General features: G+C 51.7%; 1 protein-coding gene across 1 annotated transcript; it reads left to right on the top strand.

The window, feature by feature from the left end:
• The first annotated feature begins 37,110 nt into the window (after window positions 1–37,110).
• LOC142358827 (centrosome-associated protein CEP250-like) lies at window positions 37,111–44,198 on the top strand. The gene is made up of 8 exons (XM_075410923.1): window positions 37,111–37,550; window positions 37,714–37,796; window positions 38,959–39,124; window positions 39,851–39,957; window positions 41,346–41,573; window positions 42,634–42,778; window positions 43,663–43,856; window positions 43,960–44,198. Exons 1-8 carry the CDS (start codon window positions 37,395–37,397, stop codon window positions 44,042–44,044), a joined length of 1,164 nt encoding a protein of 387 aa, XP_075267038.1. The 5' UTR covers window positions 37,111–37,394; the 3' UTR covers window positions 44,045–44,198.
• Window positions 44,199–70,981: the final 26,783 nt, after the last annotated feature.

The following is a 70,981-nucleotide window of genomic DNA, read 5'->3' as shown; positions in this document are numbered from 1 at the left end:
CATTGAGAAGGGCTGGGCTAATGCCAGGTGCTGCTGACATCACCCACAACTTCTGCCTATACAGGGCAGAAATTCAGTGACACCCACAAAGGGGCTGGAGGCTTTAGTGAAGTTTCCAAATCCCAGGTGTGCAGGAAAAGCATTTGCATTGCAGAAGCAATGGGTGCTGATGTCACCGTGTCCTGAGTGATGGGTTCTCCTGTCACTGAGGGATGGACTGAGACGTCTCCAAGTGATGGACTGTGATATCACCTGGCAACAGAAGGTGACATTCCCAAGAGATGGATTGTGACCAGGCATCCCTTGCTGCTTAGAATGGGGTGCCCAGCCCCACATAGCCGGCTTCTGCCCGCACTCCAGCTGAGCAGGTTGCGAGGTTTGGAGTGTTGAGCGAGGCCTTGGTGCTGGTGCTGTGCTTGGCGAGTTGTTCTTTGCAGCTCTCCACGCCTGACCCCAGAGCCCCTCAAGGATTATCCCCGGTCCTGCCAGCTTCAGGCAACCGGGGCACCCAGGAGCTGCGCTCTCAGCAGCAGAGGTGAGCTGGGGGGGAAACCTCACCCTGGGCAGCTGGGAGGGTTTCCTTCTTGAGGGACCTGGGCATTTCTTCTACCCCTCCCTGGGCCAGCCAGTGACCATAGCCTCTCTTCCTTTTCTAGCGCGACACCCGCTGCTGCAGCGCCCGTGAGAGGGAGCGTTTTCTCATCTCCAGCTCGCCCCAGCCCACCGCAGCGGGTCGAGAGCATGGCCACAGATCTGGAGAAGCGCTGCCCCATCTGCCTGGGCAGCTGCGAGGAGGCCAGCTACGTGATGCCATGCCTCCACCGGTTCTGCTATGAATGCGTCCTGTGGTGGGCTGAGAGCAAGCCAGAGTACCCCCTCTGCAAGAGGGGGATCCAGACCATCTTACACTCAGTGCGGGCAGATGATGAGACTACAGGGAGCTTGTCATCTCGCCATCCATGCCACCGTCAGATGTTATTGACCAGACAGAACCAGCTCCCAGTGACCCAGATGACGATGACCTCCAGGACCGTGGGTCAACCGAATGGTGGGCTGCAGAAGAGGTGCCCAGGAATCCTGTCAACCTCCTCCAGCACCCAAACTGGCTGAACACTTTCCAGGACCAGCCGTCGCTCCTCCAGACCCTGCAGTCCTGGTTCCATCAGGAGATGGTGGAGACCTTCAGCAGCGGGGTGTTGGAGGCAGCCACGGGCATTCACACGATGGACACAGATCAGCTGATCTGGATGCTGGGGGCCTCCTTCCAAAACCCCAGAGCCCCCAGCCCTGCTGCCTCCCAAGGAGGTTCTCCCAGCCCCGACCCAGCCCCCTCCGGCAGTCCTGCAAGTTACAGCACAGACGAGATCCCCGGCACCTCATCTGCTTCCCTTGCTGGGGGTCCCAGCAGCCACCCCTCTGCTCCCATTGCCATCCCCGTGGAGCAGGAAGAGCCACAGCAGGAGCCAGGGGAGTCTGTGCCCGGCCCGTCCACTTCCAGCCGGGGCAGGGAACACCCCTGGGCGGCCACAGCAACCCTGAAAGAGGAGGACTGGCAGGTCCAAGGGCTCTCCAGCCAGCAAGAGGCCAGCACCATGTCACTGACCCTGGAGGGTGCCTCGGGCAATGGCCACACCAGAACTGGGCCATCCACTGGGTCCTGCGCCAGCCCTCAAGGGCTGCCAGCCCCCCACCATCCATACAGCCTAATAAAATAAGTGCCTGAAAACTACAGAAAAAGTCTCAGTGTCACTAACAGTGCAGATGGCGTTGCTATCCTTGCTCTTTTTGCTTTTTTACCGCAGGGGTGGGATGTTAACACTGAGGGGTCCTTCTACGCATGCCAGCTACTATTTCATTGTTCCCCCTGAAGGCAAGTCCTGCATCCAGGCCTGCAGCTCTGCAGCTGGTCCCGGGGCAAGATGTTTCCAGCCAGGTGGTCTCCAGGGCCAGCCTGTGCCCCACCGCTCATCTCCCCAGCCCTGTCCTCCTCCCCACCCCACCCTCTGCCCCCATGGCCCCGGGATCTGCTCTCCTACCAGCCTGCGCTGCCCGCTGCAGCCTCGTGACGGCAGCGCCCAAATCCCTCCTCCTGCACGGAGTCACGGCTTGGGGCTGCTCTCGGCATCACCCCAGGCTCCTACCCTGCCAAGGCAGGAGCCCCAGCAAGCTCAGCCAGGGGAAGCACAAAGTTCTGCACCTGGGGAGGGACAACCCCAGCCACCAGCACATAGAATCACAGAATCACAGAATCACAGAAAGGGAACGTTTCCAAAGGGAGCTAAAATCCTGATTCACAGAGCTTTTTTCTTTCACATTACACTAGGGTGTGAATGTAAGCTGACGTCCTTGCAGCAGACCTCTCCTTACCATAAGGCTGCCTTCGACAGCTGCTTTGTTTTCCTCCGTTGTCCCTACATGCCAGGGTCATGGGTAGACCAAGACCTGCAGACAATCAAAGAGCAGTCAGAACAACAGAGTTGGAGGACACAACTCAAACACACAGCAGTGGAAGAGAAAGCACGAGAGCTACTATTTTACACAGCAACGCACTCCATAATTCTCTGTCCTGACACATTATCCCCTGCAATACCTCCACCCTGGTTACAGCTTTACGTCACCTGGTTCCGCTAGACCTGCGCCCATGTGCTGCCCCCTTACACAGCCACACAAACTCATTCCAGACCAGGGGTGAGCACACAATCTAATTTCCTTCAGTCTAGTCACACAACAAAACTGAGAGCTTATGGCAGTCTGCTGCTGTCTTGCCAGCTGCAGGAGACAAGCATCAGAAGAACACACCACGGCTTTGCAACAACCATCATCGGCATTTGTGAAAGGTTACTACAGGCTCCGAGGCCACACTTGCCATAGTTTCAAGCTTTTTGTTTGCTCTTCATAGTTCTGTTACCATCCAGTTTCACCATGGGTATGTTACTAGGACTAGGAAAGGGTGAAAGTACCACTCAGGAGAACAAAGCAGGGAAGAGGCCAAAGGAACACAACTGGCAAGCACTGGGACAAAGTTACCAGTGTTTCACGTAAGTAAAGAGTTGGTTGATCTCAAGGGGCATTCTGCCGGAGTAACAACCGTGGACCCATGCCCGTAAAATAAAAGCACTGTGAGCTTGGATCATAAATAGCAAAGTATTTGTCAGTCGTGCCAAACCCCAGGACTACACACTAGCAGAGATCGATGCCTTCTCCTCTGCAGCGCTGTGACACGTCTCCGTGCACTTGGCAACAGTCCCCACGTGCAGGCACAATTCCTGAACTCTGTTTGAGCTACACATGACAACAAATTCAGCACCGCAAGAAGACCCCTCTGTATTCTTTGATGGTGAAGCTCCCCATACCACAGGCTGCTGTGTTGAACAAAGCACAGAGGAGGAGGGTGGTACTCAAACAAACCTTTTCCCCAGATTCTGCAGTATGCTCATGTAACACAAATTCAATAAACACCTCCAATAAAACACCATGCACTCGCAGTGCAGTTCTTAACCTGCATTTGCTAAAGAAAAAGCACTGCAAGCAAAACCAGCACTCCGAGATGTGTTGCTACGGAAGGTACATCATTTTTGTGACATGTCTTTAACATTAGCCAAGTCTGGGTAGCAAACATAAAAGGAACCTGCGATTTACAGTTGCCTGACTTCAACTACTTTTGAAGGACAAGTTGGAATAGAGTTCAATGCAAATACTCTCACAACAGCTACTCTCAGGATGTAAAGTAAAAACTGCAAGCCTCTGGATGGCACAAAGCAATTCCCTTGCAAACTGGTTTTGCTTAAACTCACTGTAACACCCGACGTTCTCAAAACGACCTAGTGTCTCCTTGGCTCCTAGCAGGAAAAGGCTTCTTCATCTGCGGACAGCTCAAGTGAACCAGCCCTGTTCTCTGTAAGCGCTCTCACACAAACACAGGCAATGTTAAAATGTGCCTTCATCCCTCCTCATTTTGGGCTGTGTGGCAGCTCTGCACGTGAAACCCCGTCCTTGTCATGATGCCTAGAAATAAGGAGAGGAAGCACATGCATTGCTTCTCGTCCAGGCTGTTGGAAGCTCTCATTCTTGTAACTGTGGCTGTCCTTGAAGGACTCAGAGAAAGCATCTTCCCCAAGTGATTTTCTACGTAGTGACTAAATCGCTTTCAATGCTGTGAAGTATCATACACGGGCTTAGCAGCCTCAAAATCAATTTGTGCAGCATTTAGGAGGTATTTACCATTACTTACTAGAAATGCTTCCATTTATAGACTGATCTAAAATCCAGCTGCCTAATGAGCCTGCAGTGACAACTGTTCCGTCACAGATACTACTGCTGTTGGCCCCATCTGCTCGTATCGATTTAATATCCTAAAAAGGGACTATCTCCTGCCGCAAGGTGCTGTAATAGACTAGAAGATGATTCATGTCGAGTGCACATATTTTGCAACTGTGGAAACTAGCGTAATGTGAGATAACAAAACCACATAAGGCACGGAACAATACATAGAAGTCCAGTGTGGTTAACTATATCGCTTATGCAAGACAAAAACCAAGTGCGCACGCGCTTATAGGAAAAGGACATTTAGAGGACACCGAGGAAGAAGAGACTCTTCATCCCAAAGACCACCAGAGGAACTACAAAGACCACCAACACCATAAGACACATATGTCAATAAATGATGCCACGTAAGCACAGAGAATCAAAAGAAGGAGGAGACTTCACGGAAACGAACAGCTCAGAGAGAATATAAAGACCGCCAGTGCCATTAGAAGGTGTGCGTGTTGGTGGAGCAGCGACTCCCCGCGCACCCAGCGCTGCTTGCTTTTTATTGCCTTAAATTTAATAAAGAAAGAGATAATGCAAATTGCATATTGTCATTTACAACAGTGCTCAAACATTGTCACATCCCAAGCAGCAGGGAAGACAGGAATGAAGGGGACTCATCTGGGCCACCAGTTTCACTTCTTCTAACTCAGTAGTGCTGCAGAAGGTCTCACGGAACATCCTCTAGAAAACATCCTCTGTCGATGGCTGGCAGCAAAGTTAAGATTGTGGAGGGTTAACCATGGGGAAGAGCCAAACTCTCACCCAGGCCCTCCTCAGCAGGACGGGGCAGGGCATGGGATGAGAAAGCTCCCGGGTCAAGACAGCCGCAGGGAGGCTGCTTGCCAGCTGCTGTTGTGGGCAAGACAGGCTCCACTTGGGGAAAAACCAATCTAACTTAGTGCCTGATAAAATAGATCTGGGCGGAGAGAAGCTGAGGCGGACACTCTGGCAGCACCTTTCCTCCCCGCCCAGCCAGGCCCCGCGCCCCCTTCCCCCAGCCTCCCCCAGACCCGCCGGGCACCGCAGGGACCAGGGCTCGGCAGCACTTACCAGTGTCTCTAGGCCGCTCCGTCCCTCTCACAGCTCCCCCTGCTCCGGCGCAGGGTCCCCACGGCGGCAGTGGATACCTCCTGGCGCTGGGATCGGCTGGGGCACGGCCATGGCAGGACGCACCCCTGAAGCAGGGGTTTCAGCAAGCAGAGCCACAGCTCTGGAGCAGAGCCAGCTTCCAGAGCTGCTGCCCCGCACAAGGCCTCGGGCTTATTCATATCAAATCCTGCGCTGCTGTCACGGCCAGTAGCAAAGGGCCTGTGCTTCTACACGCTACAGAAATCTGAGGCATGGTGGAGGGAGTTCAGCCAAGGGGAATGAAGATGACGAAGGGATGGGAGCATCTCCTGTGCAAGAACAAACTGGGAGAGCTGGGCCCCTTCAGCCCGGAAAGGAGAGCTCTGGGGACCTTACCAATGAGTACCCGACGGGGACAGTAACGATGCCAGAGCCAGACCCTAGTATAAATGCTTATTTGTTATGAGCAGATGCATGTTCCTTTTTGGAAGAGCAATTACACAAAACAGTGAGGGGATCTGAAGCCTTGTTTAGACAGGAGCATTGCAAACCCCGACCTCTGAGTTAATGACCTGCATCCCAGCCTAATCAGTGGGGAGAAACTGGATTTCTTTGATATGAATCCAGTGACTCCAGACATCTCTTGTTTGGATAGATTTGGACTTGATGCTGTTCTGGTTTGGGCTGCGGCCGGCAACAAAAGCGCCACGTGGCCGCCCCTTCCCCTGCCGGGGTGTGGAGGAGAATGGAAAGAAAGAGGCAGAAACCGGTGGGTCGGGATAAGGGCAGTTTAACACAACAGCAAACAAAGGGAACAGGAACAACAACGATACACATAAGGAGAAAACATGACATGAACCGCACGACCCAGAGAGCTGCTCTCCCAGACAGGACCGGCGCCTGCGCTCCCGAGCCGCAAGTGAGTTCCTGCCGCACACACGCCACTCCGCCCCCAGAACCCAGCATGACGGCACATGGTATGGAATACCCGACTCTGTTTGGCCAGGTTGGGGTTGGGTCAGCCCACCCGGCTGTGCCCCTTCCTGGATTCTGGTGAAAATTAACCCTGTCCTGGCCAAACCCAGGACATTATGCACCCCTTATTCCATACCATCTACGTCATGCCCAGGTCCCCTTTGTCCAGTTGATCACCACCACTTCTCCTGTCTCCAGATATCATTCCCTTAGTCTATGGATCATCACTCTAGAGTGTCCGTTGAGTTCATTTAATCCATGACTTCAGGCTCCATCTGTCGTAATGGTCTTCCGTGGTAGGAGAGGTGATGTGTCGTGATGGGCGGTCACCTGCTGCATCCAGAGCTCACGGCTGATGTATCTGGTGCGGCCCGTGCCCACAGTCTGCAGGAGAGGTTGATCTTGATGACGTTGCTGGATGCCAGTTGTTGAAAACCAGGTCCAGTTCCATCATCGCTGTGCTCTGCTAGGTTTTCATCGAAAAAGTCCATCCTTCTTTAATCTGGAGAATTCTTACTATGCTACTACTGGTACAAAATATAACAATTATAACGGTGATAACAAACAGTGACAGGGTTATTTAACAATTAACTTTGTACAATTTAGTTATGGACTACTCTCGCCCAAAATTAAATCCCCATGAGGTACACATCGGACTTCCCCATCCTTCCGCATTACCCACCAGGTACACCCAGGTCCTTGAGCAAAAGCAATCCCGCGGACGGGCTTGCCTTTGCCCGAGGCAGGACTAACCCAAACTGTCTCCCCTAACATGTTCCGCATGTGCGCTACAGGGACTTTATCCCCTTCTACGGGGCACTGAGGTTTTGACTGGGTAGGACCAGCCCGGTTGGTGGACCCTCTGGTGTTAACGAACCAGGTGGCCTTTGCTAAAAGGGTATCCCAATTTTTGAAAGTCCCATTCCCCATTGCTCTCAAAGTGGTTTTTAGCAGCCCATTGTAACGTTCGATCTTTCCAGAGGCTGGTGCATGGTAGGGGATGTGATACACCCACTCGATACCGTGTTCTTTGGCCCAGGTGTCTATGAGGCTGTTGAGAAAGTGAGTCCCGTTGTCCGACTCGATTCTTTTGGGAGTGCCATGTCGCCACAGGACTTGTTTTTCCAGGCCCAGGATGGTATTCCGGGCGGTGGCATGGGGCACAGGGTAGGTTTCCAGCCATCCGGTGGTGGCCTCCACCATTGTGAGTATATAGCGCTTGCCTTGGCGGGTTTGTGGCAGTGTGATGTAGTCAATCTGCCAAGCCTCCCCATGTTTATATTTTAGCCATCGTCCTCCATACCACTGAGGCTTTACCCGCTTGGCTTGCTTGATTGCAGCGCATGTTTCACATTCATGGATAACCTGTGTGATGGTGTCCATGGTCAAGTCCACCCCTCGGTCACGAGCCCATCGGTATGTCGCGTCTCTTCCTTGGTGGCCTGAGGTGTCATGGGCCCACCGAGCTATAAAGAGTTCACTCTTATGTTGCCAGTCCAGATCCACCTGAGCCACTTCAATCTTAGCAGCCCAATCCACCTGTTGGTTGTTTTGATGTTCTTCAGTGGCGCGACTCTTAGGGACATGGGTGTCCACGTGATGGACTTTTACAACCAACTGCTCTAGCCGGGCAGCAATATCTTGCCACAATGGGGCAGCCCAGATAGGTTTGCCTCTGTGCTGCCAGTTGTTCTTCTTCCATTGCTGCAGCCACCCCCACAAGGCATTGGCCACCATCCAGGAGTCGGTGTAAAGACAGAGCACTGGCCACTTCTCTCGACTGGCAATGTCCAAAGCCAGCTGGATGGCTTTCACCTCTGCAAACTGGCTGGACTCACCTTCTCCCTCGGCATTTTCCGCGACTCGTCGTGTAGGGCTCCATACAGCAGCCTTCCACCTCCGCTGCTTCCCCACAATGTGACAGGACCCATCCGTGAATAGGGCATACTGTTTCTTATCTTCTGGCAGCTGGTTATACAGTGGGGCCTCTTCAGCACGTGTCACCTCCTCCTCTGGCGATGCTCCAAAATCTTTGCCTTCTGGCCGGTCCATGATTACCTCCAGAATTCCTGGGCGACTGGGGTTTCCCATTCGGGCGCGCTGGGTGATCAGCGCGACCCACTTACTCCACGTAGCATCGGTGGCATGATGCGTAGAGGGGACCCTCTCTTTGAACATCCAGCCCAGGACCAGCAATTGTGGTGCTAGGAGGAGCTGTGCTTCAGTGCCGACCACTTCTGAAGCAGCTCGAACGCCTTCATATGCTGCCAGAATCTCTTTTTCAGCGGGAGTATAGCGGGCCTCGGATCCTTTGTATCCCCAGCTCCAAAACCCCAGGGGTCGACCTCGAGTCTCCCCTGGTGCTTTCTGCCAGAGACTCCAGGTTGGGCCACTCTCCCCGGCTGCGGTGTAGAGCACGTTTTTAACATCTTGCCCTTACCGGACTGGACCAAGGGCTACGGCATGAACTGTCTCCCGTTTAATTTGTTCAAATGCCTGTCGTTGCTCAGGGCCCCATTCAAAATCATTCTTCTTCTGGGTCACGTGGTACAGAGGACTCACAATCTGGCTGTAATTTGGGATGTGCATCCTCCAAAAACCCACAACACCCAGGAAGGCCTGTGCTTCCTTTTTGCTGGTTGGTGGAGACATAGCTGCTATTTTGTTGATGACATCCATTGGGATTTGACGGCACCCATCCTGCCATTTTATTCCCCAAAACTGGATCTCTTGCCCAGGTCCCTTGACTTTATTTCACTTAATGGCGAAACTGGCTTTCAGAAGGATCTGAACAATTTTCTCCCCTTTCTCAAAAACTCCCTCCGCTGTGTCACCCCATACAATGATGTCATCAGTGTACTGTAGATGTTCTGGAGCTTCACCCTTTTCCAGTGCAGTCTGGATTAGTCCATGGCAAATGGTGGGACTGTGTTTCCATCCCTGGCGCAGTCGATTCCAGGTGTACTGGATGCCCCTCCAGGTGAAAGCAAACTGTGGCCTGCACTCTGCTGCCAAAGGGATGGAGAAGAATGCATTAGCGATGTCAATTGTAGCGTACCACTTGGCTGCCTTTGACTCCAGCTGATATTGAAGTTCTAGCATGTCTGGCACGGCAGCACTCAGCGGTGGTGTGACTTCATTCAGGCCATGGTAGTCTATTGTCAGTCTCCACTCTCCAGTAGATTTTCTCACTGGCCATATGGGACTATTAAAGGGTGAGCGAGTTTTGCTGATCACTCCTTGACTCTCCAGTTGACGGATCAGCTTGTGGATGGGGAGAAGGGAGTCTCGGTTGGCACAATACTGTCGCCGGTGCACCGTTGTGGTCGCGATTGGCACCCGTTGTTCTTCAACCCTCAGCAACCCCACAACGGAGGGATCCTCTGAGAGACCAGGCAAAATGGACAGCTGTTTAATTTCTTCCGTCTCCACAGCAGCTATGCCAAAAGCCCACCAATACCCCCTTGGGTCCTTGAAATACCCTCTCCTGAGATAGTCTATACCAAGGATGCACGGAGCCTCGGGGCCAGTTACAATCGGGTGCTTCTGCCAGTCCTGCCCAGTGAGGCTCACTTCAGCCTCCAATACACTCAGCTCTTGGGACCCCCCTGTCACTCCCGAAATGCAAATGGACTCTGACCCTTTGAACTCTGATGGCATTAAAGTACACTGTGCACCAGTGTCCACTAGAGCTTTACACTCTTGTGGATCTGACGTGCCAGGCCACCGAATCCACACCGTCCAATAAACCTGGTTGTCCCTTTCCTCCACCTGGCTGGAGGCAGGGCCCCTCTAATCCTGGTCAGAGAATTTGCTGCTCACCTGCTGTAAGAATGACTTGGAGGTCCCCTCCAGAGGGTCGGACTCAAGATCAAACTGCCTACCTGGTCTGGAGAGCTGACTGCTGGAAACTGGAGCGGCATTTTTCCTAACAGAATCCCCTTTCGTGACTGTTTTACCTCGCAACTCACGCACTTGTGCCTCTAGACTTGAGGTAGGTTTTCCATCCCGCTTCCTCATGTCCTCTCCGTGGTCACGCAGGTAGAACCACAGGGTGCCCCGTGGTGTGTAGCCTCTGTATTCTCTCTCCTGAGCAGAAGAACGCTTGCCCCTAACAGCTGAGATGATGGCCTGTACAGATGGGGAGTAGGACATGCTCTCTTTGAGTCGCTGGAACTTCTGGGACAATTTCTCCATGGCTGAAACGAGGGAGGAAGAGAGGCTTTCCTCATATTTCCGGAGTTGGACAGCCACCTCATCCACTGTTGGTGCCTCCTTACCTTTCCAGTTTACTACTGCCAGTGAGTTGGCATAGGAGGATGGTGCGCTCCGCACAAACTTCCTCCACATAAATGCTGTGCACTGGACTTCATCTGGGTCTGTGGGTAACTGGTCATTGTCTGGTTCACGGTAAACCAGCTCCCGCACAGCTAATTCCCTCAAGTACTGAATACCCCTCTCCATATTGGTCCACTTGCCAGGGTAGCATACAAAATCGTCACTGAAGGGGTACCTCTCCCTCACGCCTGACAGAAGTCTCCTCCAGAGGCTGAGGACTTGGTCCTTCTTCCCAATGGCCTTGTCAATGCCCCCATCCCTGGCCAGGGATCCCAGCTGCTTGGCTTCCTTGCCCTCTAACTCCAAGCTGCTGGCCCCGTTATCCCAGCCCTGCAGCAGCCAGGTGACAATGTGCTCGCCCGGGTGGCGGCTGAAATCTTTCCGCATGTCTTGCAGCTCGCTCAGGGACAGGGACCGGGTGATGATCTCTGTCTCTATCTCCCGCGATGACCCTGGCTCATCGTCCTCCCTCCCGGAGCGATCTGCTCTCTTTGCGTCTTTCTTTAGTTTTACGGGGGCGACTGCTACCGGCACAGGTTGGTCATTGGGCTCAGCCGCGATGTCTGCAGCTGGAGCTGGGGCTGGAGCTGCAGGATCTTCCGTGCCCACCGGGGAAGCTGGGACAATGCCAGTGGCTGCAGCAGCCGTGGTGCCGGTCGAGGGGGCTGTGACTGCGTGCTGGGCTGGAGGGGCTGCAGGGCCGGCTGGGGGGGCAGCACCAGTCGCAGTGCCTGCCGCTTCGTTTCCCCCCTTTCCCCTTTAAGGCACTGAACCGTGATGAACAGGGCAGCTCGGTAGGCGTGGGCCAGACCCCACCACATTGCAGTGATTTGTGTCTCTCTGGAGTTCCCAGGGTGGCAGCACACTTTTTGCAGATAGTTTACTAGTTTGTCTGGATCCTGCACTTGTTCAGGGGTGAGTTTCAGAAACATCGAGGGTGCCCACTGCCCTAGGTACTTGCCCATGCTGTCCCACACACTCAGCCACTCACAGCTATCCAGCCCCGGGGCTGGTCTCTGCACGATGTTCTTAACGACTTGTTTAACCCTAAACAAAACCTGCAGCCCATTCAGGAGGCAGAACAATAGGATAGTGCTGGCCTGAGCATCCCACAGGTACTCGAAATTCTCAAAAGCCGTTAGGACCAGCCTGGAGGAGAGGGGGGGGGCGAAAGAGTTGGGGAAGGTATCCCCTCCGGTTTCCCCACAGGCTGGGTTTGATTATTAACAAATTCCAAGACATAGGATCCGAGGTATGGAAATGACCGTAGTGCCGCATGCAAATACAAGCCTAATTTCATGCACAGTGATGTTATCATGTCATAAATTGACATCGTACAGTACAGTAAAATCATAATCCTGATCCTTTTCCCCGTGATGATGAACAGCACCACAGGGAACAAGTACAGCAAGTACGGATTCAAAAACCACAACCATCTGATCAAAGACAGAAACATTTTTACCAGCGACTATTTAACTAACACAGTAAATACGTACAACAAATTATAACAAAATCTAAGAAAGCAGTTTTAACACCCGCTGCTCAGCCCTGCCGTTATCCCCGCCCCACGCTGGGCGCCAATTTAATGTTCTGGTTTCCGCTCCCCCTGGCAACAAAAGCACCACGCGGCCGCCCCTCCCCCCGCCGGCGTGCGCAGGAGAATGGAAAGAAAGAGGCAGAAAGTGGTGGGTCGGGATAAGGGCAGTTTAACAGAATAGCAAACAAAGGGAACAGGAACAACAACGATACAGATAAGGGGAAAACACCACATGAACCGCACGACCCAGAAAGCCGTTCTCCCGGACAGGACTGGCGCCCGCGCTCCTGAGCCGCAAGTGAGTTCCTGCCGTGCCCCCCCCCACCGGAACCCAGCATGACGGCACATGTTATGGAATACCCGGCTCTGTTTGACCAGGTTGGGGTTAGGTCAGCCCACCCAGCTGTGCCCCTTCCTGGATTCTGGTGAAAATTAACCCTGTTCTGGCCAAACCCAGGACAATGCACAGAGACCCACATTTCTTTCCACTGAGTTTAGGTCATTGGGAGGCAGAAAATTGCAGTCACTGATGTTAGGTGAGATTGTATCCGCCATGAACAACCACACAAAAACAACGGTGCTTTTGAAAAGACTCAAAATTTTTATCACAATTCTCATAAAATTCACTGTCCTTCTGAAAGCTCAAGACAAGGAGGCTATGGTCACTATGGACAACTACCAGCTTTCACTTCAACTAATAAGGTTGATTTTAGGTTTTTTTCCCCCCAACACACCATTATGGAAATAAGCTTGAAAATTACCATGAGACATTTAGAAAGTGGATATGCCAAATGGAATATTTGGCATGCAGTTGGAGCTTAGACTCAAGCTTGAATGCTAGGCTTGATATTATTAAACACAATGCACAACTAAACTTGTAGTAAAGGTCAGTTTCAGGGGAAAAAATCGTTCTATGAAGCTGCTTTTCTCCCTCATTTTTGTCAGTTCCTAGGAGCCTTTATCTAAGTTCTGATACAACTGATTATTTTCATCCTCTCTTTCTGTTTCCTTGAGATACTGATTGTACTCAGGTACAAAAAGATATTTGCCTACAGAAAAGCAAAACAAAGAAAGATTTTTGCTTAAGAAGCGGAACTTGTGATGGATGCAAACCTGCTTCTCAGATTTCTTGGTTGCAGTGGATGTATTTGTCAGGAGACAAAATAAAAAATGTTGGGAAAAAAAGAGCATTATTTGGGCTCCTGCATACACAGGGACGTTCCAGGAAATCTGTCTGCGAGGGTCTCTGCAATGGCCAATGCTTGTTCTGGGCAGCAGAGATGGAGGACACCCTTCCTGCTCCCCTTTCCCCGTTTCCCTTGGCCCAGTCCCCTGAGCTGAGGTTCATCACCGTCCTCTGACCACCGTGCCAGGGAGCGCAGGTTCTAACCTGTGCTTTTTGGTGACATGAAAATGATCAAGGAAAATTCCTCTACCAGAAACAGCAACTTTTAAGGTGGCCCGACAGACATCTCATTGAAAGTAATGTATGTATCTCTATGTACACATGCTCGTATGCACACTTACATCCACAACACAAAAAATGCGTTCCCTCCTACACACTGCCTCACATCATGGAATGGCGACATGGACAATACCAGCAGCATGCTGTGTTTCCCAGCAGGATTTGGAGGGCACCCTGAGTCGGGTCGAGAGCGTGTCCTGCCCGAGGACAGCATTTTAGGGAGCTTTTCCTCTCTGTGTGGCTGTGGCTCTCTGGCTGGCGCCAGCTTCCCCACAGGGCTCTGGCGCCCGGGGGGTGACGTGGCTGCCAGCAGGACGGCCACCCGGCTCCCCTCACGGGCAGCCCCAACCCTCCCCTCCGCCGGGGCCGTCGGAGCAGGGCCTGCACCTCCACAGACCAACATGGCCGCCCGGCAGCCCCAGGCCTACAGCTCCCGGCATGCCCCGGGAACCAACATGGCCGCCTGGCAGCCCAAGGCCTACAGCTCCCGGCATGCCCTGGGAACCAACATGGCCGCTCGGCAGTCCAGCGCCCCAGGCCTACAGCTCCCGGCATGCCCCGGGGGCCCGTTCCTGCTGTCTGACCCTGCCCGGACACCGTCCCCAGCCCGGCCCCGCCACCCGCAGACCCATGGCCGCCTCCGCGGGGCTGCGCCAGCCTCGGCCCCGGAGCCCCTGGGGAGCGGGGAGGAGGAGGAGGAGGAGGAGGAGAGAGGGGCAGAGAGGGGGCAGGGCAGGGCGGTGGGGTGGCCGCAGAGGGACGGCAGACAGACAGACGGACGGACGGACGGACGGACGGGGAGAACGGGGGGGGGGGGGGGGGTGCTGGGCAGGGAGCGGAGGAAGGAGAAGTTGGAGCTGAAGGGTCGGGAAGGAGCAGGAAAGGAGTCCCTGGCTCCGCTGGGAACAAGGTGTGAGCCCAGCTCCAGCGACAGCGCTGCTTCCAGGGAGTCTGTGTGAATTGAGGAGAAAAAGGAAAAACCCAGAGGCCGCAGTTCCTTTTCCTGTGAGCTCACAGAGTCCCCGCAGCCACCGCGCCCTCAGATCTCCCCTCCTGGGCATCGTCGCCTTTCCCGAGCTGCTCCTCTTTCCCACCGTGCCAGGCATTCCTGTGATTTTGGCAGGAACGCGTTCCTTGTTGGGTGTTTTGCTGAGATTGCTGGGTACCAGGAAGGGGAAAAAGAGCGGTCACTGGCATTATGTGGGCTGCTTTGGAACTCCCCTCTGTTTGCTTGTTCTTGTCTGTGTTGGTTGCTTTGTGGCCAAGTTGCACAAGAAGTTTAAATATAAGATCAAATTAGAGGAAGCTTTTGATAATCTGATGCACTCAAGGGTCTTTTTTCTCTGGTTGTTGGTGACACGAGGCAATTTACATTGAATATCCGATGAAAATAAAGCAGCTGGGGACATACAGATAATTAGAGGCCACGCTCTTGTTTCAGCCTCCCTGCAGCACACTGTGCTCACTCATAACTGGAATGACTTTAACCCTGAACAGCAATCTGCCCCCGCCCAAATCCACGTGAGCGAGGAGGATGGCCATGAAATACGATAAATCATCTTATCCTTTAGTTGTTTGGACCATGTTGCACCCCTAGCCTCTAGGCAGAGCTGGTGAGGGTCTCCGGGGGCCTTCTGGCCATTCCAGCCCAAACCCCTTGTTGAGAACCCTATCAACAAGTTGTGAACTGTATCAAGAAAGTTGTGAACTGTATCAACAAATCTCAAGAATGTTGCGAGTTGCAAAGCAAGAAGGGGAGGGAGATGTTTATTTCAAAATAAAACAGATCTCACCCATTCCCATCAATCCTGTTGTTGTCCCAAAAGCTGGATCGTTTACCCGCTGTGCGGCACACCAACATACACACCGAGCCGAGGCTTTGCCTTTATTGCGGATTGGCGCAGGTCCGGGTGCTGGGTGATCGTTCCACAGAGCCAGCACACCGCTTAGCAGAGGCACAAGGAATACATACTCTTACCAAAAAAAAGAAGAAATTCCTCATTACATTCCAATTGGTTCATCGCGTCACAGTTTATCTTAGAGGTTTGCTCCTTCCTGACTTAACTGCGTGTGCTCACACGCCGGGGGGGTGCAGCCTTTTTGTTTCTGAATGGAGTTGGTAGTCACGATGTCCCCCTGCTGCCTTTACCTTTCTCCTGCTTACCCTAGATTTTTGTTAACTTCGTGCTTCATCGGCAGTCATCCAGCTTTCGGCGCCTTCTGGAATGGATGTTCCTCTTTTATCGTCTGTTAGCTCCTCTTCAAGGCCATAGTTGTTAGGAAGGCACGCATTGTTTATACAAAGTAGTCAGGCCTAAATTAAACAATGTCATTGTGACCTAAGCATTATTATGATGTAAACTTTTTTGCCCGATATCACAGTTATCAGCAAGTCACTTAAATGTGTATTTCCACCCAGTCCGGAGAGAATTAACCTGAGGTGAGACAGAGGACAAGACACAGAACCTTTGGAGGCTGCCTCCCATCTCCTGGACTGTCCCTGCCTGGCTGTCCTGAGAAGCTGCACATCGATGCGATCTGGATGAGGCGCCACTGCGGGTGCCATCGACCCCTGCCATTCTCATGGCCCTTTTTCTGCCAGTCCTGAGTCTTCCACACTCAGATGTTTCCCTTCATGCTGGGTCATACCACTCGCCAAACAACAAAACCATTCCAGCTAGAAGAAGGTCTGGAAAGACGAGGTCTCTTGTGCATCCACTGGCTCAGGGCAGGGTCAACAGTGAACACAGACCTGGCTGCTCAGGGCTGTGGCCACTCGGCTCTTGAAGGCTGACCTCAGGCTCAGGAATCACACCTCCTCTCTGGGCAGCCCTCTCCAGTGCTTCATGATCCTCACAGGGATTTTGGTTTTGATTCCTTATCTCCAGCCTGAACCTCTCTCGTTTCAGGAGGTGCCACCATCTGTCACCCTCCCTCCGGGCAGTGCTGGGAAGAGCCTGTCCCCATCCCCTTGACGCCTTCCCCACAGGCACCGGGCTGTGCTGTGAGGTGCCCTGACCCCTCCTCTGCTCCGTGCTGAACCAGCCCCATCCCCACAGAGCCTCCTTGCGTCCCCTGAGCCCCTCTGGTTTGTCAGCCTGTCTGCGGGACCCCAGATGGGTCGTAGTGCCCGGAGGAGGCCTGGTGGGTGCTGAGCAGAGGGGATCACCCTTGTGCCCTCTGGCTAGGGGAGAGAGATGCGAGAAAATGCAACAGACCAAGACAAGTGCTGCTTGTGACTCCCCGTGGGACAAATCAGGGGAGCCCCGAGGGCTGGCCAGCAGTGCTGGGGTGTGGGGAGACCCACGGGACTTTGCCCTGCAGCCTCCCAGGGAGGCCCGAGGTGTTACCCAACGAACCCTCTTGCCATATGTGCCTGGAGATGTCTGCCCCGGCCAGAGCGACCTGACGGGGCCCTGGGAAGACATGGCCGAAGCCTCGGTGCCTGGCGGGAAACACCAATGCCGAGCCCAGGGCAAGAGGTGAGGGGTATGTGTTAGAGATTGATTATAAAGAAAATAGAATAGAATAAAATCATAAAACTAGAACATAGATTCGATGGTGTAAACACAGCTGTGTTAAGAAACCATACAATCGGTATGTTGCAATTGGGATAGAAATCAATTGTATGGATTGTATCGAACAGAATTCACAACAGAAGATGAAGGACAGATGACGACTCCGAGACGACCCTGAAACCAAGCAAGGCCCGAAACCAGCGAGGGAGAATTCTACGAAGACAGAAGAATAGAAAGAACTTCATAAATTATGTGCTTAAAGGAATGGAACAGTTGCTTAGAAACTTATGAAGATTCTAGACTTGATGTAACTGGTTTAATAAATGTATATAAACTGGTCTAGCAAGTTAAGCTTTGCCACTCACTGAGGTGATGGCCCAACTCTGAGTTGTGAATAAAGCAATACCTAGTGTAACACGCTCGTGTGAGAATAAAATCTTTAACAGTATGTTCTCTTGTCAGAAGTGGGACTCAGCAGTATGACGTGCCCTTGGGGTGGGGAGCTTAGTACGTGCTTAGGGGAGCCTTCTGTTTTTGTCTGAAGCAACATATGGCTGCATGCCCTTCCTCACACGCCAAGGGTCATTTAGTTTACAGTGGTGGACCATCACCCCTTACTTCTGTCTGATAAGATAAGCAAAGCTCATTGTTCAAGTAGAACTGCTCCCTTTGTTAATTCTTCTGTGCTTGATGCAGGAGTCCGAGCAAGTCTTCCTCTTGCATTAACAAGTCGGGTAAGCCCACAACATGGTTCTGGCCAGCCTGCTGCAGCTAACACTGTTTTGAACAGGAGATTTGGACTACGTGATCTCCAGAAGTTTTCTTCTTTCCAAACTCAGTGATTCTGTGATACCCCTACATTAGCCCACAATCGTGCTGAAACACATTAAATAAAAATACAGGTGAGCCGGACCTCAGCCTGCTCTTCATCTGCTCCTAGTTTAGGGCCAAGACTAGAACACTTTTGTTTTATAGCACTCTACCATGCAGACTATTAGCATAATTAGCAAAGTTATTTACAATATCTTTGGATTCAATGTACCATTAATAATTATCTTCTTCTACTGTGAGTTTGTCACCGAAAATCCGGGAATAAAACCTCGTAACACCAATGTAGTGTTAAAAGGCAGACATTCTTTATTGCAGCACTGGATGCACGGGGGATAATTCCACCAAATGTGCATACCTCTTACCTTTTCCATGCAGTTTATATAGATCAAAAATATACATATTTATTTTATTTATGCATATTCAATATTATTCTCTTTGGCGATTGGTGTAAAATTTTCTCGCTTCCTACATAAATTGTTGTGCAGACTCAGTCACCCTCTTCTATTGTTCCTTTTTGAGTAGCTGGTATTACTTGAGTAGGGGGTCAGTGAGTTGGTGGTCGCGATCCCCCCTGCCGGAATTACCTTTTACCTATCAGGCTCGCAATCTTGGCAGTCCTGCTCAGTTTCTTCAGTCCGTTTCACAGAACCACACTCCACCATTTCTCTTGACAGAAACACAATTACCTACTATGGTTAGCGTTAATGGTTACCTAGAGACTAGACCCTCTGTTCCCAGACCTAATGTCCGGGTGGGTCAGGCTGTACCAGGAACACAGCAGCACTGCTCATGTTTGTGTTCAACTGATTCTATCATCCTGGTTACATTTCCCCCCTTTGGAAGTTTTGAAATAATAATTTTTTCAATATTTCCATCCTAAATTAAATTATATTTTAGTTATACACTAATTCAATACTGTCAATAACGATTTTATAACAATTCAGTTATCCACTATCCACTATATGATGGTGGGAGCGTCGTGACCGAATCACTTAAATTTTGTCTTTTGGCTACTGCCTGAATAATCATTTGATTGAAGGCTGTTTTATTAGTGAGTTCCTTTTTAAACAATAATGAGTAATATCACTAAAAACACGATTAACAAATGTAGCCCAGTACTAATTAAGGATTTTACCCAGGAACTCGGATTCCACCCCAATCCATTAAAAATTTTCTTAAGCCAATTTTCTTCCAGAGTTCTTGGGAAGTATATTAACTGTTCCACTTTTATTGACAGTGGATCCTTACTTCTTGTTTTCACTTTTAATACTTTAAACAATGCTCCCATCATCATCAGTTTCTAAATCAGAATTCATTCTTTCCATATTTTACAATGATAGTCTTCTCTTTTAGACATATTTTAAAATTAGTTTTGCAGTTTCTGGATATCTATTGATGATTTTCCATGTAGGGGCCTTCTTCACTCGAGTGTAGTGTATCCACGGTTCCACTCCTTCTACTCTGATAGCAGTGTAAGTTGCTAACAGTACCTGGAAAGGTTCCTTCCACTTCTCCTGCAGTGGTTCAGAGTTCCAAGTCTTTATGTACACGAAATCACCTGGTTGATACTGATGCACAGGTGTGTCCAAAGCAAGCGATCTGGTCAGCACAATGTATTTTCGGAGTGCTTCGAGGGTTTTTCCTAAGGAAATCAAATACATTTTTAAATCTGTTTCCCCTGCTATTCTCATATCCCCTGGGATTAGAGGAGTTTGATAAGATCTGCCATACAAGGTTTCATATGGACTTACACCATGTTTAGATCTTGGTTGGATTCTGATTCTCAGGAGTGCTAATGGTAAGGCTTGTGGCCATTTTAAAGATACTTCTTGACAGATCTTACTTATTTGTCTTTTTAACGTTTCGTTCATCCTTTCAATTTTCCCACTTGGTTGCAGCCTCCAGGGGGTATGTAAATCCCAATTTATTCCTAAAACTTTACTTACTTGTTGAACTACTTCTGCTACAAAATGTGGTCCCCTATCAGAAGACATGCCTATTGGTACTCCAAACCTTGGTATTATTTCTTTTAACAATATTTTAACCACTTCTCTTGCTTTGTTGGTGCGACAAGGAAAGGCTTCCAGCCATCCAGAGAATGTATCAATTAACACTAATAAACACTTAAATTCATTTTTCCTGGGCAATTCAGAAAAATCAACCTGCCAATAGTCTCCTGGGGAGTTACCCTGTTTCGTAACTCCTAAGGGTGCCTTTCTCTGATTTAAGGGATTATTTTTGAGACAAATTGGGCACTTGGCTACTATTGATTTAATTATTCCTGTCATTCCTACAGATGATTTTAAACTCGAGACCATAGCATCTACACCCCAATGTGTCTGCGCATGCTTTTCTTTTGCAACTTCTAACATAACTTGTGTGGTTACTGTTACCTGTTTTTCTGGTGTTACCCACCACCCTTCTGTGTTTTGTGATGCTTTCAATTGTTCTGCGAATTGCTCATCCAATTTACTATATTTTGGTTTCAGATTTGGGATTTTTATCTGTTTTACTGGTATCAGTGCAAGGATACCTCGTTCCGCAGTCTCCTTTGCTGTTTTGTCTGCCAATCGATTACCTATGTTTACAGCTGTCTGACCAAACTAATGAGCTTTGCAATGCATCACCGCCACTTCCTTTGGCTTCTGCACCTCTTCTAGGAGCTGGAGAATTTCTTCTTTATGTTTTATTGATGATCCTCGGGCTGAGAGCAGTCCTCTTTCTTTCCAGATAGCCCCATGAGCATGAATCATGCCAAATGCATATTTGGAATCAGTCCATATATTTACCCTCTTTCCTTCTGCCATTCACAAGGTTTGCTTCAACGCCATCGGTTCTGCTTTCTGTGCCGAGGTATTTGCAGGTAGCGTTCCTGACTCCAGTACCTCGGTGGTGGTGACAACAGCGCATCCGGCCGTTCGTTGTCTTTCTTTCACAAAGCTGCTCCCATCCATAAATAACTCCAAATCAGGATTTTCCAGAGGTTCATCTTTCAGATCTGATCTGCTGGAATAGACTTGTTCAACAGTTAGCAGGCAGTCATGTTCTAGACTTTCTGTTGGATTTTCCGTCGACAGAAACATTGCTGGATTTACAACAGTTGTGGTTCTTAATTCCACATCGTCTTGTTCCAGCAAGACAACCTGATATTTCAGCATTCTGCTGGGGGATAGCCAATGACCCCCCTTTTGTTCTAAAACGGTTATCACCATGTGTGGTACATATACCACCATCTTTTGGCCCATAGTCAATTTTCGAGCTTCCTGAATCAGCAATAATGCTGCTGCCACAGCACGTAAACATCCCGGCCATCCTTTACTCACGTTGTCAAGTTGTTTAGAGAAGTATCCTACTGGCCGCTTCCAGGATCCCAGACATTGTGCCAGCACTCCAAGGGCCAGATGTTGCCTCTCATGGACAAACAGCTCAAAAGGTTTGGTTAGATCAGGTAAACCCAAGGCAGGGGCCATCATCAATGCTTTTTTAAGTTCAGCAATGTTGCCTTTCCCTGGCTCTGTTTCTTCCATATTTCTAATTCTTTTGCCAACTGATTCCCAAATATTGTGGGGCTATTTCTGAATCCTTGTGGAAGTACAGTCCATGTCAATTGCATCTTTTGTCCTGTTGCAGGGCTCTCCCATTCAAAAGCAAATATGCTTTGGCTTTGTATATCCAGAGGTACGCAAAAGAAGGCATCCTTTAAATCTAGTACAGTAAACCATTTATGTTCCTCTTTCAGAGATGTCAGTGAAGTGTAGGGATTGGCTACTACTGGGTGTATATCTTGTGTATATCTTGAACTATCTGATTTATAGCTCTTAAATCCTGGACTAGTCGATATTCTTTTCCTCCAGATTTCCTTACTGGTAATACAGGAGTCTTATATTCTGACTCGCATTCTACCAAAAGTCCATATTCCAAAAATTTTGTGATTAATCCCTCCAATCCTTTTCGAGCCTCCCACTTAATAGGATATTGTTTTTGTCTTACTGGCTTGGATCCAGATTTTAAGGTCACTTTTACCGGTTCTGCTAATTTGGACCGTCCTGGAACTTCATTTGCCCAAACCAAGGGGATTACTGCATTTTCCACCTCTTCTGGAATTTGCTCCTCCTTGAAAGAATCCTGTAACATAAACACTCTCGCCTCTACGGCTTTTGATTCTGGTATCAATAATTCAATTTCCCCATTTTTAAAAGTTATGTGTGCCTCTAATTTGCTTAATAAATCTCATCCTAACAAAGGCAACAGACATTCAGGCATATATAGAAACTGGTGAGTTACCCATTGTTTTCCCAATCTAAATTTCAACAGCTTTAAGAAAGGTTAGTTTTTTTTTTTACCTGTCACACCAACAACATCTACTGATTTATGACTAAATTTCCCTTTACATGTCTTCAATATCGAATAAGTGGCCCCTGTATCTACTAAAAATTCTAATTCCTCATTCCCTAGCTTCTCGGAGAGGGGCTCGGAGGGGAGCTGGTTCAGCCCCGCCCGCCCCCCGCCCCCCGGTTCTTCCCCACGCCCTTCCTGAAACCAGGCTGAATCCCCCTGCCCCCCCCGCCCCCCCCCGCCCAGGGGAAGCAGAAGGATTATCAGCCCCTAAATTTTGATCCTCTTGATCATCTCCCCATCTCCAGTGAGGCGCAACCATTAATTTAACATCATCTTCCTCAAGTCCATATTTTAAACACCTTTTACCAATACTACAAGCAGAACAACACTTTTAAAAATCCTCTTCAGATTTCCCTTTCTTTAAAACCATCACCATAGAATCGTGTGGATGTATCCCACACTGCTTCTGCCACTTCGGATGATTTCTCAGTGTGAAAAACAGATCTGTATATATTATCTCATTTACCTTCCCTTTTACAAAACAACATTAATTGCAAGATGGTGTTATAACGCGGTGTCCCATTCCCTGGTCTTTTTTCCCCACTTTCCAAGGTATACATTGGCCACCGATGATTGCAGTACTCAATCAATCGCTTCCGAGTCAAAGGATCACCCCCCAGATCTTTCCAATGTTGCAGAATACATCCCAAAGGTGTACCCAGTGGGATGGGCTTTTTACTCGGAAATGTGCCCATCTCCCAAACGACCAGTGGTTGTGATTGTGCACTATCACAGGCACTAGCCAGAGGGACCCCAACCCTTGCTGGAGCTCCCTCTGGGATCCCAGCCCCCTGCCGGAGATCCCAACCTTGGAGACTTCAAACCCCCCCCGCGCATTGAAGACTCCCCCTTGGGCCCCTCTCCACCGGCTTTTGCTGAGCAGAGAGTTTCCAGCCAAGGTACCTTTTTAGTCCAACTCTGCCTGGCTTTCACCACGCCTTACGAGCAGGCTTCGGTGGGACTCTAACCCATGTTACTTATTAAAAGAATGCCTTAATTAATTTCCAGGGGACTGATTTGGAATCCTTCGGCCCGGGGATCAGAGGTTCTCCTCGAGAATCCCTTGATGCCGGCTGGAGGTCCTGTGATCCCACAGATCCGTTGGTATTCACAAGCAGGGTCCCATCTGGGTCGCCAGAAACTTTCACCAAAAATTCAGGAATAAAACCTCGTAACACCAATGTAGTGTTAAAAGGCAGGAATTCTTTATTTCAGCGCTGGATGCACGGGGGATAATTCCACCAAATGTGCATACCTCTTACCTTTTCCATGCAGTTTATATAGATCAAAAATATACATATTTATTTTATTCATGCATATTCAATATTATTCTCTTTGGCGATTGGTGTAAACTTTTCTCTCTTCTTGTGTAGATTATTGTGCAGACTCAGTCACCCTCTTCTATTGTTCCTTTTTGAGTAGCTGGTATTACTTGAGTAGGGGGTCAGTGAGTTGGTGGTCGCGATCCCCCCTGCCGGAATTACCTTTTACCTATCAGGCTCGCAATCTTGGCAGTCCTGCTCAGTTTCTTCAGTCCGTTTCACAGAACCACACTCCATCATTTTTCTTGACAAAAACACAATTACCTACTATGGTTAGCGTTAATGGTTACCTAGAGACTAGACCCTCTGTTCCCAGACCTAATACCTGGGTGGGTCAGGCTGAACCTGAACACAGCAGCACTGCTCATGTTTATGGTCAACTGATTCTATCACCCTGGTTACAAGTTTACTGCCTTAGAAATATCTCTCTGAAAACTTCACTGGTATATTGCTCACTCCCTCTTTCGATATGCAGATGGTTCTTGTAAGTACCCATTTTTTTCTTTTTATACCTTTTCCCCCAGATCCTGAGAGACCCATCTGTGGAATAAAGGCAATCGGAACAATAGCCTTTTACATGGACTCTTACACATAGCATCATTGCTATGTGCATGCATTGTCTTTCCTGTTTTCAGTGCCGTGTTTCCCAAAGCTAGCCCGCCTCTCCCTTGCCAAAATATGCTAGGACTGTGTCATGCTATACTGCATTGCTGAAATGCTGTGAATGTGTCTGAAATACATCAAAAAGCCCCATACACACAACACACAGACATGCAACATTACACCGGAGTCAGTGAGTTCCGTTGAGTGTTGTGAATATGCACATGAGTGTTTCTTGGAGTGACTTCAGCCGCTCATGCGTGTAGGTCTTCCCTAGCCTTAAGCTCCACTTCCTCATCTCACTGAGGAGTTGTGTTGCATCAGTACTGTGTCTGAAATGTGTTTCAGGCACAATTTGGTGAACCTGAGCAAAGCCAACATGAGTTGGGCACTGATTCCTACCTGCTCTTGTGAACCTTCCTGCAAAGCACTGTCTGAGTTTTCTGTCCTACAGAAGGACTTCACACTTGCTTAGTTGAAACCCCTCAGGGAAGATGACAGAGCTGGAATGCAAATCAGCTCTCATTGCAAAAGGCCATCAGAGAGCCACCAAATTAAGACTGTCAGGGAGAAGCAACACAAATGAGAGCATACTGATATTGCCCTGTGATGTGATCTTTTGTACAAGTGATTAGCCTTAGACGAAATTCCTTCCTGACAGATTTAACGGTAGCACTAGGAGGTTCCTTTGTTCTGCACGCTGACTAAATACTGCAAGGGGAATGGTCTCCCTCCGAATTAAAAGGAAGACAGAAAGAGACAAGGTTTTTTTCCCTGAGATACAAACCAGGAATTCAACACAGGGGCTTTCAGACTTTTCCAGTGACACCTGTGAAATGGAGAAAGTAACTGTTATACTCATCTCTGGTTACCAAACCCCTCCTGCTTATGCCATTAAACAGCAGATCTAAATTTAACTCACTAATTAGCCTGCCTCAGAGTAGGAGATTGTGTTTCCACAGCACATGGAAACAGAAACAAATAAGAAAGTGATATGGTGATTACAAACAGACAAGTAGCAGATTGCTTTATGCACACACAGCTAATAATGAAGTCTTGGTTTAAGCACTTTTGATTTCTGTGGCACTAGGAGTGCATCACATGTGAAGAAACAATCTTCTGATAAGAATGTTTTTTCCCATTACTACACTTTCTCAACTTAATCTTCACATAAAACTCCTTAACAGTGTTCACAACTAAAGGCAAGCATGGAAGAATGAAAGGGGTACTTATAAGAAAGCAATCTCTTCTTGTTTTAAAAACTATCTACCCCTTCATTTAAATCCTTTCCCACATCCCTCCCCACTGACGTTTATTTAACATCCAGTATATGAAAACCATACTACACTCCATGACAAAAATGATAAATTCTACCATGCTTGCCAAATCCTGATCATCAGGATGTGTCAACTGCTAGCTTTAGTGCATAGAAAGCAATTTAAAGGCTATTGTACTGGTAACAACATGCTTATACTTTGGCATGCTTCTGTGAATCAGCCCAACATAGAAGATATCTAAGAATACCTATGAGAAAAACTTTTCCTACATTTGAAGATCTGATGTAGAGAAAAGACATAGAAAATGCACTAAGAGCCAGAAATACCCTTGTGAATTTCCAAACAGTCTGTTCTGTTCACAAGAAATATTTGTCTAAATTTCAATTGTGTTTTTTCTGTGTGGATGGTTCATAACAAGCATTTTCTTAAGATTTTTTTTTTCCCTCTTGCAATTGTTTACATTTGAGGATATTTGGTGGTGGTGTTGGTTTGCTTTAGTTAAATAAAACACCCTTACTTCATTTCTCCTGAAGTTATTTAGCAGGAAAGTGATTCTGCATCTCAGAAAACTCAGAATAGTTTTGTACTCAAAGTTCAGTATTTGCTTTTTTGGATGTGAAGCAAAAAGGCTCTATGCACTTTTCTAACAAGAAACTCAAACAATATTTGTCAGCCATCCCTGGTATCATTTGATTTTGTGTTGTCTTAGTGAAGTCTTAGCAACACAGAGTGCTGTTCACTCTGAAATTTATTGGGTGATCAAATCTCTACCAATACTAAAAAATGCCCAGCTCTCCTTCTCTCATGCTTTAGCGTCTGATTTTAGTGACCCAAATGGCCAAGCACCTTGCATGTTCCAGAACAGTCTTTTCTGCCTTCCCTCATACTTCTGTTCATGTTGTTCACGCAGCATTCTCATTTTTCTTCATTTTTTTTCCAGAGACCTAGAACAAAGTTTGCCCAGATTGCAATGAATTTACACACACAATAACGCAAATGTCAAATGGTCCTTAGTATTAGAAATTCCTAGAAACACAGAATAAAACTTCATGACCAGCTCTCTGCAATAGCTTAAACTTCATATTGTGTCTAAAAGCAGTGATATCACATCACATATCTGCTAACACTACAAGACAAACTTTCAGCACACTCAGATGCTTTCTGCTATTCATATCCTATTGACGGCTATTTAAAAGTCCTTTCTACCTTGGCTGGAATTTATGAGCACAATTAATTGGTTCCTTTCCTAATCAATTGGCTTTAATTGAAGGAGAAAATTAAGCTCCAGCATGAGTAATCATGGATACGACCTGACTGACTTAGCATATTTACATAAGGGAGCTGTCACTCAGTAAAAGGTCAAAGGATAGTAGGGATATAGAGGGCTATACGGATGAGAAAAGTATTTTGGCTGTAACTTACAGAACACAAAACAAAGTGGCATTTTAGATAGGAAGATGGTTGTTACTAGAATACTGGCCATGTAAGATAACTGGGTGCAAGAGAGATGGAGAAGATATGTGAGGCTGAATAAAAGATGAAGTTCAGGAACTGTTCGTGAAAGAGAGTAAAAAGGGAACAGAAGAAGATTATGCTAAACCTGTCACCTCCCCAGTACAAGAATCATCCTGTGAAGGATGATACCTTTGAAGAAACTTGTATGACATGTTCTACAACTATTTACAAATATATAAAAAGGAAAGCACAGTGAAAGTATGCAGCAACATGTAGGGGCCTTCCTTGAGAAATATGCATAAACAAGCTGGTTGCAGTCTGATAACCTCATGACTGCACAGTCCAGCCTAAGTTTTCTGTGTTGAAATTTTTGTAGGCACCTGATGTTAATTTGAATCGAGTCTCAGAACCTCATTTTTCCACCCAAGTCACACACGGAACAGAACACACAATGTTTCACATGCTCGGAGTGTCTTTGGAAAATATTAATTAACTGTGTATCAAATTTTAACAGAACTGGCCAAAAATTAGCTCAAGACAGGTTTCCTTTGGTTTCTTTCATTAGTTTTTTCATTTCCAGCAAACCTGCTCAAAGCAGATGTTCAGAGAAAGTGATATCCTTTTTCTTACAATTAATACCAGCAGTTACTGTCAAATGAGACATCAGTTTAATCAAGCAGCTTGGGGAAGCTTAGAAAATGCAAAGTATGGGATAGGATACGCTGTAAACTTTTTTGACTAAATTTGGTTTCACTAGGAGGTACCTCATAAGCTCCAGTTACGAGCTGTTGACAAGAGAAAAGGTCTTGGGTAAAACCATTTGTTATTGTTGCCTGTAAAGCAAAGCAATAACCATCCTCATCCTGCCACCTGAGAAAACCCTTCTAAATCCAATCTGCATTTGCAATCCACATAGTTTGGCAGCTGTAAAAATAATTTTATGTATATTCTGAGACCTCTTTGTTTTCAGCAGTATCATTAAAGCAAACGAACAAGAAAACTAGCCTCCCACACAACAACTTCGTTGTCATTTCTGAGCAAGAGTAGTTGTAATAGACTGAGCCACACAGAATTAAAGAGCTCCTAATTGTTTTGTTGAATACTGGTTTTCCCTCTTTGGTTTGTTGGTGTCTCTGGATGGTTAAAGCATTGGCATTCATTTCTTTTCAGGAGTGCAAGTAAACAAAGACACATTATTTTTCTGTTTAAGAACTCTTCAGACCTGAAATTAATTTTATATAGTCCAAGTGGGATTGTTGTGGGCACCAACTGTGAGAGTTGACAGCATGACACTGATAATAAGTTGTTCTATAGAGGGCTCCCAGATCCTTTGCTTTGGTAATGTAAAAAAAAAACTTGGAGGAGAGAAAATAAAAATAAGAATTCCCAAAGGAAAATATTTGTTATAGAGAAACTGTATTTACTGTCCATAATGATCTGTGGTAAACTTACACAGTCCGTACTTTAGGTTCTCTCCATACTCGTTTTCCTAAAATCTCACGTTTCAAACTTCAGTGCAGCATCACACGTACTGGTTTTCCAAATGTGAAACAGAAACCAAAGCTGTTATAATCCAACCTACAGGTAGCTTCCAAAGATGAGTGTGGATGTTCCATGTCTTTAAATAACAGAAAGAAACTATATGGGTTTTCCGGGCATGTTGGCTGTCTCTTCCTAAGCTGAGGAAGGAAATATTTTGACAAAAAAGGCTCAAAAATCAATCTTAACAGACGTTTACAATACAAAAGGGGTATTTCAAATTTAAAGAGTATGAAAAACTGTTCTGCAAAAGCAGTTATAGCCGGGCAACAAACAAGCAACAATTACTCTCAGTTCAAGCAGGCAGATATTACTGTGATGAGCTACTCAAATGCCTTAAATAAAAAAGACAGAATGCAGACACTTAAGTCAGGACCCAAACTGGGATTTTTTTAATCCAGAGTTTTTGTCCAGACCAAGAGACAGCTTGCAATGAATTGCAGAAATTCACAGCTGAAATTCTGCAGTAAGGGTATTACAAAGCCATGTTTGCTATTATGCCATCCCATTTTTCACTCTGAATACTCTGACCGATGGAGAGTCTCTCTTTTGCAGAAAAGCTTTGGACAAAGCCTGATACACCCTGAATCTGTTCAAACAAGACCATGCTGTGGGCCAGTCCTGCTTTAACATGCAATAGGTCACGTTCACATACCCTCTTTGAGTTCTAGCCAAGGAGGCTGAAGGAAACCTGAACAGTTTCTAAGCTATATACAGTTTCTTAGCACAGGAAGATTGACATTTTTTTGACATCTTTCTTGAAAGAGTGATGATTTCTGCTGAGTGTGACCTGGCTAGATAAGCAGTGAAAGCCTGGCATAAGCTGAAGTCAGGGAGCTTGAAGTCAGCACCTTGCATATAGGCACACATGGGAGGTTCAGGCTAGGAACCTGAGCGCTGTGGATCCTCTAAACACTGGTATAGCCCAGTGTGTTGGCATATGTTCAATAAACACCCCTTTTCTATCCTTACACTGAAATACTGCTGACTGCCCCCAACTCCTGATGTTTCCTGCCATAAGCCTGCCACCACCCTTAGCCTCCTCCAAAGGAGGTGTTCTCCTCCAGGTCAGAGCAGAGGGCTCCTGCTCCCGGCTGCTTTGCTGGATTCAGTGATTCTGGCAGAAAAATTGTACCTCTGCTTGGTAAAAAGAGACTGCTTCAAGGCAGAGCTCTTCTTACATTTCTGTCCACAGGTATAGGCTGGTAACTTGGTTATCTCAAGTGTTTCCTTGTAGTTCCTTGCCACCACTAGACCACAGCCTGGAGATAGGTTGGGTGACAGCTTTTTCAGAGCATATGGAGAGGTCTGAAAAGCAGTCACATGAAGAATGAATATACAAGAACAGAAAGTACTAAAGAAGAATATGATCGAGGCCAATTTGGCCAGGAAATTCTGAGAAATCTGCTCATGACCATAAGGGAGCTGCTTTCCTAGATGACAGAATGTAAAACATTACATTTAAAAATACCAGACTTTTTAGCAGTACCAGATTCCTCTCTGGCAGAGAGGCGCTGCTACCTAGAAATAATAAGCAAGATAGTCCCCTGGAAACAGGAACATCACTGGCCAGAGTTTCAGTTCCCTTCAGATTAATCTCCTACTTGCCAATCGAAGATCAGCTGCATGCAAATTTATAAAAAAATAAACATAATCCAGATTTTCTGCAGTTGGAGGAGAAAAAGTCCTGATCACCTGTAGCTCATCAGCCTAAAAAGCTGAGCTCCTCTGAGATCAGTAACAGCACCATCATATACTGAGATACTTCCCCCTTCCTGCAGGATATTTCAACATCACAAAACCAGATACAAAGCACAGTCTTTAACGATATTCATTCTGTCCTCATCCTTGATTATGAACAGTATATGTGCATATATAAATTTATATATAAGTATGTATACACACACACACAAGCATATACAAACAGGTATATGCAAGTACACGCACATATTAAAATATGATCCTCATACACACATGTATATAAGTAAATGATCCTCATCCTTTTGAGAGTATGATACAGAAATGGGTCAGCTTTACAGAGGTGATCAGCCACCAGTTTGTAGATTGAACAAAATCACATCTCCAGTCAAAGTGCTTGCTATGTATTCCTCTAGTAACTAAAAACCATTGCCACCTTGCAATGTATTCTCCACATTACCTTTGCAACATCAGGAGAAAAGAACTTCATTTGCCAAATGAAATGTGAGAAAGATTACTCTTAACTGGCAACCTGTGTCAAAAAGAGTCCTACAACCAAGCTTTCCTTTTCCTGGAGAAAAGCCTTAATGATCAATCCATCATGTGGTGGAGGGTTAAACCAAAGGAATTTTAAATACCTAGGTGGTAAGCAAATTTGTATATCACCTATAGAAAGACCAAAGGGTGAGACAAAGTTGAACAGTTAAAGACTATGTCCCTTTCAAGCGATGCTTCTTCCCACTTTCCATACATTTGCTTGCAGTAGAAAAGGGATTTTCACAAGAGCTTTTAAATGCAAATATGAAATCAGGCTTAACAAGGGCAAAACCACTGAACCTCAGATAGCCACTCACTACTTCAGAATTATCCTAGCACAAAGGTGACAAGCTCTCACTCAGCACAGAACAAAAAGATAATGAGGAACACCTCCCTGGCTCAAATTTTCACTGTACAGAAAATAGTCTATTTAACACTTCTGCACTGACACGCGTTGTTCTTTCTGAACTGTCCAGCTGTTCCTGTTGACTTGTTTTCCTAAAGCTGTAGTGACCTTCTTTCCCCAGTAACGGATCTTAACCAGTAGCAGGCTCCTACTGGATGCACTAGTCCACAGCCACGGATCTGAATGTCTTGGTGTAACAGCTGCAGTTGTGGTCCCTTGACTACGGCTGCCTTAACTACTCAGCAGCTAGGACAGTTAACAAGGAATCATCCTAAAAATCTGACTGAAGTTTGTATCTGCTCATCATATTCTATTTATAAGTGGGACTTGATAATCAAAGAAGTGCTATCTCCTCCAAGGTACTTTATCTTACAAGTACCTTCTTCAGATGGAGTTCAGTGCTTTTATGCTGGAAACATCTTTACTCTTTGCCTGGATTTTTTTTTTTCGGATTTTTTTTTTCCAGGTTGTTTTTTTTTTTTTTTCCAAAATAAAATGGCCTTGGAAAGTATGCTGTTTCAGAACCTACTTGCCCTAGGGCAACTTAGGAACTTCAATCTCCAGCCTTCATTTCTTAATAGAGAACTTTTATACATTATCTTCTGTGCCACCATTACCTAGCAAATTTTTCCTTCTGAAAATTTACCATGCTGATACAAGTCAACTGAGCATCAACCACCCTGAGCCTTCCCTTTACTAGGCTAAGCAACCCAAGACCTTATCTCACTTGACTTTTTCTAAGGTGATGTTCACAGTCCTGCTCCATAGCTATCTTCTCCATCTATCTTGTTAATGCTGCCCAGGTTATACTGTGCATAGAGAACTTGTCACTAACAAGAAACCATTGGATCTTAGACCTCTGAACCATGCCAGAGCTTTTAATGTTGGTCATTATTTCAAAAAATGGGACATGGAACCAGCCGGTCTCATTGGGGAAGAAGGCAAATGTGCATCTTCCATCAAACCTCAAGTTCCCACTTCTTTAGAGGGTTGTCATGAGTGCAGTGTGTTGAAACTGCATGTATTGGTAACGGTGTGGATTCATCCAGTGCTAGAAAACAGTGCCTCTAACCTGCCTGCAAGAAAGAAGAGGCCTTAGCTGTTTTCAGGAACACAGCACTAGAACATGCCTTCCTTTGCAGTATGTCCCTTAAGTAAGTAAATTACTATTTCTTTTTAGTGAAATTCGCTTGTGACAGCTAAGCAGTTTAGATCAACCCTGGCATTGTCTTTGCCTGTATGACACTGAAAGATGTAAGTGGGCATAGAAAAAAAAGCAACATAAAGAACCCACACATAAGATATCTGTAGATATCTTTTGGTTTTTAAGTCGGAGGTTTTGGTGGTGGTGGAAAGATTTTCACAAAAAAAAAAAAAGGACAGAAAGCTGTCTGTGTTCAAGACTGCTTTTGATTTTGAGCTTTCAGCTAAACATGTAGGGAAAAAACATCCAAAGTATGAGCAATGACTGGCCTGTTTTATAGCTAATTCAAATATTTGACGCTACAGCTTTAGGGAATATATCCCTCAGTGACTCAATTCAGTGCATGTTTTGAAGTGCTCTAAACTTTTCTAAGAGCATTCTTTGGTAAACCATGTTGGAGTAACATATGAAAAAATAGGTTGCTGCTTGTCCTTTCTTTTCTAAAAACAAAGAAAAAAAAAAGAAATTGAACTTATTGTGGACTGCGTTGAGGCTAGTCAGGGTGCTAGTGACTAACGCAATGCTGCAAGATGTTTCCTGCAGTTCAGCTAAATCAGATCGGTGTGCACTTATCAAACAAACTGTGATTAAGTTAAAAGTAGAAGGAGAGTGAGAAACTACATTATGCAGACATTCCAAGTCTAGATTTCTGACTGCCTGTGGATGAAGACTCTAGACTGCTTGGAAGCAGCTGTTCATTACAGTAAATTAAGATACTAAAATGTTTCAGTGAAACAAGTCTTTTTCCCTACAAGTACAATAATTTCTGCTGTTATTTCCTTCCAATCTACATACGAATGTTTGGGAATTCAGCCTCCTAAAGGATTTGAAATTTGGCTGTACAAAAGATGAATGGAATTTATTTCATTTTAGTCAGTATAAGTTGAGTGATGGAAGCATAGCCAAAATTTAGTACTCAGGCTATTTCAAAGTGGCACACTGTCATCACAATGCAAAGGGAAGTCCAGTTGTTTATGAATGGTATTATGTGCAAGACACAACAAAAACACCAGCAGATTTATTGGCTGTGTGGTGTTTAGAAGGAAACACTGGCAACAAAAGCAGGTCAGTGTATTTAAGACATTTCCAAATCTTTCCTATGCTGCATACTGACACAGCAATAGGAACACATCATCTGCCCACAATCTCTCTTGTAGACCTTGACTGTTTTCCATTGATAAATATGGTGTTGAAGATTGTTGCTCCTGCTGATTTCATTGCTATTGATACCCGTAAATGTGAAATTTCCACTTACCAGAGTGATCGTAATTAAAGTAAAGTAGATCCTTGCTGTTTTGAGAAGACAGGAAAGCTCTAAGATAGAGAGGCTTCTCAATAAGGCTACCCCGGACAGCTCAGCCTTGGGAGGGCAGAAGGACCAAGCTACAGAGATAAAGAGGCACCAAGAGGGCAACAAGACCAGAGCAAAACAACCTGGAAGGACACGGTAAACTGAGCTTAGAACTGCGTTTGCGCAGAAACAAAGGTCAACCAGCAGACACTGTGATGAGGAGTATAAGCCTTCATCTTGAGACCCCAAAGACCACCCGAGGACGCTATCAAACAGGCATGAAGGACATTAACATATGGTAATTGGTTCTTGGAAAAGTCATGAATATGGTAAGCATTTCTTAGAAATATAATGAATATGTATACTGTGATTGTATTTAACCTGAAATGACAGGGTGTTTGGCGCGTACATTTGGAGGAGAGATCCCCCGTGTGCCCGGCGCCGCAATAAAGAATAACTGCTTAATAGTCTGCCGAATATTGAGTCTTCAGTTCCAGCTTTTCACAGCATCACCACGGTCACTGGCCGTCCCGGGGAGGGGTGGAAGAAGTGCCCAGGTCCCTCAAGAAGGAAACCCTCCCAGCTGCCCAGGGTGAGGTTTCCCCCCCAGCTCACCTCTGCTGCTGCGAGCGCGGCTCCTGGGTGCCCCGGCTGCCTGAAGCTGGCAGGGCCAGGGATAATCCTTGAGGGGCTCTGGGGTCGAGCACAGAGAGCTGCAACAAACAATCCCCCGAACACCACCAGCACTTGAAGCCCTCCCTCGACACTCCAGACCTCACAAACGTGCTCAGCTACAGTGCAGGCACAACTCAGCTGGGTGGGATTCAGCCGCCCGTATATAAGCAGCGAGGGACACCTGGGCACAATCTATTGCTTGGAGATGCTATAGCTCATTGCTAGGTGACATCAGACGCCATGAAACATGAACTATTAACAATGAAAACTTGAGAGAGAGGAAGTAGAAGGTAAATGACATGTTTTAACATGATTTTTTATTTGTGATAGTAGTATTTCAAAATGGAAGAAAGCTGGGGAGACATTGTGAGAGTTTTTTATGCTCTACAAGTCCTATTTTAAGCATCTCTCTCCTAATTTCACCTCAGTCCCTTTCCTGTGCTGCTCAAAGTTGCTTTTCCAGCTCTTATGACTCCAGATTTTATTTACCTCATGGCAGGACAGGCCTTATTTTCTGTTGATGCCTCACTACTCCTGCGCTTTTTGTTTCACAGAGTTTGGGTACTTCTAACTTCTCTGGAGCTGAGGATACTTTGTAACAGAAAGGTTGTTTAAAACAATAGTAATTTCATCAGCCAAAATACAAAGGGCAGAGCCTGAACATTGAGGCAAATTTGTAGAAGATAATTTCTCTGTTCAATGTGTTGTGAATAGAAAGCTTACTGTCCTTTGTGATTTCACTGTCTGAGTAATGCAAAGCCAGGCTGTTGTGCCACCAGCCTGGTCCTTCCTGCTGGTGAGGAACCAACAGTGGTCTCCACCAAGGCCACTTTTTTTTTTTTTTTTTTTCTGACAGATGGTATGCTTGGATCATACAAGATAAGCTGGTACCACGGCTGGCAACAGAAAAGACTTCAGAAGATCCATGAGGAAATGATGTTGGACTTTTCAGAACTAAAAAAGCTTCTGATCTAACTGTAATGTGAAAGATGACCAAACCCAATTCAGAGTGCTCTTTAATCACAGGATTTCAGGATAGATTAATGTGAATGAGAATGTTAAGGCTTACCTGAAACCTCAGTGTCTGAAAATTATATCCCTCCTTATTTCAAACCCTACTGCCAGAATCTTTGGTGGTGGGCTTTTTTTTCTCCTTTCTGGCCAGTGGGAAGGAAATATGCAAGTGAGTTTATTGCAGAAGCGTTGGCATAAGCCTTCATCAAATGAGCATTTACTTGCAATCGAACTGTTCTCTCTTGGATGCCAAACAATCAGAAAAGACGTACCTGGAAGCTGCAACGTTCTTGTTTGATTTTAACAGTCTGTGTGGCCTCATGAGATTTGTGTCTCGTTTCTTTGCTTTCATGGATCATTTTAAATAAACATTACCATATAATTCCACACCGCAATGTAAGGATCACTGCTTCACTAAATACAGGCATTAAAAGAAACACAGGGAGGACAGAATCCAGACGCAGTGGGAGGACAACACCGGTTCTCCTTTGGCAGACGACACTTGATCAGAGAAGCTGTGGGGGGGTCTGGCACCACAAAGAAGCCAAACCTTTTCAAACTGGTAGCAGCAGACAAGTGAATTCCTGTCTCACTTATCCATTTCATTGAGGACTCACTTAGTCCTTCTTCGCGGTCAGAAACCCGACAGTTCTGTGACCCTCAAAGGAAAGTTTCAAATAGAAAGACAAACCTGACGACAAATTCCCATCAGTTTTACCTGTCAGATACATTTCAAGACCATTCCCTTGTGCTGAGACTCGGCCCAGAGCTCTTCCCTCGCCCCCAGCCCGGCCCTCCCCTGGCGCAGCCGCAGCCCATTCCCAGGACGCGCCCGCACAGAGCCCCGCAGACGTTTCCTCGGCCAGTCCGGAAATCGCCGGCGCCACCTGAAACCTCCCCCCCTCCTTCCCCCCGCGCGGGGCTGGGCCCCCTCTCCGGGCGCCCCTTCCCGCCCCGGCGCCGCCGCCAGCGCGCCTCGCCCTGGCGCTCCCCGTCACGTCACGGTCTCGGAGCCGGCGGTGCCGGGACGGCCTCTCCCCCGCGGCGGCTCCGCAGCCGTCGGCCGGCAGCGAGGAGGGAGCCGCGGCCGCGGAGCGGGCCGGCCCGGCTCTCCCGGCCCCGCGGCCGCCCGCGGAGCGGCCCCCTCGCCGGCGAGCGGGGCCCGTCGGGCGGCGGAGCCCGGCCGCCCCGGGGCCATGGCGGCGCGGAGCCCGGCCTCGCTGCGGCGCCGGCTGCAGAGCTCGCAGGAGGCGCGGCGCCGGCAGGCGGAGCTGGTGCGGCAGCTGCGGGCCAAGGTGCGGAGCGGCGGCCCCCGCCCGGGGGCGGCTGTCCGGGGACGAGCCCTCCCCCACCACCCCGCCGCCGCCGCCCGCCCCGGCGTCCCGCGCGGCCTCCTCCGCACCCCGGCGCGGGGCCGCGGGAGCGGGGGCCGTCCCCGGGGCGGGAGCCGAGGCGGCGGGGCGGGCCCGGGCGGCCTCGGGCAGGGCAGAGGCGGGCGGCGGGGCGGGGTTCGGGGCCCGGCGGGGATCCCGGCGCTGCGCCCGTTCGCGCGTCGTGACTCTGCGTGTCCGTCCAGGTGTGGCAGTAGCGGGCTCGGTGCCGGGAGCGGGAGCGGGAGCGGTGAGTGCGCGGCCGCCGGCGGGAGGCAGCGCGCGCGGAGAGCTCCGCGCAGCCGCGGCGGGGGAGCGCGGGGCTCTGCTGCCCGGGGCCGGGAGAGGCGCCGGCCGTCAGCCCCGCGCGGTGGCCGTGCTGAGGGCAGCCCGCAGCGCCAGAAAACCCTCCCCGGAGGGGTTTTGGTGCTGTGGAGGAGCGCCCGCCTGCTGGGCAGCGCTTGTCTCGGGAGAGGGCTGCGCTGCCCGCTGCGTTGCGGGGCTGTCTCTGGACGAGAACCGGGGGAACGCGGCGTTCTGGCAGGCACGAACGCCGGCGCTCCACATGCAGAGCCGGCTTCTGTGCTTTGTGTTCTACTTCTCGGCTAAAGCAAACCTAGGACACGGAGGGCAGGAGAGGATTCCCAGGCTTCAGGTCTGCGGGAGCACTCGCGGTTATGAGCTGCAGCAGCGGGAAACTGAGGAGAGCTACTCCCACCGAGTAAGCCCCGTCCCCTCCCTTCTTCTCCCTGGTCACGACACCATGGTGCCAGGAAGAAGCCACGAGCTCCTGAGATACCAAGCCAATGGAGGGGAATGCGATGGATGCTAACAGTAGTGAAGGGAACACAAGAATCTGACAAAACGTTTCCTTTCTTCTCCAGGGATCCCCTCCAGGCAGGTGGGAAGCCAGAGGCGACCGGAGCCTGGAGAAAGCGCTGCTTCGGCTGGAAGAGGAGCATCAAAGGTAAAAGGAAGCAGCGTTACCTCACACTGGGTGTCCTGGATGCTCATGGAAGCGATGGGAAACCTGTCAGCGCTACCCAGTCTCCCCAGGTGAAGCAGCTGGGCAAGCCGCTTTGGAAGGAGAAAGGCCCACAGTCTGTTCTGGGGTGCTGTAACAGCGTTGTGTGCTGAACGGCTCCGTTCTGAGTGGGGCTTTGTTCTGGGTGACCGGCAAAGGTCCCCTTCCAGCCTAAATTCTTGTGCGATTCAGTAGGTGAGCTACTCAGCAGAGCCCCGTTTTGGGCTGAGAATCAAGCCCTGACATCCCGAACACTTCACGGCGCAGGTGCTTTGCTCCTTGGTTTTACCTGAACAGCATCTCCTGTGCTTGGGTCAGAGTCTCCCAGCAGAGCACTTGGCACCACAGGCACCTTCTGCCACCTTTCTTGCTCTACTTCTCTTTTTTCCTGTGCCCAAGAGGGAAGTTGCGTGTGGTGTGAAAGGCATCTACATGTTGTGTTGCGTACGTTGAAAGCTGAGGTGGGAGAAGCACAACTCCTGTTCTGATCCAGGAACTTGGCGTGTGTGCTTGTTCCCAGGGCAGCAGTTCTTGAAATGTCGCTCATGAAACGTTTGCTGGACGAGATGTTAGTCTGTGGCCCCAAAAGTTGTTAACCCGCAGTGCTTGACCGTTCAGTTTTCTGTTGAAAGTTAAGTGTAGAGCTGTTTCCCCTGCGTATATGGGGCTGCCTTTGTGGCATGCGGTTTCCTGGATCAGCAAGGTGGGGTCCTTGCTACAGGTCTGACAGAGGGTGTAGGACAAGGACAGGGCGAGGCTTAACAAGAAGGTGAGGGCTGCGGTGGGAGAGGTGGCCAGGACAAGGACAGAGAAAAGTGATGCATCCAGTGATCAGGCAGCACGAAGCGGAGGCAGGATGTTAGTTGTGGGCATCCTCAGAGTTGAAGAGGAGAGGGGAACCGAAACTGTAGATGGAAATGGAAGGCTCAAAGGAAGGAGAAGCAGATGGGTTTGCTGTGACAGGGTGGTCTTCCTTAATCCTAGAAAGCACTTTTACTGCCTCTCAGTTTGACGAGAAAGCGTTGAAGGAGCTGGAAAATCACTGGGATGCTACTTGTGGGTAGCAGTTGTTGAGCGACCTCCTTGCTGCTTCTCCCGTTCCAAGGTGTGAGGATCTGGCAGAAGCGAACACTCTGGTGCAGAAGCACCTCGATCAAGTAAACGTGGTCAACTCAGCCCTCCAAGAAGACACTGGGAAACTGGTGGCGGATTGGATGAGGGCCCAGGAGGAACTGGAACTGAAGGAGAGCGAGTGGCGCGCTGACCGTGAGGTAAGGACAGGCTACGGCAGTGTCAGATGTGATGCCAGAGGGGAGTGGGAATGCATTGTATTTCTGTCATAGAGGGCTTGCCGTGTGCTAGTTGTAGCTCTGTTGAGGACATGTCCGTGTGGAATAGCAGCAGAGAGGGGTGTGAGATGGAGGAGTGGCAGCAAATCTTGGTGAGGGAAGTTGCCCACATGCTGTGACCGTACTGCTCGGTGTTAAAGGCGAGTGCTTGCTGTTTCTGGGCACTGCAGGGCAGTCACATGTGAACGCTCGTCTTTTTAAGCACTGCTAAATCTGTGTCCACAGCAGTGGAGACCAGAGAGGTCTGTGTGTTTTCCCACTCGGAGTAGCCACCAGGAGAACAAGACAGGCCTCCCTCACCAATAGCCTGTCGCAAGCAAATCTGACGCTGGTCTTGGAGGGGCTTGTTTTTATCTTCCTCCACTGAGACTGTAGGACACCTCTGCAAGGCAAGATGGTGGATCAGGATCAGTTTGCTTTGCTGATAGCCACCCCTGCAGGAGAAGCGTGGATGTTCTCTGCTTTGAAGTCATGTGGCAGGTCTGCAGAGGGTGCTTCTGTGGGGCCTGTGCAGTCCTTGGTGCCTCTGTTGGAGTTGTTGTCGAAGGAGACCTGGTGATCGTGGTTGTGCTCTCTCCTATCGGAAGGACTTGTACAGCGACAGCGAAGGCTGAATTGGCTTTTTTTTTTTTGTCTTTGCATGTTTAGCTTCATGACAGCTACGTCAGGGGTGAACAGAACCATCTGCTCAGCCTCTGGCGTCAGGTGGTAACCTTGCGCCATCATTGCCTGGAAATGAAGACTGCCATTGACCGGTGAGTAGAAGTGAAGGCTGGATCTCTTGCAGAAAAAAATGTATCCTCCCTTCCCACCTGCTTTTTGAGCCTCGGTGTTACGGTCGTTGCGGCTAAAGATCTGATTTCTCCTTCTGAAGTAATGCCATTAAGCATGCTTTAGGTTTATCTGAAACCAGCATCAAACAAAAGGATTCTGAAAATAGCCTGAGGGGCTCAGTCTGTGAGCAGTGCAGAGGTCCTGAACAGATGAACTTGACTATGGTGATCTTTGGGCACATTAACACAGACACGGGCATACATGGACAAGAAGAGACTCACCAAGGCTGTGCATGCCGTGTGCGGAGCGGCCCGTTTTGTCAAGTGATTAAGATCTGCCTTAAATGTCACTGGGTTTCTTTTCCCACCGCTCCTGATGGAAATATCATTCATCAATACACATGTATGTTGTGGTTTTGCCTCAATTTGCAGCAAAGAACCTATGCAGTTACTCTCTCACTCCTCCCCCCTCCCCGGTGGGATGGGGAGGAGAATCAGAAGGAAAAAAGGCAAAAACTCATGGGTTGGGATGAGAACAGTTTAAGAGAATGGCGAAGGGAGAAGAAAACAACAATCAACAATACTGATAAAAAGCGTGTACAACATGCAATGTTCTCACCACCCGATGCTCAGCTTGCTCCTGAGTAGCAAAAGCCCCTCCTTCAGCCAGCTCCCCACTTAAATACTGAGCATGACATCGCATGGTATAGAATACCCCATTTGATTGGCTGTTTGGGTCAGCCCAGCCAGCTCCTTGTGAAAATTAACTCTATCCCAGCTGAATGCAGGACAGTATATATGTATATATTTTTCTTTTCCCTTCTCATTTCCAGCTTACATTTATTCTGGTCAGTTTGCATCCACTTATTCCCATACCAACATTGCTGAGAGAAAGAATGGCTTCTCTACCCTGTTACTGCATTTATCCAATGTATCTTGCTTAGTTTGATACCTCCCTTTTGTGATTGTTTTCTTGTTCTTGGGCTCTCTGAGGTTCCTTTCTCACAGCTGCCTTCTATACAACGAAAAAGAGCGTGGCCATAACAGTACCTTCTTCCGGTGTCATCTTCAGACTCTGGGTTACCGTCAGCCATTTGCCTTCTTTGATTCTGAGCGTTCCTTAACATGTAGAGTATGCCTGACCTCCTGGTTAATTCTTGAAGCCTTCTGGCTGTTGCATACATTTCTTCTCATCTCGGAGGAGAACATAGACTCATTCCTCAGCCATCAAAGAGACCCATTGCTCAGCTATCGAGATGTGTCCCGATCCCAAAGTGTCAGACGAATGGTTCCTCCCCAGTGAAGAAGTCACCTTTCCTGTCAGCTTTTACCATTACACAATTATTAGCTCCTTCTTTATTTTTCTGCAGAGATCTGTCAGAGCTGAAAGCAGAGCAAATGAGGCTTTCTGGATCTCTGCTTGTAAGCTGCTCCTGCCTAAACTCTGGCACACAGCTCTGGGAGTCCATCACTGCACGTAGACCTGTCCTGAAGGATGAGGCACAGCCGCAAGTGGAGCAGGACATAAGCCCGAAGACTTGGGAAGTGATGTGCTTACAAGTCACGGGGGACCTGGAGAAAACAGAGCTTCAGCACAGGTAAACGTGCTTTAGACTTTGCTATTACCAGCATTCTCTTTTGTGGGTGCTTCTTGGATTCCTAGATGGGTTGTGTCCACGTGTAAAACACGCCCGTTCTCCACAGCCTTGTTTCTGTCCCTAGTCGAACCATTGCCTTCAACAGAACGGGCAGAAAGAACCGTCTGACTGACGGAAGCTCTTCTGAGTAAGACAAGACTGGAGAAGAGATTGCATATTGCAGTGTTTTTGTGGTTGTCTGATTCTTGGTGAGAACTTGAGACCAGCACAAAGAGAACTCTGTCTCTTGTGCAGCCCCAGGGCTGTGCTAAAGGAGCTGGGAGAAATTTGCATAGGACCATCATCAGCAAAATAGCACGCCTGCACTGATGTTTCCTTGCAAGAGTGAGTGCAGAAGGCCTCTGGAGCAAGAGTGCCATTTTGCAACGTCACCACTCGTAGTAGCCTGAATCGTCCTGTGATCCTACGATTATTGGATTGGAAATTGATACACATCTCCCTCCCAAATAGATTGCAAGCTCTTGCATCGTTTCTCTGCTGCAGGCCAAAGAAATTGTGGGAATCACAGTGTAGACTTTAAAAGTCTGTCTTAGCCAAAGAAGAACTTTTGGACAGTGTTTTATCCAGCATATGAAAGAGGAGAGAGAACTAACGGGCAGGAAGCTGTTAGCTACCTGAAGGGAGGTTGCAGCAAGGTGCGTGTCAGCCTCTTTTCCCAAGTAACAAGGGATAGGATGAGAGGAGATGACCTCGAGTTGCGTCAGGGGAGGTTTAGGTTGGATGCTAGGAAAAATTTCTTCCCCGAAAGGGTTATCAAGCGTTGGAACAGGCTGCCCAGGGAAGTGGTTGAGGCACCATCCCTGGAGCTGTTTAAAAGACGTGTAGACGTGGTGCTGAGGGACATGAGTGAGCGGTGGACTCGGCAGTGTTAGGTTTACAGTTGGACTCGGTGATCCTAAAGGTCTTTTTCAACCTCAAGGGTCTATGATTCTCTACTCTTGGTTTTGTAAATGAGAATGTTTTTACATGAAAAGCTTGTATGTCTTTCCCCTTCTCACAGACTGAAGGACTTAGCTGCACTTGAAGGAAAACATTTCTCCTTCCAGACTGAGCTGGTAGTCGCAAGAGAGACACTGGAGGGATCGCACCTCCAGAGCGATCTGCTGAAGCAAGAGAAACATCAGCTTGCTCCGACACTGGAAAAGGTATGGTCACCTTCTTCCTAGGCAGCACTTGTGGGAGAGGGACCTGTGAGGGCAAGACCACCACAGACACCGTTTCTGGTAGCAGAAGGCAGGGACAACGTTGGTCTCCTACTCTCACATGTGGCTAAAGAAGCAAACAGCGTAGCTCTTCACCCTTTTTCCAAGGCAAAAACCAACAGGGATGCATGTTTCTATTTACACTTTTTTGTGGTGAAGCTTGCAACTTTTAAAACTCCATTTGTTCGAGACTAGAGAGCAGGACAAAGTTCCAAGTCAAAGTCTGCTCTCTTGTACTGCTAAGAATGGGAATGACACCTTGCAGTTGTTGAAGTTGTATTTTAAGACCTACAGGCAGCTTTGACTTGCTAGAGCCTCTTTAGGCCTTGAGGAAGAGGATGAGAAACAGCTGATCCCACAAGACTGTTTCCTCTGGACTAGCTGATTTTGGTACAGTGGAAAAAGAGCTTGGGAGAATCGCATCACTGGAGGAGACAAGGGAGTCTGCCATCACTGCAGTGTGAGTTTCATAATGTACTATCTTGGGTATTATGGGATAGCTTTGAGAGGAGAAGTGTTTGTTTCTGGTGGTCTGTGGTCTGTTCGACAGTCTTAGTTTTGGAGTACGTGGCATGTTTAGCAAATACCCAGCAGAGGTGTTACACTGAAGAAAAAACCTGAAAAATCACAGTTAATCTTCAAGCTTGAATGCCAGCGAGGTGTATTAGACAACTTCCTTGTGCCAGACAAGTAAACGCTATTTTTGCCATGACCTACTGTACAGAGTCCAGGAGCTGTTTCTCCTCCAGCTGACTGAGAAGCGGCACTGGGTAGCTCTGCCCAGAGCTCCAAGAAAGGGCTCTAACTGCGTTTTGTCCCACTTTCAGGTTTACCGCCAGCAAGAGTCAGCTAGCAGTGCTCGGGAGCAGTTGCGCCAGGAGTCCTCTCGCCAAGGGCACGCACTGGCCAAGGCGTCCAAGGAGAAGAAGCTGCTGGTGCAGGAGAAGGCTGCCCTAGAGCTGCGACTGGCAGCCATGGAGTGGGACAGGCAAGGCCTTTCCGAGCAGCTGGCAGAGGCCAGGTAAAGGCAGGGAGGAGACCCTAGTCAGGACGTTATTTAATGTCTGTAATTATAAGGTGGTAATCGTTACACAAGGATTTATGGCATCCTGTGTGCTTTTCAGATGTTTTCACCTTCCATGGAGAGAAAATGGAAGAATCTTGAGCAAAAAAACCCAGTATACTGTGATGTGGATGTTATTTTTCTGACAGCTGAAGCTAACAAAGCTCTCCTGAGCCTTGGGCTTGTGTTTATGCCCCCTTGCACACTCTTGTGGGAAGTCCAGAGCTAGCCAATATAATTCCTCAATATCTGGTACCTTGGCTCTGCATTGAGGAATAATTAAACCATGCAGACGTGTACTGAAACTTGAAGCTTCTCTCTGGCTTTCGCTTCTTGTTCTGTGCATTTGAACATAGATCTTGCCTTATCAAGTAGTTTGACACGAGATCTTCAGAATTCAAGGCTGTTACATACAGACATTGTGAGTAGGACACTGCCATTTCGGGTGAAGCTGGAGGCTCCTGCTGAAAATCTTGAGGGCCTTCTGTTCCTAAGCTAACTCTTGTTAGCTGTGGTGCCGGACCTAGAGTTGGTTACCCCAGCCGCAGGGAAGCATCTTTTGACTTCTGGCCAGTCTTTGGGAATTCTTGCACATCATTGGTGTCGGGGTCCTGCAGTCCTTAGAACATGCTCTTTAGAGACAGATGTTGTGGTGATGTTGTACAGGGAAGGAGCCAAATTCTGTCCTTCTGCTGTATCAGGTTTATAAGATCAAATGCGACAAGTTCTGCTTTTCCAACAAACCCCAGGAAACAACTCAACATGTCGAGATGTTTGTCCTCCTCTTAGATGTGTTTTTAGAAGACTCCTGAACTTGTGGAGCTGTACGAGTGGTGTTTTAGAGACTGTTTGTTGTACTTCTTGACTTTTGTGGTTCACCGTTCCAGAGTAGGTTGTTAGCAAGGCAGATAAACACCATTTTGACTTAGTCTGTCTCTTGAGAGCTGCTGCTTCTTCTGAGCTCCAGCTTCTCTTATTTAATCCTGATGATTTATGTTTTGTCACTGGGCTGCAGCAACTCTTCTTGCAGGATGTTGTTCTCAAGAGCCTTTTGTTGTCACACTTTGGAACTCTGTCTTTTCTGTTTGGTTTTAGATCCTGACTTTGATTTATCCTTAAAATGGAGCATATTTACTTTGGCTTGCCAGAGACTGGCGTAATCAGAAATAGGTGCTTGTTCTCCTTCTTGAAGATACATCCTCCATTGTCCATCCAAGTTGTGAAATCCTGCTGTTGTGCGTTGATTGCTGTTCCACTCGGGTGCTCCTTTACCCTGAAGGACATTATCCTGATGGCATCCCTGTACCAGTTAGGCAGTGCTGTGTGTTGTAGGAACCTGGCACACAGATGCTGTGTGAAGTCAGGGAGGTACCACAACCCCGTGTGCCATAGGCAGCAGTTGCTTGAAGTCTGTGGATGTAACAGTTTGCCCCTGCAGGTCTACAACTTCCATTCTAAGGAGCGAAAAGCCATTTGGGCTACTGCCTACTTAGTTACCAACGCTTCAAGAAAAGCAGCAAGTTTTTCCTCTTGAACTTCCCACAGTTTAAACTGAAGGATGCCTGTCTCTGCTTTCAGGTAGTCCGTGTTCAGCTGAAATCGAGTTCAGATTTCTTACAGACTCTGCTACATGCATGAGACTTTACTGTATCATCTGATGTGTTTCTTTAGTCCCTTTGAAATACAGGGAGTCTGAAAAATTCCCTACCTATATGAGCAGCATTAAAAAGGCACAAGTCAGCCAGGGAAATGCTCTTCTTCTGTCCCCGTGCAGAGCAAGGTGGAAGTGCTGATGAGATAAGGGCTGTGAGCAGCGGCTGAGCATTTGCTTGCTGGCACAGACTTTGCGGGCACAGAGGCCTGTGTGTTGTAGATCAGACAACAGCAGTTTAGGACTTGGCTCTTGAGGTCAAATCTGCCTGGGCTTTCTGTGTTACGCTAAGTGAGAAGGAAAGCCTGGGCATTCCCTGGAAGGGGTCTGCATTGCTATCTGCAGTTGCAGAAATAAGCCTCTGCTATTTTAAGAAACCACACCCAAATAGTCCTGGCGGGGAAGGCAACTGGCAGGGTACAGCCGTCCCTTCTGGCAACTCAAGTAGTGGGCATCGCTCTTCCAGGAGATATTCTAGCCGTGGTTACCACCCGTGGTAAAGCTGTTGCTCGAAGGAGTGTGAAGACCGAGACAGAGGCCCCACACAAGAACGCGGGTGTCCAGGTCTCTGGCTGCAGGGAGTGCCTGAGCCTGGCGCTCGTACCGGAGGACAGCAGAGACAACGGCTGTGTTCGGTGCAAGCAGGTGAATGACCTGCTCAGCCTGGTGGCAGAGCTGAAGGAGGAAGTGGAGAGGCTGAGGAGCATCCGGGAGTGTGAGAGGGAGATCGACTGGTGGAGCCGCACCCTGCCCTCCCTGAGGCCGAGGCAGCAGGAGGCGGCTCCACAGAAAGCAGAGAACCCCCTACCCTCTTGCCACCGAGCAGAAAGAGGGGGCCCAAGAGATGGGGGGGAATGGAAACAGGTCCCTGCTCGGAGGGGCAAGCGAATCTCCCCCCGGCCTCCCTCAGCTGCCCAGTTGCCCTTAAGCAACAGATACGGGGCTCTGGAATGTGAGGGACCGGCCACAGAGGATGTGGGTGAAGGTGAAGCTCCATCCAGGGGGTTGCCCAGAACGAGTCAGACAGCCCCAAGAATTACAACTGCCTTGGCTAAGAAAAAAAGGAGGGTCATTGTCATAGGTGATTCCCTTCTGAGGGGAACAGAGGGCCCGGATCTGCCGACCGGACCCATCCCACAGGGAAGTCTGCTGCCTCCCTGGGGCCCGGGTTAGGGATGTTGCTAAGGAACTCCCTGGTCTGGTGCGGCCTACTGATTACTACCCCCTTAGTAATGCAGGTTGGCGGGGACGGGATAGCAGAAAGAAGTCCCAAGGCCATCAAAAGGGACTTCAGGGCACTGGGGCGATTGGTTGAGGGATCAGGGGTGCAGGTGGTGTTTTCCTCCATCCCTTCAGTGGCAGGGAACAGCACTGAAAGGGGCAGGAAAACTCACCTGGTTAACAGGTGGCTCAGGGACTGGTGCCATCGGTCAAATTTTGGCTTCTTTGATCACGGGGAGGTGTACACAGCACCGGGCCTGCTGGCGACAAGTGGAACTCAGCTATCAAAAAGGGGAAAAAGAATTCTTGGCCACGAGCTGGCGGGGCTCATTGAGAGGGCTTTAAACTAGGTTTGAAGGGGGAAGGGGATATTGCCCAGCTCACTAGGGATGAGCCTAGGCTTGGCGTGCCAAGGCCAGGGGTGAGATTGACAGCCCAGCTCAAGTGTGTTTACACCAATGCACGTAGCATGGGCAATAAACAGGAGGAGCTGGAAGCGATTATACAGCAGGACGGCTACGACTTGGTCGCCATCACAGAAACGTGGTGGGACAACTCGCATGACTGGCATGCTGTCATAGATGGCTACAGACTCTTTAGGAAAGACAGACCAACAAGGAGAGGTGGGGGAGTTGCTGTATATGTGAGGGAGCAACTAGAATGCATTGAGCTTGGCCTGGGGGCAAATGAGGAACAAGTTGAAAGCTTGTGGGTTAGAATTAAGGGACAGGCTCATAAGGGTGACATTACGGTGGGTGTGTACTACAGGCCACCTGACCAGGAGGAGGAGGTTGATGAGGCCTTCTACAGACAGCTGCAAGCAGCCTCACAGTCACAGGCCCTGGTTCTCATGGGGGGCTTCAACCACCCTGACATCAGCTGGGAAGACCATACAGCTAGGCAGGCGCAATCCAGGAGGTTCCTACAGAGCATCGATGATAACTTTCTGATGCAAGTGGTGGAGGAACCAAAAAGGAAAGGCGCGCTGCTGGACCTTGTGTTAACAAACAAGGAGGGACTGGTGGAGGATGTGAAGGTTGGAGGTAGACTCGGCTGCAGTGACCATGAAATGGTTGAGTTCAGGATCCTGCGTGGAGGAAGCAGGGCGATAAGCAGGATCAAAACCCTGGAACTCAGGAGGGCTGACTTTGCCCTCTTCAAGGAGCTACTGGGAGGAAGCCCGTGGGCCAGGGCTCTCGAAGGCAGGGGGGTCCATGAGTGCTGGTCGCTCTTTAAACAACACTTCTTCCATGCACAGGAGCAATGCATCCCCCTGAGAAAGAAATTTAGCAAAGGAGGCAGGAGACCTGCATGGTTAAACAAGGAGCTTCTAGCGGAGATCAGGCAGAAGAGAAAGGTCCATGGAATGTGGAAAGAGGGGCAGGCCACTTGGGAAGAGTACAGAAACGTGGTGAGAGCGTGCAGGGATGCGACGAGGAAGGCCAAGGCTCACCTGGAATTGAAGCTGGCAAGGGATGTCAAAAACAACAAGAAGGGCTTCTTCAGCTACATCAGCAGCAAAAGGAAGGCTAGGGACAACGTGGGGCCGCTGCTGAATGAGGCGGGTGTCCTGGTGACGGAGAATGCGGAGAAGGCAGAGCTACTGAATGCCTTCTTTGCTTCAGTCTTCAGTGCTAAGACTGGCCCTCAGGAATCCCAGGCCCCGGAGGTAAGAGAAGAAGCCTACAAAGAGGACGACTTTCCCTTGGTCGAGGAGGACTGTGTGAGGGATCGCTTAAGCAATCTGGACGTCCACAAATCCATGGGCCCCGATGGAATGCACCCACGAGTGCTGAGGGAGCTGGCGGATGTCATTGCTGAGCCACTCTCCATCATCTTGAGAGGTCCTGGAGGACAGGAGAGGTGCCTGAGGACTGGAGAAAGGCCAATGTCACTCCAATCTTCAAAAAGGGCAAGAAGGAGGACCCAGGGAACTACAGGCCGGTCAGCCTCACCTCCATCCCTGGAAAGGTGATGGAGCAGCTTATCCTGGAGGCCATCATGAAGCAAGTGGAAGAAAAGAAGGTTATCAGGAGTAGTCAGCATGGATTCACCAAGGGGGAATCATGCCTGACCAATCTAATAGCTTTCTACGATGACATGACTGGCTGGGTAGACGAAGGGAGAGCCGTGGATGTTGTCTACCTTGACTTCAGCAAGGCTTTCGACACAGTCTCCCATGATATCCTCCTAGGGAAGCTCAGGAAGTGTGGGCTGGAGGAGTGGTCGGTGAAGTGGATAGAGAACTGGCTGAATGGCAGAACTCAGAGGGTTGTCATCAGCGGCGCTGAGTCTAGTTGGAGGCTGGTGACAAGTGGTGTCCCCCAGGGGTCAGTACTGGGCCCAGTCTTGTTTAACTTCTTCATCAACGACCTGGATGAAGAGTTAGAATGTACCCTCAGCAAGTTTGCTGACGACACCAAACTGGGAGGTGTGGTAGATACACCGGAAGGCTGTGCTGCCATTCAGCGTGACCTGGATAGGCTGGAAAGCTGGGCAGAGAGGAACCTGATCAGGTTCAACAAAGGCAAATGCAGGGTCCTGCACCTGGGGAGGAAGAACCTCATGCACCAGTACAGGCTTAGGGTGGACCTGTTGGAGAGCGGCTCTGTGGAGAGGGACCTGGGTGTCCTGGTGCACGACAGGTTAACCATGAGCCAGCAGTGTGCCCTGGCTGCCAAGAAAGCCAATGGGATCCTGAGGTGCATCAAGAAGAGTGTGGCCAGCAGGACGAGGGAGGTTCTCCTTCCCCTCTACACTGCCCTAGTGAGGCCTCATCTGGAGTACTGTGTCCAGTTCTGGGCTCCCCAGTTCAAGAAAGATGAAGAGCTACTGGAGAAAGTCCAGCGGAGGGCTACGAGGATGGTGAGGGGACTGGAGCATCTCCCCTACGAGGAGAGGTTGAGGGAACTGGGCTTGTTCAGCCTGAAGAAGAGAAGGCTGCGAGGGGACCTTATAAATGCCTACAAATATCTGAAGGGTGGGTGTCAGGAGGATGGGGCCAAGCTCTTTTCAGAGGTGCCCAGTGACAGGACAAGGGGCAGTGGGCACAAACTGAGGCACAGGAAGTTCCGTCTGAACATTAGGAAGAACTTCTGCCCTCTGAGGGTGACGGAGCACTGGAACAGGCTGCCCAGGGAGGTTGTGGAGTCTCCTTCTCTGGAGATATTCAAGACCCGCCTGGACAAGGTCCTGTGCAGCTTGCTGTAGGTGACCCTGCTTCGGCAGGAGGGAAGGAGTGGTGCGGGCTCTCCCCCTTGGCCGGGAGGTCCCTGCGCCCAGAGGGAAAGGAGCGAGTGCGGGGTGCAGGCTGGCGGCGATGGGCTGCAGCAGCGGGCAGGGGCACAGATGCCAGCCCTACACGCTGGGCATTGCGGGCAGGGGCCTCGTCCAGGCTGGGGCTGGGGCTTCGGGGCCGTCCTTACCAGGCACTTGCCGACTGCCCACGTCTGCTCCTCCTCCCTCAGCAGCTCGTGGAGCTTCCAGTTCTTCAGGAACTCGGTCGCTCAAAGCAGGGCTCCCCAGGAGGCCTGCAGAGCAGCAGAGACTGGGAGGTGGTGGGGCAGCCCAGGGCACAGGGCCTGCGGCCCCTGCACCCGGGCAAGGCTCAGGGCCGGAGCCAACCGAGCCACCTCCCTCGAGTGACAGAAATCCTCACCTCTGCCACCAGCTGGTTCTCGTCATGCAGGTGGCAAAGCAGTGGGAGCAGGCTCTGTTGCACGTGTGTCTTCAGCGGCTTTCTTCCACCTTCTGCTGCCAACTCCATCACGTATTGGAACAGCTGAATGGAGAGCAGCTGCACGTGGCTGGACTCCTGGTGGAAAGGAGGAGGGCAAGACCTCAGCACCATCTGCTCCAGGCCCAGCTGTGCAGGGGTCTGAGAACGCACAGGGCACCAAGTTCCCTGGCAGCACCCAGCGCCCGTGGTGGGGGGCACAAAGCCTTACGTTGTCGAAGAGTGGCCAGAGCCTCTCAGCCAGCAGCAGAGCGATGTGGCTGGCAATTGGGGCGCCTGTGTCCGTGAGCACCTTCGTGAGCACAAACAGGGTCATCCCCACCACCTCCCCGTCTGCATCCTGCAGTAGCTCTATGAGCCTGGGCAGCAGGAGCCCCAAACTCATGACCTGTGTGGAACAGAACGCCGTGTCACGAAGCCATCAAAGGCTGCGCTGCCAAAGCCGCCCCGGTGATTCGAGCCCACGCTGCGGCCTCGGGACCTAGAAGCCAAAGGGCTGCCCCGAAAGACTCGGCCGGGTGAACGGGGAGGCAGGAGAGCTGGGAGCAGCTGCCACAGCTCCCGAAGCCCAGTCCAAGCTCCTGCGGTTCCCAGCATCCCCCGCCCAGCCCCAGCCCTGCAGCACGGCTTCAGCAGCTGCCCCTGCTCACCATCGAGGGTCTCTCGCAGAGTGCGAGGAGGCTTCTGAGCACCAGGCGCTGCATCACTCTGCGCTCACTCTGCAGCTGCCTTTGGAGGAGCTCCAGGATGCAGTCAGACTGTACCCTTACATCAGGGCAGGCCAGGAGCTGAAACACACAGCGCAGTGCCCAGGGGTGCCCGGCCGGCAGGACCCAGGCACCGTGCAGGGCTGGGTCCAGCCAGCAGCACAGGGCGCGAGCCCAACGGCAGCTGCAGCTACCAGACAGCAGAGTGGTGGGAGGCAGCTCAGCGAGGCAGCGCTCGCCGTCATGCTCACCTCGACAAGGAACGCCATGGCAGAGACCTCCCAGCGTGGCTTCTTCCTGCTGAGCAGGTCCACCAGGTAGTGGGCAATGCTGCCACTCAGCGTCCTGGAGGCACCATGCAACTTGCTCGAGACACGTTGCACCTCTCTGGCAGGGGGAAGAAGACACCGTCGACCCTGAGCAGGGCGGGCAAACCTCTCCTGCGACTGACTCACAGAGGCCTGGCCTTTCCCCACCACCCCTCACCACGAGAAAGGCAGTGCCCAACGCCAGCAAGCTGCTTTTGGGGAGAAGACTGGAGAAACACCCTCCCTACCCTGAAGCTGTCCCTTCCCCTTCAACTACATCCTGCCCACGAGGGACTCATGGCTCCCAGGCTCTGCCCCTGGCCCTCAGGGTACCCTGCCCTGTGCCGGTGGGCTGCCGCGGGTGGGGCTGCCTGCAGACAGGGGACGCCGGCGCTGTGGGAGGTGGCTGCTCCCGTGCACCCACCTCTCCCACGTTTTTCCAGTCTGCTGGGCCATCCCGCAGTGGCAAGCCCCTCTCGCCCACAGCCAAGGGGATTGTGCGGGGCGCCCCGTCTGCAGGGGAGAAGTGGCAGGGGGAGCGGGTCTAAGGGGGCTGTCACCTGGCCAGCAGACCCATTGCGCAGTGGTGGGTCTCAGGGTTGAGGAGTGTTTCCCAGCCATGCTTACGGTCGACTTCAAAGACCACATGCTCGTACCCAACAGAGCAGAGCAGTGCTTTCACGGTCAGCACTGCAAACCTGCGTGCAGAGCAAAGCCCAGGTCACGCTGGGAGCGCAGGCCTCAGCTCCAGGGCCAGATGGGAGGACTGGGATGGGGCACCTGCTGGGGTTGGTGGGAAGGCGGTCTTCCTCTTGGCATTCCCTCCAGCACGTATCAGACTCCTCTGGCATCTGCTCGGTGCTGAGGAACACTTGGAAGAGCAGAGCCAGGAAGAGCTGGTGGAAATGCACCTTCAAGCTCTCTGGGCAGCAGGGCATCTTGAGGATGTCCTGCAGCACCCTGGTTGCCTGCAGAAGACAAAACACCCGGAGATGCGGCTCGGTGCCGAGACATCCCCGTGGCAGGGCCTGAGCGTGGGACAGGGAGGCTCAGGCGCTGCCCTGGGCACCGGGAGACGCAGCGGGAGCACCCAGCCTGGCTGCCCCTGAGCCTGTCCCTCAGCCAGCTTTCCAGCCCGGCGCACGAGGCAGGGAGACGCAGGGGCGCGGAGGGTGGAGAGCCACCCAGAGAGGCGACCCAGGAGGTGAGCAAAAGCCTGGTGCAGAGACTCATGGCCAGCGCAGAGACGTCCGACTTGTCTCCGTCGGAGGTGAACGTGCTGTGCAGCGGCCAGTCCTCCAGCACGCAGAGCAGCTTCAGCACCACCTGCCCGCCGGTCCTGCTCGCTGACAACATCACCCTCCACATGCTCGCAGCAGCTCTGCGGGCCCACAGCTCTGTGTCAGCAGTTTCTCAGCCACAGCGCCTGGGCTTGGGCCACCACGGGTGCCCGGGCTGGCTGCCAGCCCTGCCTCTGCCCACCGCCCCTCGCCGGCAGCACCCAGCGGGCCTGCCCCTGCGGGCAGCAGGCGGCCGAGCAACGGTGCCCTGAGGGACAGGGAGGGAGCATGGCAGCGGGCTCTGGGGCTGACACGCCAGGGCTGCAAAACGCAGGGTCCCGAGGGTCCCGAAAGGCTCCGTCTGCCTGGCAGCCCCCACGGCACGGGCTCTGAAGGCCGGTGAGCCCCGAGCCCTAAAGGCAGGTGGGCCTCGTACCTGTCGCAGCACGGGGCATGGCGCAGGAGGGTCACCACCACATCGTGCGGGTGTGCGTGGGTCAGCTCCAGAAGGGTCTCGGCCAGCCTGTGCTTGCCAGACCCATCCGAGTTGGACGTGAGCCACTGGTAGATGCACCTCACAGTCCTGGGCACCTGCAGGAGACATGGCTGAGGGCCGGAGGGCTGCCAGAGCCAGCCATTTCCCCAGCTTTCCCGAGAAGTGCTTCCCTTCCCACCGCACTGGGCTGGCCTAAAAGGCCCAGCGGACGCGGCTTCAGGGGGCACACGGTCCCCGGGGGGCTCGAGCCCCGGCCACAGGCTCCTTACATGCTGCAGACTGGAGGTGTCACTTTCTACCAGCACGTCCAGCATGGCGGCACAAGATGCGGACGTCACAGGACTCGGAGCCCGCCATGCCGTCGATGGCCGTGATGGTGGCGACTTCATGCCCAGTGAGCTCGAGGGATTCCCAAAACGTCTGCAGGAGAAGGGCGGGCAGGGAAGAGAGGGACGTCACACCGAGTGCCCCGACGGCGGTGCGCGGCTGAGCAGTGAGAGCAGGCCCAGCCCAGGCATCTCATCCCCTCGGGGCCTCCCCACGGCTCAGTTCTCAGGGCCACCGCCTTGTTGCAGGGCCACCGAACCTTGGCTGAGAAGGACCACCGAGTCCACTGTGCAGCACAAAAACTCTTTTTGCTCTCACTAAGAAATATTTATCATTATGGCACTAATAATTTTTCTGTACGTGTTATTCAGAATGTTTCTTCAGCGAGACCAATGCGACTGAAGCGGCTTCACTCACGTTGTTTTTCAACACCTTGCTTTAGTGCTCGGTGACACAGCAATGAGCAGGTCTGGTTCTGGGTTCTGTGTATGGGGATGCTTGGTTTTCTTGGCTTCCATCACTGGAAGAGACACCTTCTGGGGACATGAAGCTCCAAACGCTAGAGGGGCATTGCTGGCTGTGCTTGTTGCGTCCTGATGGACCTCCTGCGTTTCTCAGTCCCACCTTCTCAGTTCCGCAAAGGCTTCTGCAGAAAGTCGGCCGGGAAATTTCCCCCGTGCTGGATGTGGCTCGCTTGTTCCGGCCAACAAATCGTGAGGGCTTGGTGCCTTTCTCTCTTCTTAACAAGTGGCTTCAAACCCCTCTGAAACTCTCAGTCTGGCAGGTGGTTAAGCAGGTTAGGAAATTCTGTCTCCAAGTTTTGGAAGCACAGGGACAGGAGAGCTTTTATGCGTGGCATGGCAGCAAACCCACTCAACGGAAGCGTTTCCAAAGATCTGATTTCAAACTGCCCTCTCCTCAACACGGTTCCCTCCCAAAAGCAGTTACTTGCTCTCTCCTTGACCACACATCACCTTCACCTTGAAGGGACAGATGAAGGGCGTTTATTTTGTTGAAAATATCTGTTGGGTAGTGTACTCCTGGCAGCCAGCCCCTTGCAGAAACTCGCAGAAACAGCCAGCACATCTGGAAGATGTGTCCTTTTGTGCAAGAAAATTTCCCTTTGTGCCACACGTCACTGGAGGGTTTAATTTGCTCTGCCTCTGTATGGACCTTGTAGAGCACCAGCCTGTGGCAGCCTTTGTGGTTCCTTTGTTGCACTGTGTCCGCACCGGCAGCAGGAAACAGAAGCTTCTGAGGGTGATGTCTGGTACGCCACGCCAGCCGTCTGGTACGTCTGGTCTGCATGCCAATAAACCACCTGCACATCCACACCACCACCATCAAAGTCGACTGACTACAAGAAGCACCTCTCAGTCTGCTTTGCGAAGCTGATGGGGAAGCTACATCTTTGGTCCCAGAAGCCCCTGCTATTTTAAGAAACCACACCCAAATAGTCCTGGCAAAATTGGTGGGGACCTGTCCTTTGACATAAACTATGACAGGGCCCGGGACAGCAGTGGTCTCCCTGGGTGTGGGCTGTGCTGTTTCAGCCTCGCTGAAAGAGTCAAAGGCAGCAAGAGGACGAGCTCACATGCAAGTAGGTTGTAGAGAAATAACATCCACCTTTCTGGCTCCAGGCACGACTCTCCTGTATATGTGCCATTGACTATAAAAGTATTTCCACACAGACGTATGGACGCAGATACACACATGATGACGTGTGCACACAGGACCACAGCGCCTTTCATCTGCCAGTCTGCACCAAAACATCTCTTGCCCTGTAATTCTGTACTTGCTGGTGTTCCACCACTCGCCGCTGCCTTCTGGGCTGTAGAGCAAGGAACTGAACAGGACCTTGTTATCCTGTAGCACAGGAAAGCTCAGAAGACTCGCATCCTTGGCGGTACTGCTGTTAGGTTCCATTTTCAAGTCGATGGACTTGCGGGATCCGTTCTCTCTGTCTCAGCGTACACGGGGAGAAGACACCTTCAACAGTGCGAAAAGAAGAAGAGCAGAACTCGTGGGAGATGCGAGCGTATCCACAGAGAGTGTTGCGGCGGGTTTTCTCTCCACCTTCAAGGACAAGCATCTTTCAAGTGGCTCTTGTGGCAAACGGCCGGCAGCTCCAGTGCCTGTGCGCCAGAGGCCGTGGGGACAGAAATGGCCTGGCGCTGGGGGCTGTTCCCCGTCCAGCCCTTCCCACACGAGACGTGAGCCCGCAGAGAGGGTGCCCGGAGGCAAAGGTTTTCCTCTCCCTTCCTCGTCCTCTCGCAGGCCGCCGCAGCAGCTGGCGCCTGTGGCCAGGCTATGGGGCTTTGCTATGTCCAGTCGTGCCGACGGCTGCTGGAAAGCAGGCACGGCTGGTCACACGCTCCTGAGGGTCCCCGTCGCCTCAGGGTCTGGGGTTCCCGCTCTTGTGTTTGCACACAGGAAAGGCATGCAGAAGGCAGCACCTTCTCTGCAGTCCTGTGCTCCGAGACCGTCACCCTCCACAGGTCACGGCAGCTCTGCGGGCCCAGAGCGCTGTCTCAGCAGGGTCTTGGCCACAGCAGGCGGGACTGGGCAACCCGGGGGCCAAGGCTGGCCGCCAGCCCTGCCCCTGGCTTTGCCCCTTGCTGGCAGCGCCCTTATACATGCTTATATGCGGCTATACAAGCCCAGCTCCCTCAGCCTTTCACAGAATCACAGAATCACAGAATCACAGAATAGTAGGGGTTTGAAGGGACCTCTGTGGGTCATCTAGTTCAACCCGCCTGCCAAAACAGGGTCACCTACAGCAGGCTGCACCGAACCTTGTCCCCGCAGGTCTTGAGTATCTCCAGAGAAGGAGACTCCACAACCTCTCTGGGCAGCCTGTTCCAGTGCTCCGTCACCCTCAGAGGGAAGAAGTTCTTCCTCATGTTCAGACGGAACTTCGTGTGCCTCAGTTTGTGCCCATTGCCCCTTGTCCTGTCACTGGGCACCACTGAAAAGAGCTTGGCCCCATCCTCCTGACACCCACCCTTCAGATATTTGTAGGCATTTATAAGGTCCCCTCGCAGCCTTCTCTTCTTCAGGCTGAACAAGCCCAGCTCCCTCAGCCTCTCCTCGTAGGGGAGATGCTCCAGTCCCCTGATCATCCTCGTAGCCCTCTGCTGGACTTTCTCCAGTAGCTCTTCATCTTTCTTGAACTGGGGAGCCCAGAACTGGACACAGCACTCCAGATGGGGCCTCACCAGGGCAGCGTAGAGGGGGAGGAGAACCTCCCTCGTCCTGCTGGCCACACTCTTCTTGATGCACCCCAGGATCCCATTGGCTTTCTTGGCAGCCAGGGCACACTGTTGGCTCATGGTTAACCTGTCGTCCACCAGGACACCCAGGTCCCTCTCCGCAGAGCTGCTCTCCAGCAGGTCCACCCTAAGCCTGTACTGGTGCATGAGGTTGTTCCTCCCCAGGTGCAGGACCCTGCACTTGCCCCTGTTGAACCTCATCAGGTTCCTCTCTGCCCAGCTTTCCAGCCTATCCAGGTCACACTGAATGGCAGCACAGCCTTCTGGTGTATCTACCACACCTCCCAGTTTGGTGTCGTCAGCAAACTTGCTGAGGGTACTTTCTAACTCTTCATCCAGGTCGTTGATGAAGAAGTTAAACAAGACTGGGCCCAGTACTGACCCCTGGGGGACACCACTTGTCACCAGCCTCCAACTAGACTCAGCGCCGCTGATGACAACCCTCTGAGTTCTGCCATTCAGCCAGTTCTGTATCCACTTCACCGACCACTCCTCCAGCCCACACTTCCTGAGCTTCCCTAGGAGGATATCATGGGAGACTGTGTCGAAAGCCTTGCTGAAGTCAAGGTAGACAACATCCACAGCTCTCCCTTCGTCTACCCAGCCAGTCATGTCATCGTAGAAAGCTATCAGATTGGTCAGGCATGATTTCCCCTTGGTGAATCCATGCTGACTACTCCTGATAACCTTCTTTTCTTCCACTTTCCTCGTAGGAGAGATGCTCCAGTCCCCTCATCATCCTCGTAGCCCTCTGCTGGACTCTCTCCAGTAGTTCCTCATCTTTCTTGAACTGGGGAGCCCAGAACTGGACACAGTACTTCCGATGGGGCCTCACTAGGGCAGAGTAGAGGGGAAGGAGAACCTCCCTTGACCTGCTGGCCACACTCCTCTTGATGCACCACAGGATCCCATTGGCCTTCTTGGCAACCATGGCACACTGCTGGCTCATGGTTAACCTGTCATCCACCAGGACACCCAGGTCCCTCTCTGCAGAGCTGCTCTCCAGCAGGTCCACCCCAAGCCTGTACTGGTGCATGGGGTTGTTCCTCCCCAGGTGCAGGACCCTGCACTTGTCCTTGTTGAACTTCATCAGGTTCCTCTGCGCCCAACTCTCCAGCCTGTCCAGGTCTCGCTGAATGGCAGCACAGCCTTCCGCTGTATCTACCACTCCTCCCCGTTTTGTGTCATCAGCAAATGTGCTGAGGGTACACTCTGTCTCTTCATCCAGGTCATTGATGAAGAAGTTGAGTAAGACTCAACTGTACTGACCCCTGGGGAACACCACTAGTTACAGGCCTCCAACTAGACTCAGCGCCGCTGATGACAACCCTCTGAGCTCTGCCATTCAGCCAGTTCTCAATCCATCTCACTGACCACTCCTCCAGCCCACACTTCCTGAGCTTCCCTAGGAGGATGTTCTGGGAGACAGTGTCGAAAGCCTTGCTGAAGTCGATGCAGACAACATCCACTGCTCTCCCCTCATCTACCAGTCATGCCATTGTAGACAGCTGTCAGATTGGTCAGGCATGATTTCCCCTTGGTGACTCCATGTTGACTACTCCTGACAACCTTCTTTTCCTCCATTTGCTTGATGATGACCTCTAGAATGAGCTGCTGCATGATCTTTCCCGGGATGGAGGTGAGGCTTCCTGCCCTCCAGCTCCTCAGGGCCTCCGCAACAGCTCTTCCCCTCAGGGCCTCCTGCCACTCCACCCCTCAGGGCCCTCGGCTGCCCCGATGCCCCTAAAGGCACCCCACCACCACAGCCCCTCGGAGTCTTTCTCCAGGTTCCACAACCCCGTCCCCTCAGGATCTCCCCCCAGCCCGGCAGAGCTGCCCCGCAGCAGCACAGCACTGAAGGAGCTCCATAGGAGCCAGCTAATATGGCGCCTCGGACCCCCCAACATTGCAGCCAGCAACACACGGGCAGGAAAGACGTGGCGGTTCATGGCTGGGATTTGATATTCCCAAGTTGGGCTGAAAGACAGCGCTTTCAGAGAAGAGCTGTCCTCTGGGCAGGGAGCGGCCAGGAGCCCCCCGGCCTTCCCCGTGCGCTCAGGTGGCCCCAGCAGATGCTGCTCCCGGGATGAGCTCTAAGATGCAGAGCTGCCGCAGCAGATCCAGGGACTGAGGCGGAGAGAAGGCCGCCTCCTCCACGCCCTGCGGAGCTGCTCTAGCAGCCCCAGCAGCCGGGGTCTGGAGGAAGGAGTCCTCTCTGGAGCTCTGAGCCGCAGCAGGGTTTCAGCTGCCAGCTTGGAGACGCGGGGGCTGACGTCATTTGCCGTGCCTTGGAGGGCTGCAAGAGAGAGGAGCAGAGCCGAGATCAGAGCCTGGATGTGCGAGGACCCCAGGAACCCCTTTCTGCCAGGGCCACCCCACCCAGCTCTCCCCACGGCCCGCAGCGAGTGGGGGCAACCGGCATCAGCGGGAAGGTGCCGGCCACCAATACCCCACGTGGCCCTGCAATCCCTCTCTGCTCTGCCCGTGCCGCCCCTCGTCCGCGCAGGGACCAGAGCCCTCCCCAGCTGCGGCAGGGGTTGCAGCTCCCTGCCCAGGGCTCCCTCCTCCTCCCCACCAGTCCCCGCTGACACCCCGCTGCCGTCCCTCACCCTCGCAGATGATCTGGAGCCTCTCGTCCTGCTGACCCCTCACGCGCTGCCCAGCCAGCCCTAGGAACACGCAGCCCGTCACAGCTCCTGCTAGCCTCAGCAGGGCAGCGTCCCCGCAGCAGCCTAGCGACACGCTGCCGCGGGGCAGGGAGGGACCCCGCGGGGTGGTGGCTCACCGATGAACCTGACGGCCGCCTCTCGCATGGACTGCTGAGGGCTCTGCAGGTACCGCAGGGACTGGCGCAGGTACTCGTCTGCTCTGCTGCTGTACTGTGTCAGCTGGAGAGAGGGCCAGGGGATGGAGGGAAGGCTTGGTGCGGGCTCTCCCCCTTGGCCGGGAGGTCCCTGCGCCCAGAGGGAAAGGAGCGAGTGCGGGGTGCAGGCTGGCGGCGATGGGCTGCAGCAGCGGGCAGGGGCACAGCTGCCAGCCCCACACGCTGGGCATTGCGGGCAGGGGCCTCGTCCAGGCTGGGGCTGGGGCTTCGGGGCCATCCTTACCAGGCACTTGCCGACTGCCCACGTCTGCTCCTCCTCCCTCAGCAGCTTGTGGAGCTTCCAGTTCTTCAGGAACTCGGTCGCTCGAAGCAGGGCTCCCCAGGAGGCCTGCAGAGCAGCAGAGACTGGGAGGTGGTGGGGCAGCCCAGGGCACAGGGCCTGCGGCCCCTGCACCCAGGCAAGGCTCAGGGCCGGAGCCAACCGAGCCACCTCCCTCGAGTGACAGAAATCCTCACCTCTGCCACCAGCTGGTTCTCGTCATGCAGGTGGCAAAGCAGTGGGAGCAGGCTCTGTTGCACGTGTGTCTTCAGCGGCTTTCTTCCACCTTCTGCTGCCAACTCCATCACGTATTGGAACAGCTGAATGGAGAGCAGCTGCACGTGGCTGGACTCCTGGTGGAAAGGAGGAGGGCAAGACCTCAGCACCATCTGCTCCAGGCCCAGCTGTGCAGGGGTCTGAGAACGCACAGGGCACCAAGTTCCCTGGCAGCACCCAGCGCCCGTGGTGGGGGGCACAAAGCCTTACGTTGTCGAAGAGTGGCCAGAGCCTCTCAGCCAGCAGCAGAGCGATGTGGCTGGCAATTGGGGCGCCTGTGTCCGTGAGCACCACGTTCCCAGCATCCCCCGCCCAGCCCCAGCCCTGCAGCACGGCTTCAGCAGCTGCCCCTGCTCACCATCGAGGGTCTCTCGCAGAGCGCGAGGAGGCTTCTGAGCGCCAGGCGCTGCATCACTCTGCGCTCACTCTGCAGCTGCCTTTGGAGGAGCTCCAGGATGCAGTCAGACTGTACCCTTACATCAGGGCAGGCCAGGAGCTGAAACACACAGCGCAGTGCCCAGGGGTGCCCGGCCGGCAGGACCCAGGCACCGTGCAGGGCTGGGTCCAGCCAGCAGCACAGGGCGCGAGCCCAACGGCAGCTGCAGCTACCAGACAGCAGAGTGGTGGGAGGCAGCTCAGCGAGGCAGCGCTCGCCGTCATGCTCACCTCGACAAGGAACGCCATGGCAGAGACCTCCCAGCGTGGCTTCTTCCTGCTGAGCAGGTCCACCAGGTAGTGGGCAATGCTGCCACTCAGCGTCCTGGAGGCACCATGCAACTTGCTCGAGACACGTTGCACCTCTCTGGCAGGGGGAAGAAGACACCGTCGACCCTGAGCAGGGCGGGCAAACCTCTCCTGCGACTGACTCACAGAGGCCTGGCCTTTCCCCACCACCCCTCACCACGAGAAAGGCAGTGCCCAACACCAGCAAGCTGCTTTTGGGGAGAAGACTGGAGAAACACCCTCCCTACCCTGAAGCTGTCCCTTCCCCTTCAACTACATCCTGCCCACGAGGGACTCATGGCTCCCAGGCTCTGCCCCTGGCCCTCAGGGTACCCTACCCTGTGCCGGTGGGCTGCCGCGGGTGGGGCTGCCTGCAGACAGGGGACGCCGGCGCTGTGGGAGGTGGCTGCTCCCGTGCACCCACCTCTCCCACGTTTTTCCAGTCTGCTGGGCCATCCCGCAGTGGCAAGCCCCTCTCGCCCACAGCCAAGGGGATTGTGCGGGGCGCCCCGTCTGCAGGGGAGAAGTGGCAGGGGGAGCGGGTCTAAGGGGGCTGTCACCTGGCCAGCAGACCCATTGCGCAGTGGTGGGTCTCAGGGTTGAGGAGTGTTTCCCAGCCATGCTTACGGTCGACTTCAAAGACCACATGCTCGTACCCAACAGAGCAGAGCAGTGCTTTCACGGTCAGCACTGCAAACCTGCGTGCAGAGCAAAGCCCAGGTCACGCTGGGAGCGCAGGCCTCAGCTCCAGGGCCAGATGGGAGGACTGGGATGGGGCACCTGCTGGGGTTGGTGGGAAGGCGGTCTTCCTCTTGGCATTCCCTCCAGCACGTATCAGACTCCTCTGGCATCTGCTCGGTGCTGAGGAACACTTGGAAGAGCAGAGCCAGGAAGAGCTGGTGGAAATGCACCTTCAAGCTCTCTGGGCAGCAGGGCATCTTGAGGATGTCCTGCAGCACCCTGGTTGCCTGCAGAAAACAAAACACCCGGAGATGCGGCTCGGTGCCGAGACATCCCCGTGGCAGGGCCTGAGCGTGGGACAGGGAGGCTCAGGCGCTGCCCTGGGCACCGGGAGACGCAGCGGGAGCACCCAGCCTGGCTGCCCCTGAGCCTGTCCCTCAGCCAGCTTTCCAGCCCGGCGCACGAGGCAGGGAGACGCAGGGGCGCGGAGGGTGGAGAGCCACCCAGAGAGGCGACCCAGGAGGTGAGCAAAAGCCTGGTGCAGAGACTCATGGCCAGCGCAGAGACGTCCGACTTGTCTCCGTCGGAGGTGAACGTGCTGTGCAGCGGCCAGTCCTCCAGCACGCAGAGCAGCTTCAGCACCACCTGCCCGCCGGTCCTGCTCGCTGACAACATCACCCTCCACATGCTCGCAGCAGCTCTGCGGGCCCACAGCTCTGTGTCAGCAGTTTCTCAGCCACAGCGCCTGGGCTTGGGCCACCACGGGTGCCCGGGCTGGCTGCCAGCCCTGCCTCTGCCCACCGCCCCTCGCCGGCAGCACCCAGCGGGCCTGCCCCTGCGGGCAGCAGGCGGCCGAGCAACGGTGCCCTGAGGGACAGGGAGGGAGCATGGCAGCGGGCTCTGGGGCTGACACGCCAGGGCTGCAAAACGCAGGGTCCCGAGGGTCCCGAAAGGCTCCGTCTGCCTGGCAGCCCCCACGGCACGGGCTCTGAAGGCCGGTGAGCCCCGAGCCCTAAAGGCAGGTGGGCCTCGTACCTGTCGCAGCACGGGGCATGGCGCAGGAGGGTCACCACCACATCGTGCGGGTGTGCGTGGGTCAGCTCCAGAAGGGTCTCGGCCAGCCTGTGCTTGCCAGACCCATCCGAGTTGGACGTGAGCCACTGGTAGATGCACCTCACAGTCCTGGGCACCTGCAGGAGACATGGCTGAGGGCCGGAGGGCTGCCAGAGCCAGCCATTTCCCCAGCTTCCCCCGAGAAGTGTTTCCCTTCCCACCGCACTGGGCTGGCCAAAAAGGCCCAGCGGACGCGGCTTCAGGAGGCACACGGTCCCCGGGGGGCTCGAGCCCTGGCCACAGGCTCCTTACACGCTGCAGATTGGAGGTGTCACTTTCTACCAGCATGTCCAGCATGGCGGCACAAGATGCGGACATCACAGGACTCGGAGCCCGCCATGCCGTCGATGGCCGTGATGGTGGCGACTTCATGCCCAGTGGGCTCGAGGGATTCCCAAAACATCTGCAGGAGAAGGGCGGGCAGGGAAGAGAGGGACGTCACACCGAGTGCCCCGACGGCAGTGCGCGGCTGAGCAGTGAGAGCAGGCCCAGCCCAGGCACGGATGGCTGCAGGTACCTGTGATCTGCTGCAGTAGGAGGCACGGGTGTGTTTCTGCTCGTCTGCTGGCAGGTCCCAGCCTGGATACAGCAAAGAGCGAGCGCAGGCAGAGTTGAGCAGCTGCGGGAGAGGCTGGAGAACCCAGCCAAGCCCCGTGCTCTGCAGGTAGAGCCAGCCCCGGGACGGGGGCTGGTGGGGACGCTGAACCCCATCCCTCTGGCCGCAGGCTGGGGCTGGGGGTGCCCCTTGGATGGAGCCCGGCCCTGGGGAACAGCCCCGTCCCCTGTTCCCCTGGGGATGGGATTGGGGCCAAGCCAGCTGCAGCCACTAGCCCTGTGGCCCAGCTCAGCCACTCAGCCACCTGCAGCGGCTCAACCTCCATCATCTCCTGGGGCTGTGACACTGGGGCAGCCGCAGCGCCTTCCTCCTCCTCCTCCTCGCTGCCCATCCAGGCCAGCCTGGGCATGCTGGGAGGTCTCTCCGCCATCTTGCCGAAGCCTGGCCTCGAGGGCTCCTGCCGCGGGGAAGGGAGAAGCCTTGGGAAAGCACCGTGGACACGGGTCAGCAGGGAACGAGGTGGCTGCGCGGGGTGTCCTGGACGCCCTACTCCATCCCGTCCTCTCCCGTCGTGTCCTCCGGGCGCAGTGGGGTTGCCGTGTCACCGCCAGCACTCATAACACAGCGGGTCACAAAGGGCCCTGTGACATACTGCCACCCACCTGTCCCTGGGGCCTCCAGCTGCCCCCCCCTCTCTGCATCCCACCAGAGTGTCCTGGGGGCCTCCCGCCATCTCCTCCCCTCGGGGCCTCCCCACGGCTCAGTTCTCAGGGCCACCCATCGCCACCACCTTGTTGCAGGGCCACCAAACCTTGGCTGAGAAGGACCACCGAGTCCACTGTGCAGCACAAAAACTCTTTTTGCTCTCACTAAGAAATATTTATCATTATGGCACTAATAATTTTTCTGTATGTGTTATTCAGAATGTTTCTTCAGCGAGACCAATGCGACTGAATCGGCTTCACTCACGTTGTTTTTCAACACCTTGCTTTAGTGCTCGGTGACACAGCAATGAGCAGGTCTGGTTCTGGGTTCTGTGTATGGGGATGCTTGGTTTTCTTGGCTTCCATCACTGGAAGAGACACCTTCTGGGGACATGAAGCTCCAAACGCTAGAGGGGCATTGCTGGCCGTGCTTGTTTCGTCCTGATGGACCTCCTGCGTTTCTCAGTCCCACCTTCTCAGTTCCGCAAAGGCTTCTGCAGAAAGTCGGCCGGGAAATTTCCCCCGTGCTGGATGTGGCTCGCTTGTTCCGGCAAACAAATCGTGAGGGCTTGGTGCCTTTCTCTCTTCTTAACAAGCGGCTTCAAACCCCTCTGAAACTCTCAGTCTGGCAGGTGGTTAAGCAGGTTAGGAAATTCTGTCTCCAAGTTTTGGAAGCACAGGGACAGGAGAGCTTTTATGCGTGGCATGGCAGCAAACCCACTCAACGGAAGCGTTTCCAAAGATCTGATTTCAAACTGCCCTCTCCTCAACGCGGTTCCCTCCCAAAAGCAGTTACTTTCTCTCTCCTTGACCACACATCACCTTCACCTTGAAGGGACAGATGAAGGGCGTTTATTTTGTTGAAAATATCTGTTGGGTAGTGTACTCCTGGCAGCCAGCCCCTTGCAGAAACTCGCAGAAACAGCCAGCACATCTGGAAGACGTGTCCTTTTGTGCAAGAAAATTTCCCTTTGTGCCACACGTCACTGGAGGGTTTAACTTGCTCTGCCTCTATATGGACCTTGTAGAGCACCAGCCTGTGGCGGCCTTTGTGGTTCCTTCGTTGCACTGTGTCCGCACCGGCAGCAGGAAACAGAAGCTTCTGAGGGTGATGTCTGGTACGCCACGCCAGCCGTCTGGTACGTCTGGTCTGCATGCCAATAAACCACCTGCACATCCACACCACCACCATCAAAGTCGACTGACTACAAGAAGCACCTCTCAGTCTGCTTTGCGAAGCTGATGGGGAAGCTACATCTTTGGTCCCGGAAGCCCCTGCTATTTTAAGAAACCACACCCAAATAGTCCTGGCAAAATTGGTGGGGACCTGTCCTTTGACATGAACTATGACAGGGCCCGGGACAGCAGTGGTCTCCCTGGGTGTGGGCTGTGCCGTTTCAGCCTCGCTGAAAGAGTCAAAGGCAGCAAGAGGACAAGCTCACATGCAAGTAGGTTGTAGAGAAATAACATCCACCTTTCTGGCTCCAGGCACGACTCTCCTGTATATGTGCCATTGACTATAAAAGTATTTCCACACAGACGTATGGACGCAGATACACACACGATGACGTGTGCACGCAGGACCACAGCGCCTTTCATCTGCCAATCTGCACCAAAACATCTCTTGCCCTGTAATTCTGTACTTGCTGGTGTTCCACCACTCGCCGCTGCCTTCTGGGCTGTAGAGCAAGGAACTGAACAGGACCTTGTTATCCTGTAGCACAGGAAAGCTCAGAAGACTCGCATCCTTGGCGGTACTGCTGTTAGGTTCCATTTTCAAGTCGATGGACTTGCGGGATCCGTTCTCTCTGTCAGCGTACACGGGGAGAAGACACCTTCAACAGTGCGAAAAGAAGAAGAGCAGAACTCGTGGGAGATGCGAGCGTATCCACAGAGAGTGTTGCGGCGGGTTTTCTCTCCACCTTCAAGGACAAGCATCTTTCAAGTGGCTCTTGTGGCAAACGGCCAGCAGCTCCAGTGCCTGTGCGCCAGAGGCCGTGGGGACAGAAATGGCCTGGCGCTGGGGGCTGTTCCCCGTCCAGCCCTTCCCACACGAGACGTGAGCCCGCAGAGAGGGTGCCCGGAGGCAAAGGTTTTCCTCTCCCTTCCTCGTCCTCTCGCAGGCCGCCGCAGCAGCTGGCGCCTGTGGCCAGGCCATGGGGCTTTGCTATGTCCAGTCGTGCCGACGGCTGCTGGAAAGCAGGCACGGCTGGTCACACACTCCTGAGGGTCCCCGTCACCTCAGGGCCTGGGGTTCCCGCTCTTGTGTTTGCACACAGGAAAGGCATGCAGAAGGCAGCACCTTCTCTGCAGTCCTGTGCTCCGAGACCGTCACCCTCCACAGGTCACGGCAGCTCTGCGGGCCCAGAGCGCTGTCTCAGCAGGGTCTTGGCCACAGCAGGCGGGACTGGGCAACCCGGGCGCCAAGGCTGGCCGCCAGCCCTGCCCCTGGCCCTGCCCCTTGCTGGCAGCACCCTTATACATGCTTATATGCGGCTATACAAGCCCAGCTCCCTCAGCCTTTCACAGAATCACAGAATCACAGAATCACAGAATAGTAGGGGTTGGAAGGGACCTCTGTGGGTCATCTAGTCCAACCCCCCTGCCGAAGCAGGGTCACCTACAGTAGGCTGCACAGGATCTTGTCCAGGCAGGTCTTGAATATCTCCAGAGAAGGAGACTCCACAACCTCCCTGGGCAGCCTGTTCCAGTGCTCCGTCACCCTCAGAGGGAAGAAGTTCTTCCTCATGTTCAGACGGAACTTCCTGTGCCTCAGTTTGTGCCCATTGCCCCTTGTCCTGTCACTGGGCTGTCGCCTTTGTTGGCGTGGCGACCTGGTTCAGGGACGGCTCGGCGACCCACCCCTCGGCCGCTCGGGTCATCAGCACGCAGACACCAATGTGGTGGACGGCAAATGGCATTTATTGATAAATAACACAGCGTTATATAGCCTAGGTTTACAGCATCATTTCCGTCTGCTTACTTCACGGGTTAAACGCTATTGGCTATTAGGAGAGGGGGGGGACACTACCTTTCCGTACAGCGCGACATCTTCAGACCGCCAAGCCTTAACTACCCACATTTCCCCCCTCCTTATGCTTAACTAAATAGGCTAATATGAAATATAAAGTTGTAATACTTAACTTAGTATTTAACTTAAGACTTAAAATTAAATATTATGTTAGACTTAACCTTAATTAATCTTAACTATAACTTAAAAATATAAATATTAAGATCTTACGATAACAAATATAAGGCGCCTTGAACAAATGCATTTGTAAATTAGCTAAAATATAATCTGAAATATATATAACATAATCTTAAAATATAATCTTAAAGTCTTAAAAATTCTATCGATATTCTTATTTTATATTTATTCTATATCTTACATTATATTTATAGTTTTAAAAAGTATATGCTATAAACCTGAAAAAGTATAAGGCACAGTAAACAGGTAAAAGTTGAGGTAACTTTTAGGATAACACTGGGTAGGTACGTTTCTAAAGCAGCTGACGGTGTTCTATGAACATAATGTTACCTTTCTCTAGCTGACTCTTGACGAACGACACGATTCCATTCAGTATACAGGGTCCAAAAATTAGTGCTATTACAATCATCGCGATTGGTCCTATCAAGGTGGATAGCAGGGTGGTTAACCATGGGATTAAACACTGCCAGAGATATGCATGGAGTAAGGCCTGTTTTGGAACAGATCCGTTGAGCTCCTTTAGAGGGAATAACCCATTTTTCTTTGGTTTTTCCCACTGTGGACGAGACAGAACTACAGAGCTTCCGTTTTTGTCCCCACACATTGCCTATACAGGTCCCAGATCCAGAAACATATTGCATGGTTATCCTCCTTTTCTTCTCTCCCCAAGAACACTGAAGTGGTACGGATCGGGTGTCTAGGCTATATGTTGTGTTTACCCCTATAGCCTCATAAAAAGGGGGTTTCACATCATAGCACAACCAACAGTGTGCAGTTAGTTTTGGGTTGGTTTGGTTCAAGGTGTCATAGGTAGCTCGCATTAGTTTCCATAAGGGAGGTTCCCTCGTCGCATCGAGGGAGGATATTACATCACTTTGGGTGGTCTCCAGGGGACTAGCAGTTATCTGTGGTCCACTAATTGGATTGGGGCCAACTCCATGAGGAGGGTTTTTTATTATTTCCTCCTTCCTTATATGTATCAATCCACCTCGATCTTGTCCTGGTTCCCAATACCTAACTCCCCAAGTTCTTCCCGTTACCCATCTTGAGTCTTCTGTATGAATTACTTGGAGGATTATAGCGTCACAATTACTGTACCCTACAGATCCTCCAGACCAATCAAGTCGTGGATGTTTGCAACCTAGTGGTCCCCATGTTGTCGTTAAATATTTGTCTGGGATTGGGGGTGTCCAAGCGGAAGCGATAGTGACACAGTCCCAATATGCGCAATAATATTGATTAGGAGAATTACAATATCCTTTTCCTGGGTTAGATTGTGGACATAAGTAATAGGGCTGCTGGTTTAGGCAGGGCTGTATGGGTGCTAATTCACACAGGTGAGCAGCAAATCTAGGAGGTCCTGCTGTTATGACTTCCCTTACTACTCGACCATTTACAAGGTTCCGTAGGACCCACCTATATGGCTGATGGTGATGGTAACTTGATTCTGCCTGTCCTATAGTGACAAGCTCCAAGATTAGGATCACACAAAGGCATCGTAGCCCCCCTTTGCGGACGCTATTCTGCCGTTGTCTGGATTCTGTCCGTGAGGAGGTTTCAGGCTCGGACAGGACGTTTGCCGACTTGTCGTCTTCTTTTGTCGTCAGGGTGTGCGGGTTATGGGGGTGTCCGATGATCCGGTCCTGTGGACAAAAACTCACAGTTTTCATTAGTTTTATTCTGGCTAGTATGGTGCAAACAGCCACCTGGATCGGGGTTAGATGTTCTTCCTTCGCGACATGCTTAATCATGTCCTCCTCTACTACGTTTAAATCAGTTGTGAGCCACTCGTCCCCGCTGGTGTTTGAATCGGAGTCGGAACTCGACTGACTGGTTACTTCCGGTCTCCAGTACCTTTTTGCTGAGCTCCGGCTCCCTCCCCTATGGGCGGGCCGCTCCTCCCCCCCGGGCCCGCCCCGCGCTCCGCTCGGCGGGGTGCCCACCCCACAGGCGCACCTTTTGAAATGCACGCTCTGGTTGGCTCTCTGCCCCCCGCTCGCCCCCCTGTTCTCTTCCACCTCCCGCTTGATAACTTGTGCGCTTGATAACTTTTGCGCTTCCTCCCTGTTATCACCAAAGGAATTTTCATCCCGCCTTTCCCCTTTGGGCTCGGCGCCATCTTGGGGCGCATAGGGCGGTGGTGTAGCCCAGACTTCCTCAGACCCGTTTTTTTCCGCGGCGCTCCTAGCCTCCTCGGCTAACCCCCCCCGGAAGGATTTAGCCTGTTTCTCTCCCTCCGTAAGCGGGTCGGGGTCCGGGAGTTGAGGGGATATATCGCCCTTTTGCTGATCTTTAGGCTCAGCAGAGCCGTTATCGTCTGGGGGGTGCAAAGTCTGTGTAGCTGCCCCGATTCCCAATTTTGGGGTAGCAAACAAACAGCTCCCTGCCGCCTTCCAGGTCTCCTGCTCTTGTCTAGCTTTCTGCAGGGCCTGTACGACTTTCCCCCACGACTTAAGGTTTTTCCCACAACCCGAGGACATCATCTCCTCAGCTAACGCTTTAGTGCACTTATCCCACACCTCAGGGTGGAAAATATCCACCAGCTGGTCAATGACCCCGATATGCAAAAGTCTCGCAACTGCGAGCGTAAAATCTTTGGGCTTACAATCAATCCCCCAATGCTTATGTAATTGCGATACGACCTTCACAAGGGATTCCATCCTCCTTGCTAGTCCGGGAGCGTCCTCCCCGCCGGGCTGGTCCTGCCGCTCCGGCCGCCGTTCACCCGATTCCAGGCGAGTCTTTCCCGGGTTTCGGCACCACTTGTCGCCTTTGTTGGCGTGGCGACCTGGTTCAGGGACGGCTCGGCGACCCACCCCTCGGCCGCTCGGGTCATCAGCACGCAGACACCAATGTGGTGGACGGCAAATGGCATTTATTGATAAATAACACAGCGTTATATAGCCTAGGTTTACAGCATCATTTCCGTCTGCTTACTTCACGGGTTAAACGCTATTGGCTATTAGGAGAGGGGGGGGACACTACCTTTCCGTACAGCGCGACATCTTCAGACCGCCAAGCCTTAACTACCCACACTGGGCACCACTGAAAAGAGCTTGGCCCCATCCTCCTGACACCCACCCTTCAGATATTTGTAGGCATTTATAAGGTCCCCTCGCAGCCTTCTCTTCTTCAGGCTGAACAAGCCCAGCTCCCTCAGCCTCTCCTCGTAGGGGAGATGCTCCAGTCCCCTGATCATCCTCGTAGCCCTCTGCTGGACTTTCTCCAGTAGCTCTTCATCTTTCTTGAACTGGGGAGCCCAGAACTGGACACAGTACTCCAGATGGGGCCTCACCAGGGCAGTGTAGAGGGGGAGGAGAACCTCCCTCGTCCTGCTGGCCACACTCTTCTTGATGCACCCCAGGATCCCTTTGGCTTTCTTGGCAGCCAGGGCACACTGTTGGCTCATGGTTAACCTGTCGTCCACCAGGACACCCAGCTCCCTCTCCGCAGAGCTGCTCTCCAGCAGGTCCACCCCAAGCCTGTACTGGTGCATGAGGTTGTTCCTCCCTAGGTGCAGGACCCTGCACTTGCCCTTGTTGAACCTCATCAGGTTCCTCTCTGCCCAGCTTTCCAGCCTATCCAGGTCACGCTGAATGGCAGCACAGCCTTCTGGTGTATCTACCACACCTCCCAGTTTGGTGTCGTCAGCAAACTTGCTGAGGGTACTTTCTAACTCTT

This window comes from Opisthocomus hoazin, chromosome Z (genome assembly GCF_030867145.1).
Source record: "Opisthocomus hoazin isolate bOpiHoa1 chromosome Z, bOpiHoa1.hap1, whole genome shotgun sequence".
Taxonomy (NCBI): domain Eukaryota; kingdom Metazoa; phylum Chordata; class Aves; order Opisthocomiformes; family Opisthocomidae; genus Opisthocomus; species Opisthocomus hoazin.
The sequence above is the reverse complement of the archived record's forward strand: the minus strand, read 5'-3'. Positions and strand labels throughout refer to the sequence as shown.

Coding starts and splice junctions, on each gene's coding strand:
- LOC142358827 (XM_075410923.1), top strand. CDS start 37,395: ATGCAGAGCCGGCTTCTGTGCTTTGTGTTCTACTTCTCGGCTAAAGCA. Junction 39,125..39,850: donor AGTGGCGCGCTGACCGTGAG/GTAAGGACAGGC, acceptor TTGCATGTTTAG/CTTCATGACAGCTACGTCAG. Junction 43,857..43,959: donor GAGCAGCTGGCAGAGGCCAG/GTAAAGGCAGGG, acceptor TGTGCTTTTCAG/ATGTTTTCACCTTCCATGGA.